Raw genomic sequence first — 71,522 nt, forward strand, 5'->3', positions numbered from 1 at the left:
ATCCAAATGGCGATAGAACAAGGACGTCTGATATTTAACCAGTACGCCATGAAGGTCGACACCCACCCCTTCCCCGCCGTTAACATGGTGGAGTGCACTTACCCTGAAGGTTGCCAGCCAGGATTCTCGTTCAACATCAACATGGTAGGACCTGGGCACCACTCTGGCAAGGACGGAGACGAGGGCAGCTGCTCTCGTAGCAAGGACACAGAGGAGGCCGCTCCACGCGATCGGCTCCGTCACGATGGCAAGCGCTACATCACAGAGGGAGAAGTAAAGAATGTACGATATCAGCGACCTCTCTCTGATCACCTCCTCAACAAGTATGTGAGTCAATATAGCCAACGCCGACGATCCAGCGACGATGATGATAGAGACCGTCTGGCTAGGGACGCCAGGAGACATCGTCGGCATGATCGCGATGAGGAGGAGTACGAGCGCCATGCCAAAGAAAAATCGAGGGAGCAAGACGACGAGGATAGGCACTGGGACTGCCCCTTCTTCAGACACTGCTGGGATTCAGGAATGAGCCGATTGCCTACAATCGGCAACAGCCCAGAATGTAGACAGAAGAGGAAGGATGCAGCTAACGTGTCCGTGTTCAAACGTCTAGGGCCTCTCCCACTTCGAAGCAAGCACGCTGAGTCCCCTCGGGTAGAAGATCTCGAGGATTTGGAAGACGATGAAGAAGAAGAAGAAGAAGACAGGTACCACCGGCCAAGGTGGTGCCCTGATGGACTCAGCCGTTCCCAAAAGCGTAGGGTTCAGCGACTGCGCGGCTTGGAGGAAGCCGAAAGGTTATACCTGCACACGCTAAGGAAGGCGCGGCCTGATCTGGCCGCGAAGATCCAGCGAACCCTGGATGAAGAGGGTCGACCACAAAAAATGGAGTGGCACCCCAAGCAAAGGAAAGCCGATGATGAAACATCGGCTGGCACAAACATGGTGTTCATCCTTCCCACGGAGTTCAGTGCTCCAGGATTAGACGAGGCACCTGTGGCACAACTTGACTGCGGCCCACGGCCGGTTATCTTTGAGAAGCCACGAGAAAGAAGCTACAGACATCTGAAGGCCCTGTACTTGCGAGGTTATATCGATGGGAGGCCTGTCAACAAGATGCTGGTGGACACCGGAGCGGCAGTCAACATTATGCCATACTCTATGCTACGTCGGTTGGGACGCTCTAGCTCGGATCTGATCAAGACCAACGTGACATTGAGCGATTTCAACGGCCAAGCGTCTGACGCACAAGGTGTTCTGAACGTGGATCTGACCGTAGGAAGGAAAACCATCCCTACGACGTTCTTCATTGTCGATAGCAAGAGCACCTATGCTGTTCTGCTAGGAAAAGATTGGATCCACGCCAACTGTTGCATTCCCTCCACGATGCACCAATGCGTAATACAGTGGGATGGAGATGAAGTAGAGGTCGTCCAGGCCGATGACTCAGCCGAGATTTCAACGGCCGGCATGAACGCTTGGGAAACAGCAGGCCAAGAGCCACTCTCAGGTATCAATTTGGACGACTGCGAGCGCATCGACATGACGAAGAACGGGGTTAGGCTGGTCCTATCCACCGGCCTGACCGTGTAGCAAGAACCAACCTACGGACAAACGTGGCGAAGCCGATCCTTGGGATCAGCCCCAAAGATATATGGAGGGACATTGCAAAACCTTCATTGAGCGCTTCGATCAATATGGAGGCCGATTCCAGCAATCGGCCAAAATTATCCTCACCACATGTTCTGCTTGTGTTCAACATCGATCTACTGGGCAGCGGTTTTACGTCGGCTGATGAGTTAGGAAAAATCAACATTGGTCCTACCGGAGCCGACGTGCAAATACAGTGCCTTGGCTAACTACAGAGCCGATATCTGCAGTTACCTGACAGATTCGGCTCGGGGGGCACCTAATCAGATGAACATGTGCAGATGAACATGTGTGCAGTGAAATGTTGGGGGCCGATAGAAAAATCGGCCAGTAAAAAAATCAGCATCACGATATATAGCCGATGCACGGACATCGACTTTAGAACTAAGAAACAAAGCCGATGCACAGCCATCGACTCTAGTACAATTACACAGGATCTACTTGCTGGGGGTTCAAGACACGGATTTTTCACCAAAGACCAGTTCAGTTGTGAGGCCTTCTGCTTCCTCGGAGGGGTGAACAATGAGAGCTGCCTCAGTTGCAAGGAGCCGGTTTTTGGTGCCCGAACCTTCTCTTCGAGGACTTCCAACCCTTGGCGCCAGTTCAGCGGTACTATCAGAAGCGTCAGTTTTGGCATGCAAGGCAGCCTCTTTCTCGTTAAGCTGTTGGTGTTTCGTCTACAACATCGGCTTTCAGCGGAAGAAAGGCGATCAATGGGGGGCAAGTTTGGCTGGCTCTGCATGGTGGCTGTCTCAGACACCGAGCTCAAAGCTCTTTGTTTGATCTGTGTATCCTCACCGTTAGTCTCGCCTTGACTGAGGCTCGGGGGGCAGCTGGCCTGGTAGATGCTCTGTTAAGCCGATTGGAGTGTCGTCGGCTGACCCTGCATCATAACCTTCTGAGGTGTTGCAGTAGAAGACTGCTAGAGCTGCTGAAGGGGAAGTCGTCATCATCTACAGGGTCAGAACCGTTTCTGTTGTTGCGAAACGATGGAGCAAGGCGCTATGTTCGGACAGTAAGGGGCAGTTAAGGATCACCTTCAGGCTAGAAACCATAGTGTGGGCATTGGATCGTGCTGCCCATGGATTCATTGCAGTTGCGAACCTGCGCGATTGACATCTGAGGTTCGTATGGCCGTGGGTTGGATCTGTTCAAGTGGCGCTTTGGGGAATTGAGTTTTGCCCTTGCGGACAGGCCACAGATTACCATTTGGAAAAACAATAGAGTTGGTTCTGCTCGTGTTTTTCATGGCAAGGACCGGTGCGCTGCCATCGGCTCGTAATTTGTCGACTTATTTTAGCAATCGGTAAATTTGGTGAAAGGACCGAATCAGCTGAGAAGTTCTTCTTCATAATAAGAGGGATTTTTTACAAAAGAAGAGCCGATTGCTCAAAAAGGGGAAACCAAAAGAAGAGCCGATTGCTCAGGGGCTACTAGTCCTACTCTACTAGTCCTCGCTGGCCTCGTCGTCGGCATCGCTGCCGTCGGCGCTGCTTCCAGGGAGTTCCTCGTCGCTGCTGCCCCAGCCCTCGGCCGGAGCTTCTTCTTCCTCGTCATCATCATCATCCTCGCTGTCCGCCCAGGTGCGGAAGCGCTTTGCCGGCGGATATCCGGCGGAGGAGGAGGATTCATCCTCCTCCTTTTCCTCTTCCTCCTCGTCATCATCATCGTCCTCGCTGTCCACCCAAGCGAGGAATCGCTTTGCCGGCGGATGCTTAGCGGAGGAGGAGGAATCATCCTCCTCCTTTTCCTCTTCTTCCTCTACTTCTTCTTCTTCCTCCTTCCCGTCGGAGGAGGTGGGTTTCGCCCAGGGATGGAGGTCGTCTTCGCTTTCGCTTATCAGCTCCCCTTCGATGAGGAACTTGAGGTCGTCTTCCCCATCGGTCAGAGGCGGGTCGCCATCTGACCCGACGAGTGCTTCGGGTGGGCCGTCTGGCACATGATCAAAGTTCCACTCCGGCTCGCTCGAGGAGGAAGACTGGAGGGAGAGACCGGAGGAGACGGAGGAAGAGGAAGACATTGCTACAGGGAAAGAGGGTTTTTCGGTGCCGATAGCTAGAACAGAGGAAGGGGATGAAGAGGGCTAATCAATCGGCACAGTTAAATAAGGAGGAGCCTAGTGGAGATTTAATGCCATTACAGTTTCCGAGGAAGTGATGCTAAAGCTATCAAATTTTGCAGAGAAGTTGAGAAGACAAGGCATCATGATGAAGGATACTGCGACGGTTCTGCTCTGCCACGACATGACCCGACGAAGAAAAAGCAGAGTGATTTTGGAATTATCAATTCCAAAACCAGGGGGGCATGTGTTATCACCAGAATTTGACCGAGTCAGAGGTGGGCCGCGATCAAGATGGACTTGAAGAATATACATGGAAGAAATACGTGAATCGGCCTGTTACGCAAAGTTTGGGCTAGTTTGCCCGTGTATCTGTAATATAGTAGGATACGTGTCGGTTAGTTAGAGTTTGTTTCGTGCACGGTGGGGATTATTCCCACGTTAGAAAGTCTACGGACTATAAATATGTATCTAGGGTTTATGAAATAAACAACAATCACGTTCATCACAAACCAATCTAGGCGCATCGCCAACTCCCTTGTCTCGAGGGTTTCATCCGGGTAAGCATCATGCTGCCTAGATCGCATCTTGCGATCTAGGCAGTACAAGTTTATTCGTCGTTCATGCGTTGCTCGTACTGAAGCCTTTTTGATGGCGAGCAACGTAGTTATCTTAGATGTGTTAGGGTTAGCATTGTTCTTCGTATCATATGCTATCGTCGTGCAACCCTTAGACATCTAGCCGCCCTTACGCCTATCTTAGGCGTAGGGGCGGCACCCCGCTTGATCATTATTTAGTAGATCCGATCCGTTATGGTTGCTCCTTGTTCTTCAAGGATTAGTTTAATATCTGCATAGTTAGGCCTTACAAAGGGTTGGAGGATCCAGCGGCGCGTAGGGTGTAGTTTGCTAATCCTAGACAGGATGTTCCGGGGATCAACCTCGCGTTGGTTTTTAGGCCCTGTCTAGGATCGACTTACGATCACCGTGCGCGGCCGCGAGGCCCAATCACGAGTAGGATGTTCTGATTATGCGGTGAAAACCCTAAATCGTCGTAGATCGTGTTAGCTTTATCTTGATCAAGCAGGACCACCATATATTCGTACACCTCGTGCGAATCATGGGTGGATCGGCTCTTTGAGCCGATTCACAGGACAACCTGAGAGCCGATCGAGGCTCGTATTTAATGTGTACGTGTATGCCATGCAGGAAACTAAGCGAGGCATCTCCATCACCTTCCTGACCAGGTATAGGTCAGGTGGCACGCCCTTGCACCAGCATCGGACGTGCGTGCCGGAGTCTTTGCGGGCCGTCGCTCGGAGGGACCAGGGCCAGCCGCAGCCCTAAGTTGCTCCCGACTCTCCTGTGTTGCCCGTCGTTGCTCGCCGGTGGGTTTCTGACCGCAACACTGCTCTCTTGATTTGTCGCTCCCTAGTCTTTTGCTAGCCTTCACTTGTACTGAGCGGGAACGCTGCTCGTGCTTCCAAACACATGAAAACCAAGTTATTCCAGAGTGTCCACCATAAATACCTATGCATGGCATTTCAAACCATTCCAAGTAAATTCTCATGCGCTACCTTTAAAACCTTCAAAATGCTTCTCAATTTGTGTTTATGTTTCATAGCTCATGAGGAAGTATGTGGTGTTTAGCTTTCAACCTTGTCATTTACTTTTGACGGACTCTCATATGGACTAGTGGCACATCCGCTTATCCAATAATTTTGCAAAAAGAGCTGGCAATGGGATTCCCAGTCCCGAATTAATTAACTTGAATAGACACTCCTCCATGGTTTGTGATTGTTGGACGGCACCCGAAGGATTCGGTTAGCCATGGCTTGTGTAAGCAAAGGTTGGGGGGGAGTGTCATCATCATAATAAAACTAAAATAAAAAGGCACTCCTTCATGGTATGAGATTGTTGGCAGGCACCCGAGGATTCGGTTAGCCATGGTTTGTGTAAGAAAGGTTGGAAGGAGTGCCACATAAACATGCAAATAATTCATGGGAGCCGCTCTTGAAAGTCCAGTTGGCGAGGTAGTTGGTGTACCCATTACCATTCGTTGACAACAACAAACACCTCTCAAAATAATTTTACTCCTGCTTTACAAATGAAAAGCTCTAGCGCATGTTAATCCCTGCTTCCCTCTGCGAAGGGTCAATCTTTTACTTTTATGTTGTGTCTCCATTATTTCTTTGAGCACTATCTTGAGAGCACGACTGTCATTCTTAGTATAATATGCTTGCCTCAAAATATGATTGATTGTGGTATAACTTTGATGCTTTTATCTTTGACAATCACTACTTCTAGTCTTTCTATGAACTCCAGAGGTGCCCGGGCATTTATGTTTTGCCAATCAAATACAGGCAAGCAAGATACCACTTTATCATACTCTCTTATGAACATTGCACTCTTGCTTATATACATGATTCATGATGCTTATTATTAATTGTTGGTACCTCTCCATGATTGACATAGCTGTTAGATGATCTTATTTGCACGTATCTCATTATGAACTGCTTAAGTATTAGCCATAGCATGAGAATATATACATCATATGAGCAAATGCGTTCATGAAAGTTCTTTTATCGCTCAGTTGTTAACTGAATTGTTTGAGGACAAGCAATAAGCTAAGCTTGGGGGGAGTTGATACGTCCAAAACGTATCTACTTTCCCGAACACTTTTGCTATTGTTTTGCCTCTAATTTGTGTATTTTGGATGCAACTAACACGGACTAACGCTGTTTTCAGCAGAACTGTTCTGGTGTCTTGATACGTCCAAAACGTATCTACTTTCCCGAACACTTTTGCTATTGTTTTGCCTCTAATTTGTGTATTCTGGATGCAACTAACACGGACTAACGCTGTTTTCAGCAGAACTGTTCTGGTGTCTCGTTTTTGTGCAGAAATCCAACTTTCGGGAAAATCCTCGGAATTTATGCAGAAGGCCCTATTTTCCCAGAAAACTGACGGAGCCAGAAGGACAACTCAGGTGGAGGCCCGAGGGCCCCACACCATAGGGCGGCGCGGCCCAGGGGGGGGCCGCGCGGCCATGTGGTGTGGCCCCGTCGGCTGGCCTCCGACGCCCTCCTTCGGACTATTTATCGGCCTCGACCTAAAAACGCACGGGGAGAAGTCGAAGTCGCGAGAAACCCTCCAGAACGCCGCCACATCGCGAAACTCCGTCTCGGGAGCCAGAAGTCTCCGTTCTGGCACTCCGCCGGGACGGGGAATTGGAGGAGATCATCGCCGCCATCACCGCCAACGCCTCTACATCAACCAGCCATGTTTCCCCCATCCATGTGTGAGTAATTCCCCCGCTGTAGGCCGAAGGGGATGGTAGGGATTGGATGAGATTGGTCATGTAATAGCATAAGATTGTTAGGGCATAGTGCCTAGTGTCCGTAATTGGTACTTTGATGATATTGTTGCAACTTGTTATGCTTAATGCTTGTCACTAGGGCCCGAGTGCCATGATCTCAGATCTGAACATGTTATTGTTTCATCATGATATTCATTGTTTATTGATCTTACCTGCAAGTTGTATACACATGTCGCTGTCCGGAACCGATGGCCCCGAAGTGACAAATCGGGACAACCGGAGGGAATGGTAGCTAAGTGAGGATCACATGTGTTCACCGAGTGTAAATTCTTTGATAAGTTACTCTATAAAAAGGACTACCTTCATATCCAAAGAGTTTCCCTTGAGGCCCGGCTGCCACCGGCTGGTAGGACAAAAGATGTTGTGCAAGTTTCTCATTGCGAGCACGCACGACTATATATGGAACACATGCCTATTGATTGCTTTGTACTTGGACACCGTTTTATTATTATCTGCAAATGCCCTGCTATGATTGTTACATGAGTTTCTCTCATCCATGCAACGCCCGTCATCCGTCCCCGTGCCTACAGTATTTTAATCCTGCTGTTTACTAAAATCACTACTGCTGTCTCTCGTTACTCGTCGTTGTTATTTCACTACTGCTCTTGCTATAAAACTGTTACTCTTGATAAACTCTTGCGAGCAAGTCTGTTTCCAGTGTGCAGCTGAATTGACAACTCCGCTGCTAAGGCTTCCAAGTGTTCTTTGTCTCCCCTTGTGTCGAATCAATAAATTGGGTTTTACTTCCCTCGAAGACTGTTGCGATCCCCTATACTTGTGGGTCATCAAGACTATTTTCTGGCGCCGTTGCCGGGGAGCATAGCTTTATTTGGAAGTTCACTTGGATTAATATTGTTCGCTGCAAATTCTCCATCATGGGTAAACCTCGCGATACTAAGGTCGCCATATTACCATCCACTACAAGAAAAGGTACAATTCTGAATACCTCCGCTACACTTGATTCACCATCTGTGATTGATAAACTTGTTTCACCGCCACATGCTTCACATGCGGGTACTTCTGCTGAATCTGAAAACTCTCATAATATTGATAATATTTCTGCTGTGCTTGATGATAGTGGTTCATTGGGATCTTTTCTAGATGCTACGATTGCTAGGTCTAGACAAATTGAAAATACTGAAACTCCTAATGCTACTACACCTGTTAATTCACCTGAACTTGATTATTTTAGTGATGATCATGATGAAGATTATGTGGAGCTTAATGATGATTTTATTGAAAAATGCAATGCTACTACTGATGCAAGAAAAATTAAAAAGTTGCTTGCAGAACATCTTGTTAAATATAAACTTGTCTCTGATCCTAAGTTTGCCACATCTCCTATAAACATTAAGGATAAAGATTATGATTTTTCTCTTGATTTATCTCATATAGCTATTGTTGAGAAAACACCCTTTTGTGGTACTGGAAAAGAAAGTGCTGTTGAACACATGATTGAGTTATCTACTCTAAGTAGCTTGTTTTCTGATGATGTCAAGATGCGTACTTACTTTGTTGCTAAAATCTTTCCATTTTCATTAAAGGATGACGCTAAAACTTGGTATAATAGTTTGCCACCTAATTCTATTAAAAGTCCAAAAGAACTGCTTGATGTTTTCTTCCGTAAATACTTTCCTGCTAGTGCTCAACATATTGCTTTGCAGAGAATTTATAATTTCAACCAGGAAGATGGAGAGAAATTGCCTGAGGCTTGGGCGAGATTTTGCTCTCTTATTAGAGCTCGGCCTGATCATGATTTGGAAAAGCATGATTTACTTGATATATTTTATAGCGGACTAACCATTGAGTCTAGGGCATACCTGGATAGTTGTGCTGGTTGTGTTTTCAGAAAAGAACTCAGGGCAGCTATTTGAAGAATTATTGGCTAAAATAGGCCAGAATCATGATGATTGGACTACGCCTGAACCAACTCCAACGCCAATATTGAAGAAAAGGGGTTTAATTAAATTGAATGATGAAGATATGAGGGAAGCCAAGAAGTCTCTCAAGGAGAAAGGTATTAAACCTGAAGATGTGAAGAATCTTCCTCCCATAGAAGATATATGTGAGATAATTCCCCCTTCATCCATGATTGAGGTAAACTCCCTTCAACGCTTTACTAGGGAAGATATTCCGTATTCGAAACCTCCTGCACAATGCTTAGATGAGTTTGATAATTATATTGTTAAGCAAGAAAATTTTAATATGAGAGTAGAGAATCATTTAATGGAAAATTCTCGAGCTATTAGTGAATTGCATGATATTGTAGAAAGAACCTCCAATGATGTTAAGATGCTTGTTAAACATTTTCATATGGTTCAAACTCAAATTGATCAACTCACTAAAGTGCAAAATGACTTGTTAGGGAATAATTCTAAAGAGAAACATGCTTATGAAGTAACAACTAGAGGTGGTGTCTCTACCCAGGATCCTCTATATCCTGAAGGGCATCCCAAAAGAATTGAACAAGATTCTCAACGCATTGAACCTAGTGCTCCTTCTAAGAAGAAAAAGAAGAAGAAACATAAAAATGTTGTAGAATCCTCTGAACCTGCTAATGATCCTAATAGTATTTCTATTTACGATCTTTGAAACTGAAAGTGTTAAAGAACAAGATAAAGAAAATGATAAGAATGATGCTCGATAAAGAAGAGGTTGAAGAAGAACACGAAAAGCATGCTAAAAATAAAAAGTACACTAAAGAAGATTTTATTGCTGAGAAACATGGTAATGAAAGAGAACCTTGGGTGCAAAAGCAAATGCCTTTTCCTGCTAAGAAACTAAAATCAAAGGAAGAAGAACATTATAATAAATTTTGCGATTGGATGAAACCTTTATTCTTGCAAATCCCTTTGACTGATGCTATTAAATTGCCTCCTTATTCAAAGTATATGAAAGATATTGTTACTAACAAATGGAAAATCCCCAATGAGGAAATTTCCACTATGCTTGCTAATTACTCTTTCAATGGCAAAGTTCCAAAGAAGTTGGGCGACCCAGGTATACCTACTATTCCTTGTTCTATTAAGAATAATTATGTTAAAACTGCTCTATGTGATTTGGGAGCCGGTGTTAGTGTTATGCCTTTTTCTCTTTATAAGAGACTTTACTTAGATAAGTTGATACCTACTGATATATCTTTACAAATGGCTGATAAATCTACTGCTATTCCTGTTGGCATATGTGAGGATGTTCCTGTTCAAGTTACTACTAACTGCTTAATATTAACTGATTTTGTTGTGTTGGAAATGCCTGAAGATGATAATATGTCTATTATTCTTGGGAGACCTTTTCTTAACACTGCAGGGGCTGTTATTGATTGCAATAAAGGAAAGGTTACTTTCAATGTTGATGATAGGGAGCATACCGTTTATTTTCCCAAGAGGATTGAGAAAGCGTGTGGAGTTAATACTATTTCTAATGTGAGAACTATCAAAGTGGGAACTATTGATTGTCCTATATATGAGCCTAAAGAAGAATATCAAACTCTCGTGATTGGATCTATATCAATACAATTCAAGGTAACATGATTGATTTGAGGTTTATGTCTTCTTATGCTATGTAAAATTTATTTGGTGGCAAGACTTGATCAACCTTGTTAACAAATACTTTTTATATGCATAGAGGAGGTAAACAACATCTATTTCTTACTCCATTTGCTCTAGTTGCTGTAGCACTTTTAATTTGCAAAGTTCCTTAGTTAATTGGAGATTTCAAAATTTTCCTGGCCAGTAATAATAAACTAAATACCCAGAAATGTGCATTTTTCAAAGTTTTCAAAAATTCACAAAAATTATACCGTTGGTCCTATTTTTTGACGAGGCACCTGGGAGCACCAGAGGATGACCTGTGGGGCACCAGAGGGTGCCACACCACAGGCCGGCGCGGCCAAGGAGGGGGGCGCGCCACCCTGTGGTGTGGGCCCCTCCTTGCCCCACTTTGCCATCTCTTTCTCCCAGCACCTTCTCTCTCCCGAAAAAACTCGTACCAGGTTCCTCTCACTCGTGTTTTTGCTCCAAAGCTCCAGATTTCTCGATCTCTTTGCTCAGCCCAGATTTCTTGCTGAAATTTGGCACATTTGCTCCTTGAGAAGAGATGAAGAAGTTCAACTTTGGAGAGTTGTTCAAGAAAGGAACAACCAGCACCGGGAGGCCTTCTAGGGCCGCCACCCGGCTTAGGCGATCGTACAACGAGGATATCATCGCGCCTAGCTTCGCGCCCGAAGAGGACAACGGGGCTCCTAATGCTTCGTCTTTTCCATGCTATGATTTTCTGAGGAATGCAGGGATATTGGAGGATTTCTTCACCCTTGTCAACAGGGCGGGCTTAACCACCTATGTGGGAGATGAAAGGGAGCAATACTACATGCTCACCAAAATCTTCGTCGAGAGCTTCAAGTTCCACAACAAGCAATATGAGCCGACAGTTGCATTCAAGATCTATGGTAATCCTGTTACTATGGGATTGGAAGATTTTTGTCGTGCATTGGATATTGCCCCTGTAGGTACAGCAAGTAGGATTGATGACAACCCCCGGGACTTGTTGGAGCTCTATCGAGGGATTACCGATGATGATTGTCGCACCATTCAGCGTGGCAAGATAAGGAACATTCAACTCCCCGCCATTAAGTATTTTGCATATTACATTGCTACTAGCATTCTTGGTAGGGAGAACACTAGCAATATTTCTAGTTATCATCTTGCTTTCTTGAATATTGCACTTACTGGTCGGACATCTTATCACCTTGGTTCTCTTATTGCTCGCTTTGTCTAATAAAGGGCCTATTTTTGGAGGAACTATTGCACTGCGTGTTTTAACTTATCTAAGGCTTCCTCTTGATCCTAATGATGTGCCATTGGCCCCTAGGAAACTTGATATTGCTGCTATGAAGAGTCATCATTTTGTTACCGCTGATTCTACTGTAGATAATATGGTCTATAGAATGTTGTTTTCTGACGGGGATGAGAAGGAAATCCCTCTTCCCCAACCAGGTTTGTTCAGTATTGACAGGCAATCATGGTCGTGCACTAAGGAGGAGGTGGATGAACATATGAAGATACAAGACTTCCACCAGCAGCATGACTCCGAGGACGCCGAGGCCTCCCACGACTACACCGTCACGTATCCGGGTGCTTCTTCTAGCACATACCCGGAATACGATCCATCTTCGTCATACTACGGAGATATTACCTCATGGGATCGATGGGATTGAACTCCACTTAGGCCAAAAGCCTAAGCTTGGGGGGAGGTATACCGGCATCACTCATTCTTTGCATATTATGATTGCTGGATACTTGTACATATTTGTTTTGTTCGTTTGAGTGGTTTTCTAATGAGAGGAAGATGATATTTGGGGAATTGCTGCCTGAAAACAGATTCTGGACTGTTACTAGAAAAATTCGTTCCCACAGCCAGAGCGTTATTTTGAGCTGCCAATTTTTGTGCAGGTTCCCCAGGTTGTTATCTAACTTTCATTAGTTGAACACTTTTCGAGCTGAGCAACGTAAGATTTTTGTAAAAATCGATTTCTGTACTGCTGTCAGGTTTTGGCAGATTTCTGTCATCCTGCTGTTATGTGTTTCTTTTAGTTTGCTATTTCGTATTTTTGCTTTGTTTCCTTCCCAAAACACAAAAAGACCAAAAATATTTCTGTTGTTTCTCTTCACCATTTGTTTGCTTTGGTTTCTTGCATTTGTTTCGCTTTATTTGCTATTGCTAGTTTGCTACAAGAAAACCTAAAAAGATTTTGCTTTGTTTGTTTGTTTCCTCTTGTTCTTGTTCTCAAATTAGAAAACACCAAAAATATTTGCTGTTCTTCTTTGGTTTTGTAAAGTTCTTTATGAGTTCAATGGTCTTCGGTGGCTGGAGCGTGGTTTTCATTTCATATTATCCAAGCTGCACAAGTGAAAAGGCAATAATGACGATCTACGACAATTGGATTGTGGTGAGAGGCTGGTATGAACTCTATTTGTTTTCATTTTTGTACATATACTCATCCATGTGAGCATGCTTAGTTGGTTCATGTGAGGTATATGTTATTTGAGAAAGTCTAGTAGTTTATGATCTCTCATGTTTAGCTCCAATTTATTAATATGAGTAGCATGTCATGGATGTTTGCTTGCATTGTTTTATTCATAAGTAAGTATGGCATTGTGGTATCCTCCTCTGAATAATTCATTTATATCGACTTGGCACATGCTCACGCATGCATATGGCTGAACAAAAAGTCAATTAAGCCTCAATGATCTATATTGCTTCAGAGTTCTTGTATCACTTTTATGCCTCCGTTAATTTATTTTGCCGCAAGCATGATTATGACAGTTACTGCTCTCTTGATTTGTCGCTCCCTAGTCTATTGCTAGCCTTCACTTGTACCGAGCGGGAACGCTGCTCGTGCTTCCAAACACATGAAAACCAAGTTATTCCAGAGTGTCCACCATAAATACCTATGCATGGCATTTCAAACCATTCCAAGTAAATTCTCATGCGCTACCTTTAAAACCTTCAAAATGTTTCTCAATTTGTGTTTATGTTTCATAGCTCATGAGGAAGTATGTGGTGTTTAGCTTTCAACCTTGTCATTTACTTCTGACGGACTCTCATATGGACTAGTGGCACATCCGCTTATCCAATAATTTTGCAAAAAGAGCTGGCAATGGGATTCCCAGTCCCGAATTAATTAACTTAAATAGACACTCGTTCATGGTTTGTGATTGTTGGACGGCACCCGAAGGATTCGGTTAGCCATGGCTTGTGTAAGCAAAGGTTGGGGGGAGTGTCATCATCATAATAAAACTAAAATAAAAAGGCACTCCTTCATGGTATGAGATTGTTGGCAGGCACCCGAGGATTCGGTTAGCCATGGTTTGTGTAAGAAAGGTTGGAAGGAGTGCCAAATAAATATGCAAATAATTCATGGGAGCCGCTCTTGAAAGTCCGGTTGGCGAGGTAGTTAGTGTACCCATTACCATTCGTTGACAACAACAAACACCTCTCAAAATAATTTTACTCCTGATTTCAAAAATGAAAAGCTCTAGCGCATGTTAATCCCTGCTTCCCTCTGCGAAGGGTCAATCTTTTACTTTTATGTTGGGTCTCCATTATTTCTTTGAGCACTATCTTGAGAGCACAACTGTCATTCTTAGTATAATATGCTTGCCTCAAAATATGATTAATTATGGTATAACTTTGATGCTTTTATCTTTGACAATCACTACTTCTAGTCTTTCTATGAACTCCAGAGGTGCCCGGGCATTTATGTTTTGCCAATCAAATACAGGCAAGCGAGATACCACTTTATCATACTCTCTTATGAACATTGCAATCCTGCTTATATACGTGATTCATGATGCTTATTATTAATTATTGGTACCTCTCCATGATTGACATAGCTGTTAGATGATCTTATTTGCATGTATCTCATTATGAACTGCTTAAGTATTAGCCATAGCATGAGAATATATACATCATATGAGCAAATGCGTTCGTGAAAGTTTTTTTATCGCTCAGTTGTTAACTGAATTGCTTGAGGACAAGCAATAAGCTAAGCTTGGGGGGAGTTGATACGTCCAAAACGTATCTACTTTCCCGAACACTTTTGCTATTGTTTTGCCTCTAATTTGTGTATTCTGGATGCAACTAACACGGACTAACGCTGTTTTCAGCAGAAGCTGTTACAGTGTCTCGTTTTTGTGCAGAAATCCAACTTTCGGGAAAATCCTCGGAATTTATGCAGAAGGCCCTATTTTCCCAGAAAACTGACGGAGCCAGAAGGACAACTCAGGTGGAGGCCCGAGGGCCCCACACCATAGGGCGGCGCGGCCCAGGGGGGCCCGCGTGGCCATGTGGTCTGGCCCCCTCGGCTGGCCTCCGACGCCCTCCTTCGGACTATTTATCGGCCTCGACCTAAAAACGCACGGGGAGAAGTCGAAGTCGCGAGAAACCCTCCAGAACGCCGCCACATCGCGAAACTCCGTCTCGGGAGCCAGAAGTCTCCGTTCTGGCACTCCGCCGGGACGGGGAATTGGAGGAGATCATCGCCGCCATCACCGCCAACGCCTCTACATCAACCAGCCATGTTTCCCCCATCCATGTGTGAGTAATTCCCCCGCTGTAGGCCGAAGGGGATGGTAGGGATTAGATAAGATTGGTCATGTAATAGCATAAGATTGTTAGGGCATAGTGCCTAGTGTTCGTAATTGGTACTTTGATGATATTGTTGCAACTTGTTATGCTTAATGCTTGTCACTAGGGCCCGAGTGCCATGATCTCAGATCTGAACATGTTATTGTTTCATCATGATATTCATTGTTTATTGATCTTACCTGCAAGTTGTATACACATGTCGCTGTCCGGAACCGATGACCCCGAAGTGACAGAAATCGGGACAACCGGAGGGAATGGTAGCGATGTGAGGATCACATGTGTTCACGGAGTGTTAATGCTTTGCTCCGGTACTCTATTAAAAGGAGTACCTTAATATCCAGTAGTTTCCCTTGAGGCCTGCCACCTACTGGTAGGACAAAAGATGTTGTGCAAGTTTCTCATTGCGAGCACGCACGACTATATATGGAACACATGCCTATTGATTGCTTTGTACTTGGACACCGTTTTATTATTATCTGCAAATGCCCTGCTATGATTGTTACATGAGTTTCTCTCATCCATGCAACGCCCGTCATCCGTCCCCGTGCCTACAGTATTTTAATCCTGCTGTTTACTAAAATCACTACTGCTGTCTCTGTTACTCTTCTTTGTTATTTCACTATCGCTATCGCTATAAAGCTGTTACCTCTTGATAAACTCTTGCGAGCAAGTCTGTTTCCAAGTGCAGCTGAATTGACAACTCCGCTGCTAAGGCTTCCAAGTGTTCTTTGTCTCCCCTTGTGTCGAATCAATAAATTGGGTTTTACTTCCCTCGAAGACTGTTGCGATCCCCTATACTTGTGGGTCATCATGTCTCGTTTTTGTGCAGAAATCCAACTTTCGGGAAAATCCTCGGAATTTATGCAGAAGGCCCTATTTTCCCAGAAAACTGACGGAGCCAGAAGGACAAGTCAGGTGGAGGCCCGAGGGCCCCACACCATAGGGCGGCGCGGCCCAGGGGGGGCCCGCGCGGCCATGTGGTGTGGCCCCCTCGGCCGGCCTCCGACGCCCTCCTTCGGACTATTTATCGGCCTCGACCTAAAAACGCACGGAGAGAAGTCGAAGTCGCCAGAAACTCTCCAGAACGCCACCACATCGCGAAACTCCGTCGCGGGAGCCAGAAGTCTCCGTTCTGGCACTCCGCCGGGACGGGGAATTGGAGGAGATCATCGCCGCCATCACCGCCTCTACATCAACCAGCCATGTTTCCCCCATCCATGTGTGAGTAATTCCCCCGCTGTAGGCCGAAGGGGATGGTAGGGATTGGATGAGATTGGTCATGTAATAGCATAAGATTGTTAGGGCATAGTGCCTAGTGTCCGTAATTGGTACTTTGATGATATTGTTGCAACTTGTTATGCTTAATGCTTGTCACTAGGGCCCGAGTGCCATGATCTCAGATCTGAACATGTTATTGTTTCATCAAGATATTCATTGTTTATGGTCTTACCTATAAGTTGTATACACATGTCGCTGTCCGGAACCAATGGCCCCGAAGTGACAAGAATTGGGACAACCGGAGGGGATGGTAGTGATGTGAGGATCACATGTGTTCATGAAGTGTTAATGCTTTGCTCCGGTACTTTATTAAAAGGAGTACCTTAATATCCAGTAGTTTCCCTTGAGGCTCTGCCATTTGGTAGGACAAAAGATGTTGTGCAAGTTTCTCATTGCGAGCACGCACGACTATATATGGAACACATGCCTATTGATTGCTTTGTACTTGGACACCGTTTTATTATTATCTGCAAATGCCCTGCTATGATTGTTACATGAGTTTCTCTCATCCATGCAACGCCCGTTCATCCGTCCCCGTGCCTACAGTATTTTAATCCTGCTGTTTACTAAAATCACTACTGTCTTTGTTATTCTCTTTGTTATTTCCTCTCATCGCTATCGCTATAAAGCTCACTTCGATAAACTCTTGCGAGCAAGTCTGTTTCCAGGTGCAGCTGAATTGACAACTCCGCTGTTAAGGTTTCCAAGTGTTCTTTGTCTCCCCTTATGTCGAATCAATAAATTGGGTTTTACTTCCCTCGAAGACTGTTGCGATCCCCTATACTTGTGGGTCATCATGGGCCTAGATGCGCGCCTCCAGCCAGAATACACCGCGCGGCGACACGTGGTGACCATCGATGGGACAGCCAGCCATATTTAATTACCGTATTTCACGTATTCTTAAGTATAGAGAAGGGCAAGGCTGCTGAGTTAAAGTACGGGCCATGTATTTTACTCCCTAAGAAGAGAACGTTTGACACATATAGGTTTCTGTTCTTTGCTCACACACCCCTCTAGAAGTGGAATATTGCAGAGCGAATCCATTCAGATCTCAGGCAAACCCGCGGCGAGTTCCGACTTCTGACCGTTCCCGTCAATTTCTTTTGCACTTCAAAAAAATAAGTAAGATTTCTCCTTAATTTTTGCAAGACGAAATTCTCCATTCTTTCTGTTTTAAGGAACACACAGTCGCGAACCCTAGTTCGAATGTTGGATACGAAATTTGGTTTCCCTCCCGCAGCCGCATCCCCAGCGCCAAACCCCAAGCGGAGGAGGAGGAGAGGCGGCGACGGCGAGGCGGAGGCGGACATGAGGGAGGAGGCGGTGGAGCGGCTGCGCGGCGTGGTGCGGGACAGCGTCGGGAAGCACCTCTACACGTCCGCCATCTTCCTCGCCGACAAGGTGGCCGCGGCCACGGGCGACCCCGCCGACGTCTACATGCTCGCGCAGGCGCTCTTCCTCGGCCGCCACTACCGCCGCGCGCTCCACGTCCTCAACAACGACCGCCTGCTCCGCGACCTCCGCTTCAGGTTCCTCGCCGCCAAGTGCCTCGTGAGCTCCACTCCCCCACCCCCTTCCCTTTTCCACTTCGGCATTTCGTCGAACGGGTTGCGCGCGTGCGTCCCGATTATTAAGATCCAATTTCCCTTCCCTAGCCATAGCGCGTGTGGCCTGACATTTCGTCAGGACTTTTGGCCGAATATCTCGTGGGCATTTGCAACCATCCGGTAGAATTCGTATGTTTTCCTTTCAGCAAAAGGGCTTGACTTGGATTGAGCATTTTGTCATATATAGTACTCCTGCTGCGGCTACAGCTGGTGGTTTTGTTTTTGGCATGTACCAAGTGCCCTGCTAGTGCTCAGAATGATCAGCGGGGTACGTTTGCATTGTTTTGAGTGTAAGTTGTCAAACATATTGGGTGTTTGGTTCAGCTCTGATTAGCTGGTATATGATTTGAGATTTTGGTTGTATGTAACAGATTGCATGCTTTCTGCTGTGGGTTGCTAGAAGTGAATTGAATTGAGTGCTGTTTTTGCCCAATTATCAAATTGTCACTGTGTCCTTTTTTGTGTGTGTTTGGACTCCTGACCTCATCCGCCTCCCTGCAACTTAGGACGGAAGTTGAATTCCTTATGGGGGGAAGGATCAAAAGACCTCCATGTAATTAGTCGTTTAATTTGATTCATTTCTCCTAACTCTGGAACTACGAAGCGCACTAGTATAACACTGTCTAATTTATGGTCCCCATACAACACTTCATTGGCAACTGTAGACAGATTAAGCCTTTTGATTTTATAATTTTCATCATTTTGGTTTATTCACTCAGCAACGAAATCCCCCCTTTATGTTTAATTATGCTGCGTTCCTCACAATTTTTCTTCGATAGGAGGAGTTGAAAGAATGGCATCAGTGTTTGATGATGCTTGGGGATGCCAAAGTCGATGAACATGGAAATCTTCTTGACCAGGATGATGGCAGTGACATCTATTTTGATAAGGATGCTGAAGATCACGAGATCAATGTGTGACTTCTTTTGTGTGTTTCTCTCGTAGTAGTTGCTATTATGGTTGGTTATGATTGTGCCTCGTACTTTTCCAGATCAAATCAGCTATATGTTTCCTACGTGGCAAGGCGTATGAAGCACTGGATAATCGGGATCTTGCTCGGCAATGGTGAAATCAGCAACTTCCATTTACTCTTTCTTCCATTACTATTTGTATATTTCGAAACCCTTGGTATAACCACTTTCAGTGTGTTCAGTGGTACTGACGATTACTTTTTTCAAGTCTTTTTCTCTGTGCACCTTCTAAGTTGAATTACAACTATTTTGGTTAAGAAGGATTAGTGACTTCCTTCTACTGTTATATCAGGTACAAGGCAGCAGTTAAAGTTGATCCGTTGTGTTATGAGGTGAGAATAATCACCTCACTCAATAAAGATAAGAAATTCTGATGCTTGTTAGCTTTGTTGGTATCATTGCAACAAAACACCATTAACCCATCATCAATCCTTACTATCATAATTATGCTTGAAGATATGTTGCCATTGTATTGATGTTGTGGTTGTGGGAAAATCTCTGAGCTGGTTAGATCCTCAGATCTGGTGTCCTGTATTATCATCATTTGGCATGATCCTAATAGTCTTTTTGATATACTTTTCAGGCTCTTGAATGCCTTGTTGATAATTACATGTTAACGTGCGAGGAAGGTAAGTTTCCAAGTTGAAATCAGTCTTTTTCTTCTTGTTATGGGGTCTATCTCGAGGTTTGCTTATATCGTGCATGCTAGTGTTATGTCTTGCACCTCTTTTCAAACAAGAAGTGCATTCGTTCTAATATTTGCTCATATCTTGAATGCCAGCTTTATGTCTTGCATTGCTTTCACATATGGACTGCGTTCATTTAGTATTTGTTTGCATCTTCTTTCCTTTTGGTAAAGCTGTGTGCTCAGCAGTCTGATGGTTGCAAGTGTGTATGAGCTGGAAAATGCTCGATACGTATAACTAGATAAGCTTGGCAAAATCGTTCTGTTCTTCTCTCTTTTAAGTGTCATCTGCGTCCTTTGAGGATATATCTATCATATGTCTAATGTCATCACTTGACCAATTTATAGAAGACAAAATTTACCTGCAATTTCCACTTAGTTCTCTGCTTATTGAAACAAGAGTATGATGCCACATTGTATTTCAGAATCTGAGTTATTGTCCTCTCTGAAGTTCGGGAAAGAAGATGGGTGGCTGTCAGCATTCTACACATGTTTGATTAAAAAGGTAACCAACTGAACAACCATACCATGCTATACATTGCATACGAATGCATGATCGATTTTGTAGGTCATTATTGATGCTTTTGTTGGTCTTGGTATTTTTTTTGTTGCCTTGTAGCATGAAAAAGAACATGTGGTGGAAGCAAAATTCAAGGAACTTGAACGTCAATCTTGCAGTATATCTTCTTCAAGTTCTGGTCAAATGATGAAAAACAACATTGACGTTTTGGCTTGCAAAGCTGAATACTACCATCAGAGTGGAGAATACCAAAAATGTTTTGAACTCACATCCGTGTAAGTTGGTAGCGTTCCTGTTCCATTGCTGTTTACATTCTTATGATAATTTGTTTTTCTTTCAGGTTACTTGAAAGGGACCCTTTTCATTTAAAATGCACATTAGTGCATTTGGCTGCTGCAATGGAGCTTGGGCATTCCAATGATCTTTATCTTTTGTCATGCAATTTAGTGAAAGACTATCCTCAAAAGTAAGTATCTACCTTAATAATTGACCGATCAATTATATTTGAGAATTTGTTGTACATGGTCCCATAAGACAGGACTCAACAGATCTTCATCTCGGCTCTTACTTTCATTTGTGTATTAAACAGTTTGAGACATAGAATGGCATTCTTATACAATCTATGCATCTTCCTGTACTATTTTAAACTAGGAAGAAATTATACTTGTTGTTTGCAGCCAACCATTTGTGAAGCATATATTTCTGATTTGTCTTCTGACCCTCTATAGGGCTATTTCCTGGTTTGCTGTGGGGTGCTATTATTACTGCATTAAGAAGTATGATCAAGCAAGAAGATACTTTTGGTAAGCATATTGTCCTGTACAACTGTCAACCACTGTCTATTTCTGAATATTTTTTTCTGTCATTTTCTCCTTGGAAAATCTGGCAGTAATTGTGTTTTATATGGTTAGAAGCACTTTCTTTGTTTTTTCTTGATTGTGTGCACATACTGCTCCCAATTAGTTGAGATGATGCAGGATATGTTTTCGGATATTCAAATTTGGCCACAAAGTTACCAAATGTACTTTACACTAATGCATTTCCTATCAGCAAAGCTACAGGGTTAGATGGAACATTCCCCCCTGCTTGGATTGGTACTGGTATCGCTTATGCTGCTCAAGAGGAGGGTGACCAGGCAATGGCTGCTTTTAGGACAGCAGCTCGACTATTTCCTGGGTCAGTAATCCATTTACTTTGTTTGTTTCTGACAGTTACTGCTTATCTGAAGATCCAATCCATGTTGTCTTCTCTTATCCTGCTGTACTCTGCAGAAGAATATTCTTCTACATATTCTTTTATTAAATTTTTAATACTGCATGCCAGCTTAATATTCCTAACTATCTCCTGGGCACTCAACTCCAAACTGTGCCAAACTTTTCTCATCCGTTCAACTATCTCCTGGGCATTTTTTTATTTAGTCCAAAATCCATCAATTGTTTCTTGTGGGATGCGTGACAAGCCTTATTTGTCTATCGATCATAATAGTAAATAGTACTATCCAGATATTGATTATGAAAATTGTGTATTAGTTCATACTCTCTATTTTCGGGTATAACTATCTCTTATTTTGCTTAATAATGTATTAAACACTATACTTGTTTTCTAGCTTCTATCTTACTTCTTTTATTTTCATTTCATTTCAGATGCCATCTCCCAACTTTATACATGGGCATGCAATATGTGCGAATGCATAATTTCAAACTTGCAGAACAGGTACTTGAGGTCTCTTAGTAGTTTAAATTGTTGGGTAGAATCTGTGTACTAGAGAAACTCAGTTAGAGCTAGTGTTTCTGCCCTATCATCTTTCCGTTTGCCTCGATACTTTCATATTTTATGGAAATAGTAGGGTTTAAGTGCCGATAATTGTTGGAAAAATATATTTAGGGAGCAGGAGATTTTAGATGTTGCAGATTATTGGCCACACTGACAGAAAAATGAGTAATCATCATGTACGATTCCTTTTGGCTTTTGCTATTTGTTCAAGGGGTGGTTTAGTTGTTGCTCATGGTGGGAACTTCAACTGTAGCAGTTGCTCATGGTGAGAACTACAACTGCAGCATTCGAGAATATCTCCAAAATTATCGTAAACTTTGACATACTTAATAAAAGACCAAATAGGCTACGGCTCATAATGGTTGCAATGATGCTCCTCTAAACTGCGCAGCAGTTAGCGAGGCTGGTACTGTAAAAAAGAATTGCAATGTATCTGTCATGCTGGCTACCAAACGTAATGTCCGCATGAATGCATTCATGACCAGCGTTTAAGAAAGTTTAGTTTGAATTAAGTTGATATTAGAATTGATGATTGTTTTTGCTCCTGCTTGAGCTTGGTTCATTTCAGAAACTTTGTTCATTTACACCCTTAGTTTCAGATTTAAGATCTTAAATGCTTGTAGTTGTTGACAAAAGGATGCTATTACATATGGCTGCACGGGACCATTTACTACAACTGCCAGTCACAGTTATATATATAAGCTTGTGTGTGACAAATAAATTTGTTGTCATTTCTTATTAATCCAATTTGGTTTCTGTGCTGCAGTTCTTCATGCAAGCGAAATCCATCTGTCCATCCGATCCACTTATATATAATGAGTTGGGTGTTGTAGCTTATAATATGAAAGAGTAAGAAAGCTTTTCTGCTCTAAAGGTTTTTGTTAACCTAGTATGATGTACCCACCAAATGCCGCACTTTAGTTCTAACGTGTTAGCTCCAAGAATGGCTTCCCAAATGGGAGGCTTGCTTGAGTTTACTACAAAAGTGTCATGTTAGGAATTTCTGGTGGACAAAAATGTATGTATTTATCACACGGGTCTGGGACATCGGGAATTACCAAACAGGAAGTTGTTAAGTCTTCAGAATGCCTCCCATGATGTACATATGCCCTTTAAGGAGGTTCTTGAAATTTTGAACAAAATTCTTGCTCCAGCATGTTTCAAATGGGCGCAATTTCCCTCTGCATTTGAGATTGTTAGATTTAAAAATTTCATACATATGATCTGTGTAAGAACTGTTGTTTTCATTGTTTGTTTTTCAAATCCTCATGCACTTTCCGCTCAAAGACTTATGAAATTTCATATTATTGGATTGGGTAGTTTGTTGGATAGAAGTATCATAGTAACATCAGATTTTTTTTGTGTGTGGTTTTTGCTCCTTGTGACTTGATGATCTTGTTCATTTAATTTTTAGGTATCAAAATGCAGTTCAGTGGTTTGAGTTAACACTGGAACATACATCATCGTCCGTGAATGAAATGTGGGAACCAACATTGGTGAATCTTGGACACGCACTGCGAAAACTGAAGTAATTGAAACAGTAGCTTTACATGTTATGTTTTAGTTCACAAATTTGCCTGCTCTTAACTTGTTTATACTAGCTGAGCTAGGGATTTGCTAAAACTGATCTCATTTAAATGCCTGGATTATGAATGTCGTTATATGCAAGTGAACAGAAAAATGCAAGTGAATATGAAATGAAGTGTTTTACTTGACACATCAGCAGTTGATCTGTTAAACCTCTTATAGTCTACAAAATAAATGATCCTTTTTATGTACGAGTGCATTTGACTATGGGATTGCTTGTTTGTAGAGCCAAAATGAAGCTATCAACCACATCAGAATTTATTTAATACTGTATATACATTATATTTTGTTCGCTTGTGCCTAACATATCGACATATTCTCACCTGTATTAGAATATTTTTTTGTTAAACTATAGCAACTTATCCAGTTCCTTGTTATGCATGGATTAGTATAACTAGGAGAATAATTCTACTTTCTTGTTAGCTCTGATCAAACTACCATTTTCCAACTAACATTTTATTGTTTCAACAGGAAATATCAAAAGGCAATACCATATTATGAAAAAGCACTCGCTTTTCCAACAAAAACTCTGAGTGCATTTTCTGGTCTTGCTTACACATACCAACTTATGGTATTTCCTTGATCCTTTTGATTTACTGTTTTGTACATTGTTACTTTCTGCTTCAATGATATCCTCCCAATCTATTACATAATAGCGATAGAACCTGGCAGATGCAGTATGTTATCGGTCATATTTCTTTGTCCATGAATAATCTTTATATATCCGATCGTATGTACCCATATGATTCTGTTACGACTGCCCATGTTATACCAACATCCGATGCAAGTAAAGGAACACTGCATTTTCGAAGATTGACATTACAGGGATATTATAGGACAAGGATTTTGTGCACATGGGAGTCAGTGCTCCCTTCACTTTTGGATTTTTGAAAATTTCAGATTCTCATATTTCTCTGCTTTCAAGAATTATGACATTAAATATGTAGATAGATGTGTATACGAGGATTGGAATCAAAAAAGTCTCGTCAAAAAATACGTTATATTTTTGGAGATGCAAAAAAGACAAATTTCTGACAGTACACTGACAAAATATACGTACTATTATACTACTATTTATAGTCAGAAATTTGTCTTTTTTGTATTTTCCAAAATACAAAGTATTTTTTAATGGGACTTTTTTGACTACACTCCTCGTGTCTAAATCTATCTACATATTTAATGCCATAATTTTTGAAAACATAAAAGAGCGAGGTTTTGAAAATTTTCAAAAATCCAAAAGTCCAAGAAGCACTTGTGCTCATGTGCACATGGTACTTTCCCGATATTATATTACATATTTAGAAAGGAAAATATCTATTCAATATATATAGTGTTGTAGGCAAAGAGGGCGTGGGGGCAGCAGGAATTGTTGGTTGGAGGCTGCACATGAGTGAGTTGGGTTGAGGCTGTGATACGGGTAGGGGTATTTCTAGCGTTTATATTTGGGTTGGGCTTGCGCTGTAATTGTAGGTGTTTTGGGCGAGGGATTATCCCTACATCCTGTTTTTTTAGTAGGGTCTTTTAAGTCAACTTAGAAGATGAGCCCAAGCCTTGATTCTTTTTCCAATAGAAATCGAGTAGTTGTACAATTTAGATGTTATACACATCTTGGTTGACTTAGACATAGCAATGCTATTTATTTTACTTCAAAAATATGCTGGATACTTTGGGATACACATGTATCCCAGTGTATCTCATATGCACACGACAGTTTCTTTTTGTGGAAGTAACAGGGTAACACATATTCTTTACCGAGTGCAAATAATTAGATGTAGCAGTCGATCAGGCAATGTTGGGATGCAGTAGAAAGTAATTGAGAATAGTGGGGTCCGACTTGGTTTTGAAAGACCTAGTGGGTACTGTTTTCAGACTCTATTTTGGTTCATGCTTATAATCAGACTGGACGGAGTTTAGAGCATCTCTAGCAGAGCTAGTAAAAGGGCCAAAACCGAAAAATAACCGCCAGTTTACGGGTTCGGGCTGAAAAATGGCGCAGACCAGTCACCGTAAACGAGCCAAAACCTTTTTTTTTTTCAGGCCGAGACCGAAAACCCAACTCGACCTGTATTTGTAGGGGCTGAAAGGGTGAACTGAACACCAAACTCTATTCGTGGCGCGCTGAAATTTCAGATGGGACCAACTGCTTCTGCCGGTACAGTCGCCGGAATATAGTCAAATTTCTTGCCGGCGTGGGCTGGCGAGGGCGGGGCGAGCTCGTGGTGGTGCAGGGTGGCCCGGGACGGGGCCAGTCGAGCTTGAGGCGGTGCGGCGTGGAGCGGCGCTTGGCGGGGCGGAGCCGGCGCGCGGCGAGGTGGGGCCGGCGCGGGCCGGCGCGCGGCGGGGGCCAGGACGCGGCAGGACGAGGCCGGCGCGCGGCGGGGCGGGGCTGGTGCGGCCGGGGGTTGGTGGGTGGCTGGGAGGAAGAAGGGAAAAAAGGAAAAAGAGGAAAAAAAAGAAAAATGCTGACACGTGGACCTTTCGCTGTTTTACGGTTTTGATTAGGGGCTCTATTCTTGTTCTGCGCCAGCAGTTTTCCAACCCGTAAACACGAATTCGGTGAACTGAACTCTTGTTTTTCAGTTCGCGTTTTTACGGGCTCTACTAGAGATGCTCTTAGACTTAAACACAAATAAGTGGACAGGAAACTGGAAAAAAGTATGGTTTTAGGAATGAGAGTGATATCCTTGTGTTATGGCGCTGCTAGAGGGATGGCGCGAGAGGGCCGGCCGGGGGCCTCGCCCACTGCCGGTGGCAAGAGGGAAAAGATTTCCTTCTTAATTCTTGCTTGATTAGATTGATACGTCTCCTCTCCTTATATAGAGAGGTTTACTTGACCCCTAAGCAAGCGACTCTTATCTCTAATTAACCCTAAGACTAATGGGCTATATCGCCAGCCCAAACCCATTACATACTCTAACACTACACCCCACTTGGGGATGCAGCTCGTCCTCGAGCTGCAACCTAAACAAACCATGACTCGACGCAACACAAACCTAACACCTAAAAACGAGCCTTTTACATCTCGGCTTGTTTTATTACTCTCAACCTGAAATGGACTGGGACACATATTGTTGACCCCTAAACATAAAGTGGACACCATCCGCCCGTCGGACGTGCACCTCTACAACCACCTGGATCCCATGGAAACCAGCGGGACAAAAGGAGCTCGCGCGGCGGCCGGCGGCGGAATGCAGTGGTGCTACGCGGTGCGCTCCTGTCGGTGACACCATGCCTTCTCCCCGCCGGATGACTGTCGGTGGCGCAAACTTTGAGGTCGCTGACCTCGTCGTCCGTTGCATCGGGGGTCTTGGGCGTGCAGTTTCGCCCACGGGCGGCGGACATGTTGCGCGGGCAGCGACCTCAAAGTTTGCGCCACCGACAGTCATCCGGCGGGGAGAAGGCATGGTGTCACCGACAGGAGCGCACCGCGTAGCACCACTGCATTCCGCCGCCGGCCGCCGCGCGAGCACCTTTTGTCCCGCTGGTTTCCATGGGATCCAGGTGGTTGTAGAGGTGCACGTCCGACGGGCGGATGGTGTCCACTTTGTGTTTAGGGGTCAACAATATGTGTCCCAGTCCATTTCAGGTTGAGAGTAATAAAACAAGCCGAGATGTAAAAGGCTCGTTTTTAGGTGTTAGGTTTGTGTTGCGTCGAGTCATAGTTTGTTTAGGTTGCAGCTCGAGGACGAGCTGCATCCCCAAGTGGGGTGTAGTGTTAGAGTATGTAATGGGTTTGGGCTGGCGATATAGCCCATTAGTCTTAGGGTTAATTAGAGATAAGAGTCGCTTGCTTAGGGGTCAAGTAAACCTCTCTATATAAGGAGAGGAGACGTATCAATCTAATCAAGCAAGAATTAAGAAGGAAATCCCTTCCCTCTTGCCACCGGCCGTGGGCAAGGCCCCCGGCCGGCCCTCTCGCGCCATCCCTCTAGCAGCGCTATAACACCTTCATTTATTTTTTCAAGTTTGACACTTTGACAGTTTGAGCTTAATTAATAACACCGTCATTTATTTTCTGAGTATGTATTTGATATAGTAATAATTCTTTTCCAATATACAGGATAATTTTGAAGACGCCATAACTTACTACCACAAGGTGAGTTTTTATGTTTAGCCTTCTTTTTTGAAAGAGTGTTCTTCATTAAGCACCTTCATTCTAGAAGTTGGGCCTTCTGCAAAATAGATGTTTGCTGAAATCTTCCATTTTTTTTTTTCACTTCTTATGTGCACACAATTCCTACTTTTATAGAAAGGGGCCATTGGACAAATAGACATAGTTAAAATGGGAACCATCACATCATTTTTCAGTTCGTCCCTTTCATCAACAAATAAAAAAGGTTAGGCAATGATTCATTTGTCATCTCTGCTTTTCTTACAGGCTCTATGGTTGAAACCAGACGATCAATTCTGCACAGAAATGCTAACGTCAGCTCTTGAGAGCAGTTGCCAGAGCACTGCTAGGAGAAAATAGTTTAGGCATAGTCGTTCCATGCAAATTGCGTATTTTATTTTTTTGACAAATCTGGCCTTTTGACAAAACTAATCCCCTCTTTTGACCCCCCGGCAAAACTATTTCGGAATGTGACCCATATGGTCGGCGCCACAGAGGATGACACCGAAGTTGTGCAGGTTGACGCCAACGAAATTTAGCACGGAACAGCTCTAGGAGCTTGGCGCCACATTGGCACCGGCCTTGTTTCAGCCAGTCTTGGTCCCCGACCTGCACAACTTTAGCACCATTCTAATGGCGCCGATCCTAGGGGTCAGATTTCGACATAGTTTTGCTGGGGGGCCAGACGAGGTATTAGTTTTGCCGGAGTATTATATTTGTCAAAAAATAAGCAAATTGCAACGGGTGCTGTTGTAACTTAAGGGCGGTTCCCCTGGCATCAAATACATCCATTTGTAGCCAATTGTTGTAAAGTTATTGATGTGTAAAGTATGTAATGGCTCAAGTTCATCTGTAACCACCCACAACCCAGATAGAGAGATACTGGAAGATTTCCTGGTGTACTATTGCGACATTTTGCTGGTTTTTACTACTAATGTAAATACCACCATGCCTTTTTGACGACGGGTGTAATTGTCCGTGGATATCATCATATGCATTTTGTGTTGTTCTGCTACTACTATAATTCATTTTCTCGTGCTTAGAAGTCGTGTGAAGCTTGAGGTTAGTAGTCTGCATATACTATTCGGAATTTCGGAGGTTGTTCAAAAGGTAATATGGTTAAAGGTTCTGCTGGCATTTTTTGGTTTCATCAACAAGCTGCATAACTGGTAAGATACGTCAACCCTGTGGTTTGATGTGGTTATTTTTGATTTGATTCTCGCCCTAATCGAGTAATTATTTATTACTGTAACCACTCTGACACCAAGTAGCACTACCGTTAATGTGTGCTCGGTAAATTTGATTCTGGTTTTGATTTTGAGCTCTATCATTTATGATGTGTTCCTTTAATAACTATGGAAACGTTTTACTACTATGGTTGTAGGAGCTTGTCGGTGGTTGTTGATCTGCCATGGCCATCGTGCAGGTACGGCGCGTAACGCGCGTCCATTTAGTATACTATTAGTAGAGTCTACAGTAGCAGCAATAACGAGATTAGAGCAGGCGATCGTGCCAAAAAGGCGCTAAAGAGACTTGCACTGGACTCTAACCCAGACGTGGCGTTGGATTTGGATGGTGGCAAAGCGACCGACGCATTTGCAAGTGTTGTGGGTTAGCTTAGCTAGCTGACCAATACCATCAATCAAAATCGAGTAGTACATCGCCACCTTCCGCCACCACCCAACCCTGACTGACAGGAAATGCGAAAAAACGCCATCCCAGGAGGAGGACCCGAGCCAAACCCATCAGATCTCCATCCCCCCGAGGTCTCTCTCCCTCTCTATTAAGAAGCACAAGCAAAGGCGCCACTCAGATCTCTCCGCCCCGTCTTCCACCCCTCGTGCCCCGAGCCCTCCCGCCCCGCGCCCGTCAACGCTGCCGCCGACGAGAGATGGCATCGCCGGCCGCGGGCCCGGCGGCCGCGGCGCTCCTACTCCTGCTCGCCTTCGCCGTGGCCGGCGTCCTCGCCGACGGCTCCGACCACCGCTACAAGTCCGGCGACCCCGTCCCGCTCTACGCCAACAAGGTCGGCCCCTTCCACAACCCCAGGTAAGAGCCAGATCCCATCCCTCCCCAGATCCTCCCTCGCCGTACCCCGTGGTGGGGGTGATCGGATCCGCCAGATTCGCAGGAGCTCCGGTCCGGTATCTGGGTCGAGCTGTTCTGGGGTTTACGCTAAGTAGTATTAGGTCAATCAATACCGCATAGGCTTTGGAGATCTAGCAGAGAACCTATGTCTGGATTGGGCAGAATCGCAACTACTGCTAGTAGTTCAGCGCAGCGCCACCTAATTTAGCAGGCTTCTTCTATTTCTGTTACTAGTACAAACTGTGGGGTTTGGGCGCGGAATCTGGATGCATTCAACCTTTTTGTCTGCTGCGGTAGGAATATCGGATCTGTTTGTAAAGCAGTTTGTTTCTCCTTCCTAAACGACATGCAATCTCACGCATCTCCCCTTTCCCGTGCAGCGAGACGTACCGGTACTTCGACCTCCCGTTCTGCTCCCCCGGTTAGCTCCTCACCATCCCATGCCTCGCGGTCATTACTGTTCCCTCCCAAGCTACACCACGCTTACACATCCCGCTTCGATTTGCAGAGGAGGTGAAGGAGAAGAAGGAGGCGCTGGGCGAGGTACTCAACGGGGACCGGCTGGTCGACGCGCCCTACAAGCTCGGCTTCCGCACCGACTACGACTCCAAGGCGGTCTGCTCCAAGCGGCTCACCAAGGAGGACGTGGCCCGGTTCCGCGCCTCGGTCGCCAAGGACTACTACTTCCAGATGTACTACGACGACCTCCCGCTCTGGGGCTTCATCGGCAAGGTCGACAAGGGCAACAAGCTGCCCCCCTCCGAGTGGAAGTACTACCTCTACAAGCACATCATCTTCGACATCCTCTACAACGCCGACCGCGTCATCGAGATCAACGTGCACACCGACCAGAGCGCCCTCGTCGACCTCACCGACGACACCGAGAGGGACGTCGAGTTCCTTTACACTGTGAAGTGGAAGGAGACTGCAACGCCGTTTGAGAAGAGGATGGAGAAGTACTCAAGCTCGTCCAACATGCCGCACCACCTCGAGGTTCATTGGTTCTCCATTATTAACTCCTGCGTCACCGTCCTGCTCCTCACTGGGTTCTTGGCCACCATCCTCATGCGAGTGCTCAAGAATGATTTTGTCAAGTAAGTTTCTGCCAACTTCGTTCTTTTTTTGTGTGTGAAGTAACTAGTTTTTTCCCACTAAAATCTACTAGGAGTATATGTTTTCTGTTTCAAGATATGTGCTAGAACAATGTTATTTATTTTACTTAGCAATACTACATGGACATACATTACATGATTGAATTTGCAACAAATGTTATCTGATCGCACCATAAGTAAAAACAAAGGAATCTACTGAATACTGCATGAATAGAAAAAAACCTGAAGAAATGCAATGTCATGCCCACACTGAATACTAGTACATGACAGAGTTTGCACCAAATGTAATTTGTTGCACCATTAGAAATAACAAAGGAATCTTTCAGAGATTCGATTCAGTGGACAATTGACAATGAAAAGTACCGCGGAGAAATCATGAGGAAAAAGTCCTATGATAAAAATTCCTTCCAATCAAACAAACCCATGAAAGAAAGTTTCCTGAGTACCATTTGAATCAAAGAGTCCCTCAATCTTCTCGCAGTTTATCATGAATAGATATATTATCTTGTCGTAAATGGATATACTCTCTTACATCCATTGTTCTATGCACTCTACCAGTTCCACAATGAGTCTTCCAGTGCTGGTAAAAGTTATTCTCCTAGATTTTGATTAGGAAAAAGATCTTATGGTTTGCCTTTCAAATTTTCTCTGGTAACTTAGCCTAAAGTTCCCCTCATCAGACATGCTCATATTTTTTCACCAGTTAACCATTTATTTAGTGATGCTTCTCATTTTCGGTCTGCTTTGTTGACATATATGCACAAGAATATTGCCTACATTTCTTCTCTATGTTTCTAAACATTATATATATATTCATTTGAAGATATGCCCATGATGAGGAAGCAGTTGATGACCAAGAAGAGTCTGGATGGAAGTACATTCATGGTGATGTCTTCCGCTTCCCCAAGAACAAGTCATTGTTTTCGGCTGCTCTTGGCACTGGAACTCAGTTGTTTGCTCTGTAAGTGTGGATGTTCTCTCTTTGTCATTCATACCATTGCCATATCTGGCATGAATAAAAACATGATGTTGCCACACTGGGAATCGCATAGCTAATGATCTTGTTTGGACATGGCAGGACAACCTTTATATTCCTGCTTGCACTTGTTGGAGTATTCTACCCTTACAATCGTGGTGCACTTTTCACTGCATTGGTCGTCATCTATGCACTTACTTCAGGAATTGCTGGGTACATTGCAACCGCGTTCTATTGCCAGCTAGAGGGAACAAACTGGGTATGTGTTGTCTTTATTTATAAGACAACCTTAGATTCTTCTGTTATGTTGAGATTGCTAAAGGAATGGATTATATTCGTTGTATAATGATACCATTTTATGTTTATATTCTCAGGTGAGGAATTTGCTATTAACAGGATGCCTGTTTTGTGGACCTCTCTTCCTGACATTCTGCTTTTTGAACACTGTTGCTATTGCTTATAGTGCAACGGCTGCATTGCCATTCGGCACCATCTGTGTCATTGTGCTCATCTGGACCTTGGTTACATTTCCTCTACTAGTTTTGGGTGGCATTGCGGGTAAAAACAGCAAGAGTGAATTCCAAGCTCCTTGCCGTACCACCAAATACCCTAGGGAGATTCCTCCACTTCCCTGGTACCGGACAACAGTTCCACAGATGGCTATGGCTGGATTTTTGCCTTTCAGTGCTATATATATTGAGCTCTACTACATCTTTGCAAGTGTTTGGGGCCACCGAATTTACACCATTTACAGCATCCTCTTTATAGTCTTTATCATCCTCCTCATCGTCACTGCCTTCATTACTGTTGCGCTGACATACTTCCAGCTTGCTGCTGAAGACCATGAGTGGTGGTGGAGGTACAGTCATTTTTCTTTTTCTTTGAATGATTGATTATTTTCAAGTATTATTTTGGTCGTTCACTACTAGTCTACTACACTAGCGCCACTTTTAATATTTGTGAGCACAGAAGCCCTGCTACTATTTATGTATGCAATTTATCTGGTTGTTGCCGTTGCTCTTTCTGTTACATTTGCAAACTGGTTGTATGTATATAGATAGTTTAGTTTGTATATAGTGTATTCTACCGTTGGTTTGGTCTTCACTTCAGTTATTTCTGTTAATTCAGAAACCATTGAAGTGGCTGCCATCTTTTTTCCAATCCCCATTTTTTATTTATTCCTGGGCTTCTCTTTCCCCTTTTCACCATAATTTGGCAATGGAATTACAGGTTAGCAATATATTACGGAAAATCTGTTATAGCTCTTGAGTTCCAGTCGTTATTTTTCTTATGTGAATAATGTCATGGATACTCCATATGCTGATATGCCATACAGTAATGTACTGAGCTCTAGGGATGGGAACGGAATGTGAATGTACATGATATTGGTCATCCCATGATTTTAGAATTGACTATTTGGATAGGAAGTCTTTATCATATTAAAACCCAATTGAATTTTGATCTGTATCTATTTTCCCTCTTAGGCGAGCACTGCCCTGGTTCATTGTAGAATGAGCACTCAAAAAATATGATCAGTACACTTCATTTAGTAAAAGTTGTTGGGCTAAACATTTTTTTGTAATGTTTATCATACAGGTCATTCCTAATTGGAGGATCCACTGGATTTTTCGTCTATGGCTACTGTCTGTACTACTACTATGCACGATCGGATATGTCTGGCTTCATGCAGACATCCTTCTTCTTTGGCTACATGGCCTGCATCTGCTACGCATTCTTCCTTATGCTCGGCATGATAGGTTTCCGTGCCGCCTTGTTCTTTGTTCGGCACATATACAAGTCCATCAAGTGTGAGTAAACTGCGATGGAGAATGAAGAGCAGCAGAGTTGTACTCCTTTTTGGTGCCCTCTAAGAAGTCCCAGTATAGAAAAGGTTAGCTCTCGCGTGCAACAGGAAGCAACTAGAGAGGTTGGCATGTTTCAGATTAGGCCATTATTCATAGGAACAGGTAATGAACCTATAAATTTGTTGTTCTGTTTGTGCGACTGGTATGATAAATCGTCTTTTCCTTCCTCCCATGTATTATCTCCTATGTGACATCCGGACAGTATTACTTTGTTGAACCATGACCCTACATGAATATCTATGGAAGCTCTTATTATGTTATGTCATATTTGCTATGGCAGAATAACAGACGTGTAGAGATGATTCCTCAAAAAGGGCATGTCCAGTCAATTTGTACTGTTGTATGTGTGTGTGTATCATTTGCGTCCTAGTTATGTATTTTCAGATTTTTAGTTTCTATAATCTATTTGTTGAGGTCATTGTTGTGGCTGGTTTGCAAAAGCATGTAGCTGGCTGAATACTCGTGAAGTTTATGTTCCTTTTTTGTTACAAAAATTGGAGAAAAGAATACCAATTTAGAATTCTAAGAAATATTTGTAAGTTATGGCAACGAAGTGTCGAAGTACATATTGAGAATGCATATATGGAACATGGGGGCATGTGAACCCACTTTTTGAAAAGTTCCGTTTGTGATCTCAAAACATGTTTTAAAAATCGAAACACATAATGATTTCCCAGATGATCTCAAATATGTGCTCTGGACATGAGTTTGGTGACGAAAAAATCTTTTATTTTGTCTCGGCAAAAAAGTGAAATTTTGTAGGGCTATATAGCAGTATATATGTGACGTATTTTTGTCTTTTTTAGATTCTGAAAATAAAAAAGTGGTTTCTTCACGAAAACTTTCTACGCACACATGAAACATGCGTATGTACCCGGATATTTTTATTTCAAAAGTTTTTAACATTTAGAAAATGCATTTCCAACTAGGATTCACATGCACCCAGGTTTAAACCGGACTTTTCCACATATCAACTACTAAGAATTGTGATGCAACGCATGCAGACGATGGCATGGACTTGGCCGGTATACCGCTCACCCGCTCCTACAAAACTGCGAGAAGGCATGATCAAGGCCTCCTTTTCTTGACTGGGTTGCTGTAACGTCTAAGGAATTCCTTTCCCGTTCAAGTGAACATCAGCTACTAGGCATGAAAATAGAGCGGAAACTATCTGACTTTTCCTATGAAAACTAGAAAGGAATTTTACGGAGCGGAAACTTTCCGACTTCTCCTATGGAAACTGGAAAGGAATTTTAGGGAACGGAAACGTAATCTTTCAGTTGAACATGAAAATGGAATAGTGTTTTTTTAGGTGGAACAACCACGGAAAGGGAATTTCCATTTTCAGCTAATGCGGAGTTTCTATTTTACGGTTGTTTTGCATAGGCAGTCAACAAGTTGGTTCTATCTGCATTGAAAGCGGGGCCATTCGTTGATAAGAGTATATCGAACCCATATGTCGTCTTGCCATGAGCAGACTGTATCCATTGGGAAAATATAGGTTCGATCAAGATTTGCTTTTCCGGAGTACCAAAAGCAAGCATGACGTCATTTTGACCATAAAGGCCCAGGGTATGGAATCCTAGAAAGAGACTAGCTCAACTTAAATGAGATATGATAACTTCTACTGGAGTTATTCTGTATGATTCAAGCCGTCTCGTGGTTCGGCAATAATGTGCTTTTCTCCCATGTCCGTACTGTATTTGGTCCATATTTGTTTCCCATAGTATCTGTTTTCATATTTGTTTTCGAATTTTATGTATTTGCTTTAACCTTCAAGAAAAATGTGGCACTAGTCACTGTCCGTTTCCGCTTCTGCTTTATTTCTACTCAATCCATATCAATGAATAAGACGTACTCGTTTTACGTGTTTTTTTTAACTAAGAACTACTTAAAAAAATTATAAATTATAAATATAAAATTAGCAACATTAGAAAGTGTTTTCAATACGAATCTAATGGTACCAATTACATATATAACATAATAAAGATTTTGTTGTTTAATTTTTTTGGTCAAAGTTCATGGAAATGGAGGTAGTATCAGCTAGCACACGGTACATGGGACGCCTTCCGCATGAAGCACGCCGCGTCCAGTATACCCTAGTTTAGTCTAACTGAACACTACCCGAATTTCCGCTTCTTTTAATCAGCTCAAGCTCACCCACCCATGCCACTGGCAGTGAGTGAGACGAGCTCACCTCACCTCACCTCTCATGCCGTCAACGCCTCGATCGTGCGTGTATATATGTCGTATATATCCTGCTGAGTTTAATCTGAACTGAAAGCGTCCAGGCACGCCTCCCGCTGCAACCCTCACAGTCCCAGCTCAAGCCCCAAGTGAAATCTCAGGCCATGGGCGCCGGCAAGACCGCCGCGGGCATGCCGCGCATCGGCATGGGCACGGCGGTGCAGGGGCCCAAGCCGGACCCCGTCCGCCGCGCCGTGCTGCGCGCCATCGAGCTCGGGTACCGCCACTTCGACACCGCCGCGCACTACGAGACCGAGGGCCCCATCGGCGCGGCCGCCGCCGAGGCCGTCCGCTCCGGCGCCGTCGCCTCCCGGGACGAGCTCTTCGTCACCTCCAAGCTCTGGTGCAGCGACGCGCACCGCGACCGGGTGCTCCCCGCCCTCAGGCAGACGCTGCGGTATGCGTACCCATGATCCCCAACCTCTAGTTTTCCTGGATTACATGAGAGTTAGGACAAGAAAAATCGTGATTTAGGGTTGGAGTAGCAGTAAGATGATCTTGGCCACCTCTTCGTAATACTTTTTTTTGTCTGCGATAAAGGCCTAAAAACATTGAATCAATTGGTAATATGAACAGTTTTACTGCTGAAACAAAACCTTGAAAACAGAGGATGAGAGACATAATACATGGAATCAACTCGTACTGTGTACCCCAGTCCAGTCCAGTTGAGCCAACCGCTTGAATACCACTAGGAAAGAGTGGAATGGATCTGGCAGACATGCCTAACGCATGACTGGTCCTACTAGCTTGTCTCAGGCTTCACGCAAGTTTCGATGCTTGTCATGTTCATATGCATCTTTCAGGCATATCAGTTGAGCCCTCATATCAACTGATGTCGGTCCAAGTTCCCACAAATATGGTTTTATTCTCATACCACAACTGATCTGACAACCTAGACAAGAAAACCAGTAGAGAATTCACTGGCATGTACAGCCAATATGCCAATTCCCACAAGACACTAGCTGCTGGAGTCAAGAAGCTAGTTATAGCTCCCGAGTCCCGACACACGCAGACCATATCAGTCTTGTACTCCTGTCCTGCATCGATCACCTCTGTCACTCCGATGACCCTGAAGCACTGAATCCAACAGAGCAAGTGCACTGTTGAGCTACCGAGTAACTAATCTACTACTGATTCATACTATAGTACAGTAAGAAAGATGAACTTTGACAAGAGTTTTACCATGATGCACTGGCATTTGCAGAAACCTTCAGATGGACTACGTGGACCTGTACCTCGTCCACTGGCCGGTGACCATGAAGGCGGGGCGGTTCAAGGCCCCCTTCACGGCCGAGGACTTCGAGCCGTTCGACATGCAGGCCGTGTGGGAGGCCATGGAGGAGTGCCACCGTCTGGGCCTCGCCAAGGCCATCGGCGTCGCCAATTTCTCCTGCAAGAAGCTCGAGACCCTGCTCTCCTTCGCCACCATCCCTCCCGCCGTCAACCAGGTCCATAACCGACCAGAATCTTTTGAAAAATAAAATCATAGGTGGCTGATTGATTGACCATTTTGTTTTGGTTGTCAATGGCAGGTGGAGGTGAACCCGGTGTGGCAGCAAAGGAAGCTGAGGGCGTTCTGCAGGGGGAAGGGCATCCAGCTGTGCGCCTACTCGCCGCTGGGCGCCAAGGGCACGCACTGGGGCAGCGACGCCGTGATGGACACCGGCGTGCTGCAGGAGATCGCCGCGGCGAGAGGCAAGACCGTGGCGCAGGTGTGCCTGCGGTGGGTGTACGAGCAGGGTGACTGCCTCATCACCAAGAGCTTCAACGAGGAGAGGATGCGGGAGAACCTCGACGTCGACGGGTGGGAGCTCACGGAGGAGGAGCACCGGAGGATCGCCGAGATCCCGCAGCGGAAGATCAACCTCGGCAAGCGCTACGTGTCCGAGCACGGGCCGTACAAGTCGCTCGAGGAGCTCTGGGACGGCGAGATATGACGCCGCGTGGCGTAGGTACGGGCTGGCGGTCAGAGCGTGTGCCTCTGCTCTGTGTTGTGAGTTGTGACTCTCTTTGGCCAGGGAGCGGGGATGGCTGATCAGGGGGACAGTTTGATGCTGATCTGCCTTGCAATAAAATGATGTTCTGCATTGCGTTGATAAAAAATATATCTGCAGTATAAGTTCCTATTTTATCCTTTCCGGAAAAAAATGTGTCTGTTTCATGGCATCAATTACCAAATGCAAGAGCACGTCAATTTTTTTTTACCAAATGCAAGAACAGAGTAAAAGATGGGGATCTTGGGATATCATCTAGGTATGCTAAGCGTACTTCGAACACTAGTTAGGACTTAGGGTATGTGTATGGTTTCTACCGCCTCCATCCTAGAATAAGTGTACTTCCAATATTCATGATCGTAACATCCCAATTTTTAGAATTGGAAATTACACAGCATAAAATCTGCAAAACTTTATGTGTAAATTACTCTCAAGAATTTTATACAAAATATACTACTATACAAAATTGCAATAGTTTTCGTATGCAAGAAGAATCAACTTAAAATCATTTACAAAAAATGAATTATATATATAAAAATACTCAAACCAATAGAGTAAATTTGAAAAATGCAAGTGATAGGGTAAAGGAGGCCGATCTTTCGATGAGATGAAGATAGATCGATTTGTTGGTGGAGTTCGTGCTTGATGATCCGACTACACATGCAAAGCTCGTGCGCCAGTGCAATCACTAGGATAATCTCCGGGAGTTACTGATCTTGCGGATGCACGATCAGCCTGACCAACGAGGGTCTTAATTCCTACCTGAAATCGAGAACAAGTAAGAACTAATGATTTAATTAGAATATTGCGGATAAAAGATGAAAATTTTATTGAATAAGGTGGGATTCCGAATAGTTGGTCTTATTCTGGGCGTTGGCCTCAAAAGAAGTACACGAGAGTTGCAGCAATGACTAACTTTTAGTCTAATAAAAATCCGAGTCTAAGCGTGACGGCTATGGGGGTATTTAAAGGAGGAAAAGGTGGTGTTTCGGCCAACCATACATATGGTGGTCGAACCAAACCCTAGAAGGCCTTTCTCCCTTCAATACGGACTCTAAAAAGTGGCTGACTTAATTCCTGCGAAAATGACATGGGCCTGGCCCAAAACTAAAGGTGACGCAACACCATATTATGCAATGAACGAAATTACGAAGTGTGAAACTCTCTATTTCATCCATGTCTTCATCTCTTTTTTATGGTGGCTTCAAAGTTCTGAAATCTCCACTTGTGGCGTCATCTTCAATCCTCAAATACTTCCTATCATCTCCTCCATGTGTGATCATACTCCAATGCTTGTCCTCCTCATCCATGCTTGGTCCATCATTCCTAAGAGTAACAAACATATCTGATTTAGGAAGCATCATATTCTCATGTATGTGAGGAATAGTTCCAAGAAACGATGATAGTTAAGTTGTTTGGCACGAGCTCGAGTGATTGGTCCTTGTATTTGTGTGGTTGTAGGTATAACGGTTGTATCAATAGATGGGATGTCATCATCAGTAAGTTACGCAGACTCGGATATTAATAGTTCCATTGTGTTCTTCACAACTTAGCGAATCCAGGGACATACTATTTTATATTTTTCGGAATTATAGAATGGCTTGTGCTTTCATTGATCCCCCAAATCTCAAAACAGTGTAAATCATCGATGAGGTATCTTCCTGAGTGAAACACAAGAACGGTTGAGATTTAACGATACCTATTCGGTATTACAAGTAGGATAGATGGGATTAAATGGTCCCACGGTGCCTCTTAGGAGGGGTACATTGTTTTAAGATTCGGGGATCTATGCAAATTAATAGGAAAAATAGCTCGACACGTTATGGCACCCTATTCGCCGGTACCAATTCGGTAGGGGAAGCGTTTTTGGCCACCAGATCAAGATCCGAACCCAGATCGGAGGTGCGGGGCTCACTGGCTATGACGTTGGCGATGGCTCAGGAGGTCAATGACACTGGTGTTCCTATGAGACTCAGCAAAGGCGGAGTAGACGACATTTATTCTACACAAATAGTACCATTGGATTCACTAGAGAATGTATTTTCATCATATAACTATTTAGTGCCGTAAATATTATTAAAATTTTGTGTAAGCTTTGGTCAAACTTATTTCCACAATTAACATTAAGCAAGCGAGGCAAAGAAAAGGTTGGCCACAAGCGTGTCAATATCTGACAAAAGGTTGAGTCTCTTGACACTAGTATAGACGTACCTAGAACTAAAATATATCTACATATATCTGTATTAGTGGCAAATGTGTAAGTCACAACTCACAACTATGACGAAAACAAAAAACACATCTACAAATCTGTGGCATGCCTAGCTTAATTGCTCCGAAAGCAAAATTTATGTCAAACCGTTCAGAGGAAAAAGGCGTATCAACATGAATAGCACATCCTGGAACAAAAGCGAAGAGAAAAAAGATGAGCAGCAAGGTAGCGCGGCTAATTAACACTAAACAAAACAAAGGATCATCGAAGTATGAATAAAGAGAGGAAGCGTTGCAGCTAACGAGCGGGTTCCATCATGGGCCGTATGCCTCGTGCGACGCTAGCACCCGTCTTCTTGGACTCAGCCGAGTGACATGACCAGGCAACTGAGCCGGCGCGGCAGGCTTGTTATGATGGGCGGCAGAGCAGCCCGCTGCCGGCTAGCCGCCGGGCCAACCGGCCGCGACCGACAGTGCCGGCAGAGTGCCTATAGAAAGCCAAGGTGAACACGCCTATAGAAAGTTCCGTTTTGAATTCTCAAAAAAAAAAGTTCCGTTTTGTTTAAAAAATGCTTGCATATAGGCCATGTTGTGATTTACCCGTGTAAAATTTCAATACGAAAAAACTTATATTTCAGAATTCAGCAGAAATTAAAATTGTGTAAATTCAGGTGTGGTAAGCGGAGCAAAATTCGAAGCTTTCTAAAATTTATCAAATTTGTAATTTTACGGGCAAATGAAAGATATTTTGCATTGAAAATATGCACACCCGTGCTATAGAGGTCTTTTGGTTTGTACGATTCGGACCTATAGGAATTTTTCATATGATCTACTCCCCCATTCTCAAATAAGTGAATGTGGTTTTTTTTAAAGATAGATTATCAAGTGGAAAGAAAATTATATTGGAAAGATGCAAACCAACATCTTTCCCCTCTTTAATTTTTTCACCTCCAATGATCTAACCGCATGTAAAAAGTAAATATAACATGTGCTGAATATTATTGAGTTTGATTTTCGTGCGATGAGAGAGAAATATTTTTTGCAACTTTAAAGTGCATTGAGAATATAGCAATACACTCTTTCATGGGAAAAAAATTGAGGTAAAATATCCACTTATTTAAGAACGGAGGGAGTACTTTGCATGTAAATTTGTAGGAATTTTATAGAAGATTCAACCTCATGAAAAATTTCCTTTATTTCTATGACAACTATGGCAAAGACATGTCTCTTGACAGCAATGGCTGTGTTTTTTCCGCGGGTCAACCAAACACCATGTAATATGAAGTGCTTCATTTTTAACTCCTGTATGATTAAACATGTCATGACATAACTTTTCATACGAACCAAACAAACCCCTATCGGTTAATGGTTAAAGGCTTGATAATTATTGTGTCGAATCAGTCTGAGGAAGTTGACTAGAAGCGCCAAGCTCTTACTTTTGCCCCGGACCAAAGTTTCTGAAAAAAGATCATGAAAGCTCAAAACCCAAGGGCAGGCCACAGTGAGGGGAGCATATTCTCTTCTCTTTAGTTACTGCGGTATAAAAGTGCCATCGCGTCGCGTGTGCTTTTGTTTTACTAGCCGGGACCAATTTCACAGGGAATTCAGCACCAGACGATGGATTGCACTCGCGCAGGTGCTGCTGACCGACCGACTCGTGCGGTAAAAAGCTGTACACGTGAATAACGCAACGCAGGCCACAGGGATAAAGGCATTTTTTGGTTCCTTTTGCAAAAGGAAAGGCCACCTCTCTGCTGCTGCTGCTGCGACGCCCACTTTTCTCAGCCACGCACTCGATGCTGCTGGCAGCCTGATACACGAGCCAGCAACATGGTACAGTTTTGGAGAGTTTTTTTTTCTTCGAAGTGATTGCTGCTATGGAGTTTCCATGATTCTTCACAGAATTAGGGATGGACAAAATTTTGCAAAAGGAGATAAATGGTGGCTACCTTTATCCAGCACGTCTTTCTTTATTGAATTAAATTTAGTTCATATGGTCACTAAACCCACAAACAGAAAAAAAACCCTATGGAGGGACAAAATACTACTCCTACATAGAACATAAGTCTCAAAATTCTTGAAAAAACCGTAGCCGGACTCGCAGCTGTTGCAACACTATAGCTCTCACTGATGAGCAACACCGAAAAATTCATCCATCAATTGCCACAATGGTAGATCGCCATGTAGGACGGACATTTGCAACTGAGGCAAACATATCGGCGGGGGTAGTGGCCGAGCTTAGTTGAAGCAAACATGTGCCATGGCCCGCCCGTCTACGCTATTATTCAGCCCTAAAACATAATTAGTCTTGTCTAATCCCACTTTTCCTATTGTTTTCTCTCTAAAAAATATTTTTGGCCCGCCCTGATTTCTTTGTCAAGCTCCCCTACTGGGCGGGACACCCTAAATCTAAATCAGGCAGACACTAGCATCTTTAGATCAGCCTAGGATCTTGCTCGCAAAGACTCGAAAGAGGAGGTCGTTGGAGACGACATCTGGGCATGGGCAGCCCGGCCCAAAAAATCCCGGGCCGGGCCGGGTCGGGCTTGCACTTCGGGCCGGGTTCGGGCCTGAAATTTGAGCCCGAACGTCGGCCCGGGCCGGGTTCGGGCCTTCATTTTTGTGCATTTTAGCCTAGTCGGGCCGGGTTTCTCAGGCCGGGCCGAGCTTTTTGCTCGTTCGGGCCGGGTTCGGGCTTAATTTACAGTCCCGACGGTCGGGCCGGGCCAGGCTCGGGCCTGACTTTTTACCCGTGGGCTTTTTAAAGCCCGGCCCGAAATCCGGCCCAGCCCGAACTTTGCCCAGGTATAGAGACGACGCTGTCGCCCATGGTGCCACGCCTAACAAGACAAACAAAAATAGCCGTCTGTGAAGAGCGGCAGAAATTCCCAAGCTCCTAAACAATGCTAAACTAAGCATCACGGAGACATGATTAGAGTTGGAGGACTTTTATTTCAAACAACATCGTCACCACCGTCTAACCAGCGTCGCTGTGAGAAATTTTACTATACTAGCTAGATAAGAAACAGAAATACCCTCCCCTGATGGATTTGTGGAGCGGACTTGCATGGTTAGAAATGACGGTGTCCCTCATCCAGCTCCTCTCGCAACCAGTGTGGCGCATGGGAGCCGACCATGCGGACTGCCATGCACCCTCTCGCCGGTCTCCCCGCTGCCTACGGGCAACAGGCCGGCGGGTCACGCTTCCAGGTCCTTGCCGCGAGGACTCGAGGATCAAGACGGCGGGAGGCTTCGCTCCCACCAGTTGGCGGTGACGGTTCGCCTAGATCTGGCCCGTCAGTGGTGATGTTGGGCGGCTTTGTCCTGCAAGCCTTGGACAAGAAAATTCCGGCGTCTTCTAGAGCCTGTGGTAAGTTGGCGGTGTTTGCTCCAGGTGGTTGTGGATCTCGCTTTGGCCAGTGCGGCGTGGGCGATTTTCACAAGGTCATTCCAAGGAAAGCTGCTTCAGCTCCAGGACCGGCGGGCAGGGCTCTCGAGTAGTCGGTGTGTCTGGATTCCTTGGCTGGGGATCATACCATTTGCGTTCACGTTGGAGATGCCATGAAAGTGCTTTGGGTTTCAGACCATTGCTTCATCCAATATTTTGCTTCCTTCCAAGGTCATGCCTGAGTATCAACATATTAATCAACGTTTCAAGATGTTCGAATCTAGATGGTGCAAGCGGCAAAACGGCATTAAGTTGCCAAGAAACAACAACAAAAAAGAATAACCATGACACATTTGTTTACAATAAAAGATGATTGAATTTATTTTTCTCGATATGTTGTCCGTACGATTATGCCTAGAGTTGCGAGATTCGAACCATACTAAACCGGAATCCACATGACCGCAAGATCATTGAGACTCACATGCCACCGCCGAGCCGCCGCCGTGTCCATTGCCAATTCATTACCTTGCTTTCTTCATATTTTCCTCCTGCCTTCTCATCATCTCTCTCATCGACTTCTTGTTCGTCATATATTATGCAATTCTAAATTGAAAACACAAGCATCACTATGTCATGTTTGCCGTGAAAAGTAAAGTTGGATAAACGATAAAACATTGCACTCAACTTGCTTGTATAGGGAAATGATAGATTTTTTCCAACCAAATTTAGGAAACTTGGAAACACTTGCACATTAGACATTTCTTTTGGTTCGAGACCTAGTTTCATCAACTTATAATTGACCTCATCTCTCCTTACCTCCTAACTTCCTATCATGCTAGATCTGCATGTAAAAATGTTTCAATATTACCAAAGAAATCATTACTTCCTACTATACCAACTAAACTAGTTTGCGTTGTCACTACCATTAGTAGACATCATGACAAACAAACCACTACTGGGAGGAGACACGATGGAATGCCATTGAGGCTCAATGGAATCTTTCACATAATACACTTGTTTGTCTTGACTTACAAATATAAATGGTTCCGAAGAGATATCCCTTGCATCACACAAATGCTTGAAGTTCTCCTTAGTTCTTCCAAATTTGTAGTCCCTTCTTACCCCGGTAGATTAAACTCAGGCACACTTAAATATAACCACATGTACTTTATTTGAATATAGAGCTCGGCTTAAAAAAGTTTGCGATTTTAGCATAATATTGAATATCTCCTAGTGCAGGATTATTGTCTTTCACTAGAGTAGCTAGAAGTCTTGCACATAGTGATACCCCATCACATGTTTCTCATATGGAAATGGCACCCACTCATAGAGTAACTTTTATATTTCTTCACCATCATTTATGGCTTACGATATAAGAGGAGTTTTCTTCATAAACTTCAACCCCTTTCTCAATTTCTGAATTCACATGATCTATAAACCAGGTGTGAAAGTTACTACGGTGGGATGATTCCACGTCTCTTCTCCTCATGTTCGCGATCTTGATTTCGTGGTGATGAAGATGAAAATAAAATAAGGAAAAACCCTTGAACTGTCTAGGATTTCAAATGATATTATAATATTTTGACAAGAGGATCTATTTGATTAAGTGAAAGTTTTGTTGGACCTATTTACAAAAAAATAAGTATATACGGGCCACGACGCAGAGGATCCTAACCCTAATCCACTCGATCTATCCTCTCACTCCCTCCACCGCTTCAAGAGGGAATTCGCCTCCGCACAAGAAGGTGACATTGTACCCCCTCTCCCTCCACCGTCGCCCGCCCCTCCTCTCATATCCTCCTGTAAGAACCCTTCTCTTGGATCACATAGCGTCATCTTTCTATTGGATTTCTGAGGTTGCCTAATTGGCGTCAGGTCCGGTCGAATTAGTCTTGTGGCTTCCGTAGTTTGTGTGGTGCTGCAATTAGTATCATGATTTTAATTACTGCGGTGTTTACGAATTTGTTAATTTGTGAAAGTTACTATGGTGGGATGATTCCACGTCTCTTCTCCTCATGTTCACGATCTTGATTTTGTGGTGATGAAGATTTAAAAGAAAATAAGGAAAACCCTTGATCTGTCTAGGATTTCAAATGATATTATAATATTTTCGCAAGATGATCTATTTGATTAAGTGAAGGTTTTGCATGCATATTTACAAACAGAATAAGTATATACGGGCCACGACACAGAGGATCCTAACCCTAATCCACTCGATCTATCCTCTCACTCCCTCCACCGCTTCAAGAGGGAATTCGCCGCCGCACAAGGTGACGCCGTACCCCCTCTCCCTCCACCGCCGCCCGCCCTTCCTCTCCTCTCCTCCAGTAAGATCCCTTCTCTTGGATCTCGTAGCGTCCTCCTTCTATTGGATCTCGTAGGTTGCAAAATTGGCGTCGGGTCCGGTTGAATTAGTCTCGTGGTTCCGTAGTTTGTGTGGCGCTACAATTAGTATCAGAATTTCTCTATATGGATTGTCAAGTTTTTAGGATTTTGTTTGGCTTTTATATTGTCCAAGATTTTAGGATGTTTCGACCAGGTTATACATTTCACAAGGAAAGTACATAATGCTCTTTATGGTCTATATATTTCACTTTCAAAATCAATGAAGCACACGAATCCCAAACTTGATTTGCTCGTAGTGTTGCTAAATAGTACGGGTTTAATTGAATCTCAACGCTATCCCAAAATTTCCTTGTAATTAATTGAAAAATGAATTGGTAGCTTTAGTGTGTTTGTTCCATGAAAATTTATGGAATGGAAATGGCAACATGTGTGTTATTCCTTCATGGAAATGTATGGAATGGAAATGGCTCCATGTGCCTTATTCCTGCATTTTTTCTTATTCCATGAGTTGCCACATCTCCCACTCATGTACCATTACTACTAGGTCACTAGGAGCTTGCATGTACTGACCATCTTGCTCATGAAACCTTAGTCACTAGGATTCTCCTACTTCTTGCTAAGTTAGTAGTTGTTAACTCTGAATTTTTGAGTGAAACCTAGATAAAATAGAAGTAACAAGGAGTTGTGCATTTATCACGCTAAAATATATGAAGTCAAAACTCTTTGAGACATGTGTGAGTTAAATCTCAGTATCTGAGTGAGACATGTGTGAGGTAACTATTCAGGTCCATGCATTTTAACTATTGATGTAGGTATGCATAGGGAATGTTAACTATTTTAATTATTGCAGTGTTTATGAATTTGTTAATGTTGTTGTCGTCTTCCCTGTCTAAACTCAAAACTAATTTGAAAATATTGAAATGTTTGTTTGATGCATGGACAATATGGATGTAATTAACATCAACAGTGGAGACGATGGCAATGACAACCTCACTGATGATGATGTTGTCATGAGTGAATATGCCTGTGAAATAGTCCCTGCTAACTATGATGAGGGCGTGATTAGGGAAGATGATAATGGCGATAATGATACCAGAAGTGGCAACGACGATAGTGACACCAACAGTGGTGATGACGATAGTGACATTAGCACTGGCGATGATGACGATTACGTGATCAATGGATACAACGAAGGTGGCAGCAACATTGTCAGGGGAGACGATGACTCTCACAAAAGTGATGAGGAAGAGGAAAGTAAGGTGCAACTTCCACGCCCAAAGTACACAGTTAGAGGTATGCTATTTATCTAGTTTACTCAAACTTCTTAACTATACTTGCATAGGAACGTTATGATAACACTTCTACATCCAGGCCCCAATGTTGGAGGATTGCGTTCATTTGATAAGGTATCCATATTTGCAAACCATGTAAAGATGCCTATTAATCAAGTGAACATCCTAAGACAGCAAGCTGAGGACTATCCGAGACCACCAATAAAACATTATTTGTTCAAAATGATGGAATCCTCGGTTATACGGGGTAAATGCAAGATGGTATGCTTTCTTTTACTTCTCTTGTCCACATAAAAACCATATATATGATAAATGCTCTTGAAGTGGTTGTTTGTTGGATAAGTTTTATATTCATGTTCTTGTATTCAAAACTGATATCTCTTGTTTGTTGGAGTACTTGATTTCTTCTTCTGTGTGCAAGCAATAGGATATTAGTGAGTAATATATGTACTATACTAATTAGGGCTAGTAGGTCTACTCTTGTCATACACTAACATGGTTTTGTCTTATTTGATACTATTACGGTTATTCTTACTTGATACTAATATGGTTTATACGTAACCTACATTGCAGGTTTTTGGAAAAATGTTCTCTGATGGCTACCTTAGTGAGTTCTAGAACATCCTATTGAGATTGTTGTGAATTGCAACAGGAGCGAGGAAAAGAAGTATGTTCGGCTGAGGACTGGGAGAATGGAAGTGTGATGATGATGAGTAGATGGAAAGAAGTCGTGGAGGAATTCAAGTTAAAGAAGAGAGAAATTTGCATCTTTAACTTCAAGGTTCAGAGCGGTGCATGGTTTCAAGATGGGAAGGCTAGGCTCTGGCTTGTTGATATCCTCCCACTTGACAAGTGAGAAGGAGCTTCCGGATCTATCATAATAAGCGTATGAACTTTTAATAATTCGGTTGCATGAACGTTGAAGTATTCGGTAGTATGGACCGTAATAATTGTATGAACTTTTAAGTATTCGGTTGTATGGACTGTTATGTATTTGGTTGTATGGACCATCCAGTATTCAGTTCTATGGACTATCAAGTATTCGATCATATTGATTGTTAAGTATTCAGATGTATAGACTGTTAGTTATTACAACTAGGACTCTTAAGACCAGTTCTATTGCACGACTAAGTAATTGGTGGATTATTATCACTAGTTATGCATTGTTATAAGGAAAAGTCTATCCCCCCAGCCGGTTGTAGCTACAGCGGCTCACGCGAGCATCTTTCCCCCACACCTAGATGTTTCTTCTCGCGGCCATGGTGGAGCTCGCCAGCCTGGACGGTGTTCATTGTTTCTCCTCCGCCTAGGGGCGCGCCTGGTGAGCACCACCGACTGCCTCCCATGTTCTTCGCCTAGCGTCAGTTGCCGGCAGTCTGCTCCTCCACGCGGGAGACATGTGAGGCCATGGTGGAGCTCGTCTGCCCGGACGGCTGCCGTGCTGCTCCTCCGCCTAGGGGCAACCTTGCTGAGCACCACCAGCCTCCGACCCCACTCCTCGCCGTGTCAGCCGCTGGCAATCTGCTCCTCCACGTGGGGGACGCTGCTGGATCTCCAGCTCCCCCCAGCCCCGAACCTGGCCAATGACGAGGCAGCTAATCTCCGCCACATGCATCCTTCTTTCGCTGCTCGCTGGCCGGATCCGTCTCCATGGATGACGAGCTCGTCACACTTCGCTGCCCCGAAGAAGATGACTTCCACGAGAAAGTTGTAGGGATTTTAATCAGATTTGGCTTCGACGATCTCCGGCGTGGAAAATTGGTAGGGGATCCAGGCGATTCACTCGATTTTATCTCTGGTTGACCTCACGGGCGGCAGATTGTTAGCCGGTGAGCTTGAATCGGCCATGGCAGTACCTTCATTTGTCGATTGTGAAGGTTATTTTGTTGGGTTTATTTTTTTTATGTTACATATGGGGCCACATTTTGATACATGTATGTGAACGTTTTCTTGTCTAAATATAAGCAAAGTGATACATGAATTTTCTATCTACGATGCAGAGAAATTACATCAATGTTACATACATATTCTTACAATGTTAGAGAAGCTAGGAAAAAATGTTGGATGCATTCGAGAGAAATGATACAAAACTATGTTGCATTTTTAAAATGTTACATACACAGAGAAAAATGTTACATTCCAATTTTTTCGTACCACTGGTAAAAAAATTATACCATTATTTCTTGACTAAATGAAAACTGTTGCAGACAAATGTTACATAATATGAAAAAATTGATACATACGAACCATTTTTGTACCATAATTAGACGCGCGAAAATGTTGGAGACAAATGTGACATACTCTGAAAAAATTGATACATAGGAACCATTTTTGTACCATAATCGGATGGGCGAAAATGTTGAAGACAAATGTTACATACTCTGAAAAAAATTGATACATATAAACCGCTTTGTACCATAATCGTACGCGTGAGAATCTTGCACTTATGTCGATCGAACGGCTCATGAGGTGGCTGATGATTCCCTAGTTTGCAGCCGGCTGTAGCCTAGCGCAAGCCGAAGTTGGATTGGATTTAGCCGAAATAATTCACACAAATCCCTAAAACTATAGTGGTGTCGGCGGTGTGGCAGCTCGGGATGGTATGGTAGTATCAATCAATTTATACTTTTCTACTTAGAGGCGTGAACAGATGCCGTAGTGCCATGCATACATACAATCACATTCCTTCTTTCATCGCCAGACGACATACATCACGGGAGATGCCCTGGAAGTGCTTTGGGTTTCGTACCTGAGTATCAACATATTCAGTCAATGTCCCAAGATGTTCCAATCTAGATGGTGCCAGCGGCAAAGCGTCATTTAGTTGCCAAGAAACAAAAAAAAAAAATTAATAACCATGACACATTTGTTACAATAAACGATGATTGTATTTATTTTTCTCGATGTTTTGTCCGTACGATTATGTCTGGAGTTGTGAGATTTGAACCAGACTAAACCGCAATCCACATGACCACAAGATCGTTGAGGCTTGCGTGCCACCGCCGATCCGCCACCGTGTCCATTGCCAATAGCTGCGATGCCCATGGCCACCATGGAGAAAGAGCGCTACCGGCATGTGTAGCACATGGCATGCGCGAGCAGTTGTGAGGCCTGGTCACGCACTGCCTACGCCTTCTCTAGCTCGCCCCGGGCACATTGACTCGCGCGGGGTCTCTTCCCGCGGGCGCTCCATTCGCGCGCCTGAGCCATTCACTTTTATTAAATTAAGGTTACACGAGTACGGGGTTTCTTCCTCATCTTGTTATCCATTACCTTGCTTTCTTCATATTTTCCTCCTGCATTCTCATCATCTCTCTCATCCACTTCTTGTTTGTCATATATTATGCAATTCTAAATTAAAAACACAAGCATTGCTATGTCATGTTTGCCGCGAAAAGTAAAGTTGGCTAAACGATAAAACATTGCATTCAACTTGCTTGTACAGGGAAATCATAGATTTTTTTCCAGCCAAATTTAGGAAACTTGGAAACACTTGCCCATTAGAAATTTCTTTGGGTTCGAGGCCTAGTTTCATCAACTTATAATTGACCTCATCTCTCCTTATCTCCTAACTTCCTATCATGATTAGATCTGGAAGTAAAAAATGCTTCAATATTACCAAAGAAATCATTAGTTTCTACTATACCAACTAAGCTAGTTTTCATTGTCACTATCATTAGTAGACATCATAACAAAGAAACCACTACTGGGAACAGACACGATGGCATGCCATTGAGGCTCAATGGGATCTTGCACAATACAAATATAAATAATGGTTCCGAAGCGATATTCCTTGCATCACGCAAATGCTTGAAATTCTCCTTAGTTCTTCAAAATTTGTAGTACCTTCTTACTCTGGTAGATATAACCCAGCCACACTTAAATATAACCACATGTACTTTATTTGAATATATAGCTCGGCTAAAAAAAATCTGCGATTTTAGCATAATATTGAGTATCTCATAATGCTGGATTATTGTGTTCCACTAGAGTAGCTAGAAGTCTTAGACATAGTGATACCCCATCACATGTTTCTCGTATGGAAATGGCACCCATTCATATAGTAAGTGTTATATTTCTTCACCATCATTTATGGCTTCCGATATAAGAGGAATTGTCTTCATAAACTTCAACCCCTTTCTCAATTTATGAATTCACATGATCTGTAAACCAGGTGTGAAAGTTAATATGGTGGGATGATTCCACGTCTCTTCTCCTCATGTTCACGATCTTGATTTCATGGTGATGAAGATGAAAAGAAAATAAGGAAAAACCCTTGAAATGTCTAGGATTTCAAATGATATTATAATATTTTGGCAAGATGATATATTTGATTAAGTGAAAGTTTTGCATGGGTATTTACAAAAAAAATAAGTATGTACGGGCCATGATGCAGAGGATCCTAACCCTAATCCACTCGATCTATCCTCTCACTCCCTCCCGCGCTTCAAGAGGGAATTCGCCGCCGCACAAGAAGGTGACGCCGTACCCCCTCTCCCTCCACCGCCGCCCGCCCCTCCTCTCCTCTCCTCTAGTAAGATCCCTTCTCTTGGATCCTATAGCGTCCTCCTTCTATTGGATCTCATAGGTTGCAAAATTGGCGTCGGGTCCAGTCGAATTAGTCTCGTGGCTTCCGTAGTTTGTGTGGTGCTGCCATTTGTATCAGAATTTCTCTATATGGATTGTCAAGTTTTTAGGATTTTGTTTGCCTTTTATATTATCCAAGCTTTTAGGATGTTTTGATCTGGTTATAAATTTCACAAGGCAAGTACATAATTCTCTTTATGGTCTATATATTTCACTTTCAAAATCAATGAAGCACACGAATCCCAAACTTGATTTGCTCGTAGTGTTGCTAATAGTATGGGTTTAATTGAATCTCAACGCTATCCCAAATTTATCTAGTTTACTTAAACTTCTTAACTATACTTGCATATGAACGTTATGGTAACACTTCTACATGCAGGCCCCAATTTTGGGGTATTGCGTTCATTTGATAAGGTGTCCATATTTTCAAATCATGTAAAGATGCCTACTGATCAAGTGAACATCCTAAGACAGCAAGCTGAGGACTACCCGAGGCCACCAATAAAACATCATGTGTTCAGAATGACGGAATCCTCGGTTATACGGGGTAAATGCAAGATTGGTATGTTTTTTTACTTCCTCTTGTCCACATAAAAACCATATATATTATAAATGTTCTTGAAGTGGTTGTTTGTTGGATAAGTTTTCTATACATGTTCTTGTATTCAAAACTGATATCTCTTGTTTGTTGGAGTACTTGATTTCTTCTTCTGTGTGCAAGCTATAGGATGTTAGTGAGTAATATATGTACTGTACTAATTAGGGCTAGTAGGTCCACTCTTGTCTTACACTAACACGGTTTCGTCTTATTTGATACTAATATGGTTATTCTTATTTGATACTAATATGGTTTATACATAACCTACATTGCAGGTTTTTGGAAAAATGTTCTCTGATGGCTACCTCAGTGAGTTCTAGAACATCCTATTGAGCTTGTTGTGAATTGCAACATGAGCGAGGAAGAGAAGTACGTTCGGCTGAGGACTGGGAGAATGGAAGTGCGATGATGACTAGTGGATGGAAAGAAGTCGTGGAGGAATTCAAGTTAAAGAAGGGAGAAATTTGCATCTTTAGCTTCAAGGTTCAGAGCGGTGCATGGTTTCAAGATGGAAAGGCTAGGCTCAGGCTTGTTGATATCCTCCCACTTCACAACTGAAAAGGAGCTTCTGGATCTATCATAATAAGCGTATGATCTTCTAATAATTCGGTTGCATGAACGTTGGAGTATTCGGTTGTATGGATCGTAATAATTGCATGAACTTTTAAGTATTTGGTTGTATGGACTGTTATGTATTTGGTTGTATGGACTCTCAAGTATTCAATCATATTGAACTTTTAAGTATTCAGTTCTATGGACTCTCAAGTATTCAATCATATTGATTGTTAAGTATTCAGATGTATGGACTGATAGTTATTATAACTAGAACTCTTAAGACCACTTCTATTGCACGGCTAAGTAATCGGTGGGTGATTATCACTAGTTATGCATTGTTATAAGACAAAGTCTATCCCCCAGCCGGTTGTAGCTACAACAGCTCACGCGAGCATCTTTGCCCCACGCCTAGATGTTTCTTCTCGTGGCCATGGTGGAGCTCGCCAGCCTGGACATCGGTCGTTGTTGCTCCTCCGCCTAGGGGCACGCCTGGTGAGCACCACCGACAGCCTCCCATGCTCTTCGCCTGCCGGCAGTCTACTCCTCCATGCGGGAGACACGTGAGGCCATGGTGGAGCTCGTCCGCCCGGACGGTTGCCGTGCTGCTCCTCCGCCTAGGGGCGCCCTTGCTGAGCACCACCAGCCTCCGCCCCCGCTCCTCGTCGTGTCAGCCGCTGCCAATCTTCTCCTCCACGTGGGGGACGCTGCTGGATCTCCAGCTCCCTCCCAAACCTGACCGGCGACGAGGCAGCTAATCTCCGCCACATGGAGCCTTGCGTCGCCGCTCGCTGGCCGGATCCGTCTCCATGGATGACGAGCTCGTCACACTTCGCTGCCCCGAATAAGATGACTTCCACGAGAAAGTTGGTAGGGATTTCAATCAGATTTGGCTTCGACGATCTCCGGCGTGGAAAATTGGTAGGGGATCCAGGCGATTCACTCGATTTTATCTCTGGTTGACCTCACGGGCACCAGATTGTTAGCCGGTGAGATTGAATCGGCCATGGCTCATTTTTCGATTGTGAAGGTCATTTTGGTGGGTTTATTTTTTTATGTTACATATGGGGCCGCATTTTGATACATGAATGTGCACGTTTTGTTGTCTAAATATAAGCAAAGTGATACATGAATTTTCTATCTACGATACAGAGAAATTGCATCAATGTTACATACATATTCTTACAATGTTAGAGAAGCTAGGAAAAAATGTTGGATGCATTCGAGAGAAATGATACAGAACTATGTCGCATTTTTCAAAATGTTACATACATAGAGAAAAATGTTACATTTCAATTTTTTCGTACCACTGGTAAAAAAATTGTACCATTATCTCGTGACTAAATGAAAAATGTTGCAAACAAATGTTGTATAATATGAAAAAATGATACATACGAACCATTTTTGTACCATAATTGGACGCGCAAAAATGTTGGAATCAAATGTTACATACTCTTAAAAAAATCGATACATACGAACCGTTTTTGTAAAATAATCGGATGGGCAAAAATGTTGAATACAAATGTTACATACTCTGAATAAAATTGATACATATGAACCACTTTGTACCATAATTGTACGCGTGAGAATCTTTCACTTACGTCGATCGAACGGCTCATGAGGTGGCTGATGATTCCCTAGTTTGCAGCCGGCTATAGCCTAGCGCTGGCTGAAGTTGGATTGGATTTAGCCGAAATAATTCCAACAAATCCCTAAAAGTAGCCGTGTGGCAGCTCGAGATGGTATGGTAGTATCAATCAATTTATACTTTTCTACTTAGAGGCGTGAACAGATGTCGTAGTGCCATGCATACATACAAACGTATTCCTTCTTTCATCGCTAAACGACATACATCGCGGGAGATGCCCTGGAAGTGCTTTGGGTTTCGTACCTGAGTATCAACATATTCAGTCAATGTCCCAAGATGTTCCAATCTAGATGGTGCAAGCGGCAAAGCGTCATTAAGTGTCCTAGAAACAAAAAAAAAGAATAACCATGACGCATTCGTTATAATAAACGATGATTGTATTTATTTTTCTCGATGTTTTGTCCGTACGATTATGTCTGGAGTTGTGAGATTCGAACCAGACTAAACCGTAATCCACATGACCGCAAGATCGTTGAGACTTGCGTGCCACCGCCGAGCTGCCACCGTGTCCATTGCCAACAGCAGCGATGCCCATGGCCACCATGGAGAAAGAGCGCTACCAGCACCTGTAGCACATGGCATGCGTGAGCAGTTGTGAGGCGTGGTCACGAATGCCTACGCCTTTTCTAGCTCGCCCCAGGCACGTTGGCTCGTGTGGGGTCTCTTCCAGCGGGTGCTCCCTTCGCGCGCGTGAGCCATTCACTTTTATAAAATTAAGGTTACACGAGTACGGGGTTTCTTCCTCATCTTGTTATCCATTACCTTGCTTTCTTCATATTTTCCTCCTGCATTCTCATCATCTCTCTCGTCAACTTCTTGTTTGTCATATATTATGCAATTCTAAATTAAAAACACAAGCATTGCTATGTCATGTTTGCCGCGAAAAGTAAAGTTGGATAAACGATAAAACATTGCATTCAACTTGCTTGTACAGGGAAATCATAGATTTTTTCCAGCCAAATTTAGGAAACTTGGAAACACTTGCCCATTAGAAATTTCTTTGGGTTCGAGGCCTAGTTTCGTCAACTTATAATTGACCTCATCTCTCCTTATCTCATAACTTACTATCATGCTTAGATCTGGAAGTAAAAATGTTTCAATATTACCAAAGAAATCATTACTTTCTACTATACCAACTAAGCTAGTTTTCATTATTGTCACTATCATTAGTAGACATCATAACAAAGAAACCACTACTGGGAACAGACACGATGGCATGCCATTGAGGCTCAATGGGATCTTGCACATAATACACTTGTTTGTCTTGACTTACAAATATAAATGGTTCCGAAGCAATATCCCTTGAATCCCGCAAATGCTTGATGTTCTCCTTAGTTCTTCCAAATTTGTAGTCCCTTCTTACTCCGGTATATTGAACCCAGCCACACTTAAATATAACCACATGTACTTTATTTGAATATATAGCTCAGCTAAAAACAAATCTAGGATTTTAGCATAATATTGAGTATCTCATAATGCTGGATTATTGTGTTCCACTAGAGTAGCTAGAAGTCTTAGACATAGTGATACCCCATCACATGTTTCTCGTATGGAAATGGCACCCATTCATATAGTAAGTGTTATATTTCTTCACAATCATTTATGGCTTCCGATATTAAGAGGAATTGTCTTCATAAACTTCAACCCCTTTCTCAATTTCTGAATTCACATGATCTGTAAACAAGATGTGAAAGTTAATATGGTGGGATGATTCCACGTCTCTTCTCCTCATGTTCATGATCTTGTTTTCATGGTGATGAATATGAAAAGAAAATAAGGAAAAACCCTTGATATGTCTAGGATTTCAAATGATATTATAATATTTTTGCAAGAGGATCTATTTGATTAAGTGAAAGTTTGTATGCGTATTTACAAACAAAATAAGTATATACTGGCCACGATGCAGAGGATCCTAACCCTAATCCACTCGATCTATCCTCTCACTCCCTCCAGCGCTTCAAGAGGGAATTCGCCGCCGCACAAGAAGGTGACGCCGTACCCCCTCTCCCTCCACCGCCACCCGCCCCTCCTCTACTCTCCTCTAGTAAGATCCCTTTTCTTGGATCCCGTAGCGTCCTCCTTCTATCGGATCTCGTAGGTTGCAAAATTGACGTCGGGTCTAGTCGAAATAGTCTCGTGGCTTCCGTATTTTGTGTGGTGCTGCCATTTGTATCAGAATTTCTCTATATGGATTGCCATTTTAGGATTTTGTTTGCCTTTTATATTGTACAGGCTTTTAGGATGTTTCGATCTGGTTATACATTTCACAAGGCAAATACATAATGCTCTTTATGGTCTATATATTTCACTTTCAAAATCAATGAAGCAAACGAATCCCAATCTTGATTTGCTCGTAGTGTTGCTAAATAGTACGGGTTTAATTGAATCTCAACACTATCCCAAATTTTCCTTGTAGTAAATTGAAAAAAATGAATTGCTAGCTATTGGGTGTTTGTTCCATTGAAATTTATGGAATGGAAATGGCTTCATGTGTATTATTCCTTCATGGAAATGTATGGAATGGAAATGGCTCCATCTGCCTTATTCCTGCATTTTTTCTTATTCCATGAGTTACCACATCTCCCACTCGTGTACCATTACTAGTAGATCACTAGGAGCTTGCATGTATTGACCATCTTGCTCATGAAACTTTAGTCACTAGGATGCTCCTACTTCTTGCTAAGTTAGTAGTTGTTAACTCTGAATTTTTGAGTGAAACCTAGGTAAAATAGAAGTAACAAGAAGTTGTGCTTTTATCACGCTAAAATATATGAAGTCAAAACTCTTTGAGACATGTGTGATTTAAATCTCAGTATCTGAGTGAGACATGTGTGAGGTAACTATTCAGGTCCATGCAATTTAACTATTGATGTGGGTATGCATAGGGAATGTTAACTATTTTAATTATTGCAGTGTTTACGAATTTGTTAATGTTGTTGTCGTCTTTCCTGTCTAAACTCAAAACTAATTTTAAAATCTTGGAATGTTTGTTTGATGTAGGGACATTATGGATGTAATTAACATCAGCAGTGGAGATGATGGCAGTGAAAACTTCACTGATGATGATGTTGTCATGAGTGAATATGCCTGTGAAATTGTCCCTGCTGAGTATGATGAGGGCGTGATTAGTGAAGATGATAATGGCGACAATGACAATAGCAGTGGCGATGACGATAGTGACACCAACAGTGGTGATGACGATAGTGACATTAGCACTGGTGACGATGACGATTATGTGATCAATGGATACAATGAAGGCGGCAACAACATTGTCAGGGGAGACGATGACTCTCACAGAAGTGACGAGGAAGAGGAAACTAAGTTGCAACTTCCACGCCCAAAGTACATGGTTAGAGGTATGCTATTTATCTAGTTTACTTAAACTTCTTAACTATACTTGCATAGGACCGTTATGATAACACTTCTACATCCAGGCCCCAATGTTGGAGGATTGCGTTCATTTGATAAGGTATCCATATTTGCAAACCATGTAAAGATGCCTACTAATAAAGTGAACATCCTAAGACAGCAAGCTCAGGACTATCCAAGACCACCAATAAAACATTATTTGTTCAGAATGACGGAATCCTCTGTTATACGGGGTAAATGCAAGATGGTATGCTTTCTTTTACTTCCTCTTGTCCACATAAATGCTCTTGAAGTGGTTGTTTGTTGGATAAGTTTTCTATTCATGTTCTTCTATTCAAAACTGATATCTCTTGTTTGTTGCAGTACTTGATTTCTTCTTCTGTGTGCAAGCAATAGGATGTTAGTGAGTAATATATGTACTGTACTAATTAGGGCAAGTAGGACTACGCTTGTCTTATACTAACATGGTTTCGTCTTATTTGATACTAATGCAATTATTCTTGTTTGATACTAACATGGTTTATACATAACCTACATTGCAGGATTTTGGAAAAATGTTCTCTGATGGCTACCTCAGTGAGTTCTAGAACATCCTATTGAGGTTGTTGTCAATTGCAATAGGAGCGAGGAAGAGAAGTATGTTCGGCTGAGGACTAGGAGAATGGAAGTGCGATGATGACGAGTGGATGGAAAGAATTCAAGTTAAAGAAGGGAGAAATTTGCATCTTTAGCTTCAAAGTTCAGAGCGGTGCATGGTTTCAAGATGGGAAGTCTAGGCTCAGGCTTGTTGATATCCTCCCACTTCACAAGTGAAAAGGAGCTTCTGGATCTATCATAATAAGCGTATAAACTTTTAATAATTCGGTTGCATGAACGTTGGAGTATTCGGTTGTATGGATTCGTAATAATTGTATGAACTTTTAAGTATTTGGTTGTATGGATTGTTATGTATTTGGTTGTATGGACCATTAAGTATTCGGTTCTATGGACTATGAAGTATTCAATCATATTGATTGTTAAGTATTCAGATGTATGGACTGTTAGTTATTATAACTAGAACTCTTAAGACCACTTCTATTGCACGGCTAAGTAATCGGTGGGTTATTATCACTAGTTATGCATTGTTATAAGGAAAAGTCTATCCCCCTGCCGGTTGTAGCTACAACGGCTCACGCGTGCATCTTTCCCCCCACGCCTAGCCGTTTCTTCTCGCGGCCATGGTGGAGCTCTCCAGCATGGACAGCGGTCGCTGCTGCTCCTCCTCCTAGGGGCGCGCCTGGTGAGCACCACCGACCGCCTCCCATACTCTTCGCCTAGCGTCAGTTGTCTGCAATCTGCTCCTCCGCGCGGGGGACACATGAGTCCATGGTGGAGCTCGTCCGCCCGGACAGCTGCCGCACTGCTCCTCCGCCTAGGGGCGCCCTTGCTGAGCATCACCGGCCGTCGCCCCCACTCCTCGCCATGTCAGCCGTTGCCAATCTTCTCCTACATGTGGGGGACGCTGTTGGATCTCCAGTTCCCTCCCAAACCTGGCCGGCGATGAGGCAGCTAATCTCCGCCACATGCAGCCTTGCGTCACTGCTCGCCGGCCGGATCCGTCTCCATGGACGACGAGCTCGTCACACTTCGATGCCCCGAAGAAGATGACTTCCACGAGAAAGTTGGTAGGGATTTTAATCAGATTTGGTTTCGACGATCTCCGGCGTGGAAAATTGGTAGGGGATCCAGGCGATTCACTCCATTTTATCTCTGGTTGACCTCACAGACGGCAGATTGTTAGCCGGTGAGCTTGAATCGGCCATGGCAGTACCTTCATTTGTCGACTGTGAAGGTCATTTTGTTGGGTTTATTTTTTTATATTACACATGGGGCCACATTTTGATACATGTATGTGCATGTTTTGTTGTATAAATATATGCAAAGTGCTGCATGAATTTTCTATGTACGATACACAGAAATTACATCAATGTTACATACATATTCGTACAATGTAAGAGAAGCTAGGAAAAAATGTTGGATGCGTTCGAGAGAAATGATACAAAAGTATGTTGCATTTTTCAAAATGTTACATACATAGAGAAAAATGTTACATTCCAATTTTTTGTACCAATCGTAAAAAAGTTGTACCTTTATTTCGTGACTAAATGAAAAATATTGCATACAAATGTTACATAATATGAAAAAAATTGATACACACGAACCATTTTTGTACCATAATTGGACGCGCGAAAATGTTGGAGACAAATGTTACATACCTGAAAAAATTGAAACATACGAACCGTTTTTTACCATAATCGGATAGGCGAAAATGTTGAAGACAAATCTTACATACTCTGAAAAAATTGATACATATGAACCGCTTTGTATCATAATTGAACGCGCGAGAAGAAAATGTTGAAGACAAATCTTACATACTCTGAAAAAATTGATACATATGAACCGCTTTGTACCATAATTGAACGCGCGAGAATCTTTCACTTATGTGGATCGAACGGCTGATGATTCCCTAGTTTGCAGCTGGCTGTAGCCCAGCGCTGGCCGAAATTAGATTGGATTTAGCCGAAATAATTCCCACAAATCCCTAGAAGTATACTGGTGCCGGCGGTGTGGCAGCTCGGGACGGTCTGGTAGTATCAATCAATTTATACTTTTCTACTTAGAGGCGTGAACAGATGCCGTAGTGCCATGCATACATACAAACGCACTCCTTCTTCCATCGCCAAACGACATACATCACGGGAGATGCCCTGAAAGTGCTTTGGGTTTCATACCTGAGTATCAACATATTCAGTCAACGTCCCAAGATGTTCCAATCTAGATGGTGCAACCGGCAAGGCGTCATTAAGTTGCCAAGAAACAAAAACAAAAGAATAACCATGACACATTTGTTTACAATAAAAGATGATTGTATTTATTTTTCTCAATGTTTTGTCCGTACGATTATGTCTGGAGTTGTGAGATTCGAACCAGACTAAACCACAATCCACATGACCGCACGATCGTTGAGACTTGCGTGCCACCGCCGAGCTGCCGCCGTGTCCATTGCCAGCAGCCGCAATGCCCATAGCCACCATGGATAAAGAGCGCTACCGGCATGTGTAGCACATGGCATGCGCGAGCAGTTGTGAGGCGCCGCCGAGCCGCCGCCGTGTCCATTGCCAGCAGCCGCAATTCCCATAGCCACCATGGATAAAGAGCGCTACCGGCACGTGTAGCACATGGCATGCGCGAGCAGTTGTGAGGCGTGGTCATGCAGTGCCTACCTTCTCTAGCTCGCCCCGGGCACGGTGGCTCGCGCTAGGTCTCTTCCAGCGGGCGCTCCCTTCGCGCGCCCGAGCCATTCACTTTTATAACGGGGTTTCTTCCTCATCTTGTGATTCATTACCTTGCTTTCTTCATATTTTCTTCATGCATTCTCATCATCTCTCTCATCCACTTCTTGTTCGTAATATATTATGCAATTCTAAATTGTAAACACAAGCATTGCTATGTCATGTTTGCCGCGAAAAGTAAAGTTGGATAAACGATAAAACATTGCATTCAACTTGCTTGTAGAGGGAAATCATAGATTTTTTCCACCCAAATTTAGGAAACTTGGAAACACTTGCCGATTAGACATTTCTTTTGGCTCGAGGCCTGGTTTCATCAACTTATAATTGACTATCTCTTCTTATCTCCTAACTTCCTAGCATGCTGACATCTGGAAGTAAAAATGTTTCAATATTGCCAAATAAATCATTACTTTCTACTATACCAACTAAGCTAGTTTTCGTTGTCACTATCATTAGTAGACATCATAACAAAAAACACTACTGGGAAGAGACACGATGGCATGCCACTGAGGCTCAATGGGCTCTTGCGCACAATACACTTGTTTGTCTTGACTTACAAATATAGATGGTTCCGAAGAGATATCCCTTGCATCACACAAATGCTTGAAGTTATCCTTAGTTCTTCCAAATTTGTAGTCCCTTCTTACTCCGGTAGATTAAACCCAGTCACACTTAAATATAACCACATGTACTTTATTTGAATATATAGCTCGGCTAAAAACAAATCTGCAATTTTAGCATAATATTGAATATCTCATATTGCTGGATTATTGTGTTTCACTAGAGTAGCTAGAAGTCTTGCACATAGTGATACCCCATCACATGTTTCTCGTATGGAAATGGCACCCATTCATAGAGTAAGTGTTATATTTCTTCACCATCATTTATGGCTTCCGATATAAGAGGAATTGTCTTCATAAACTTCAACCCCTTCTCAATGATCTGTAAACCAGGTGTGAAAGTTACTATGGTGGGATGATTCCACGTCACTTCTCCCCATGTTCGCGGTCTTGATTTCATGGTGATGAAGATGAAAAGAAAATAAGGAAAAACCCTTGATATGTCTAGGATTTCAAATGATATTATAATATTTTAGCTAGAGGATCAATTTGATTCAGTGAAAGTTTTGCAGGACATATTTACAAACAAAATAAGTATATACGTGTCATGACGCAGAGGATCCTAAGCCTAATCCACTCGATCTATCCTCTCACTCCCTCCACCACTTCAAGAGGGAATTCGCCGCCGCACAAGAAGGTGCCACCGTACTCCCTCTCCCTCCACCGCCACCCGCCCCTCCTCTCCTCTCCTGTCCTCTAGTAAGCTCCCTTCTCTTGGATCCCGTAGTGTCCTCCTTCTATTGGATCTCGTAGGTTGCCTAATGTGCGTTGGGTCCGGTCGAATTAGTCTCGTGGCTTCCGTAGTTTGTGTGGTGCTGCAATTAGTATCAGGATTGCTCTAAATGGATTGTCAAGTTTGTAGGATTTTGTTTGCCTTTTCTATTGTCCAAGCTTTTAGGATGTTTCTATCTGGTTATACATTTCACAAGGCAAGTACATAATGCTCTTTATGATCTCTATATGTGACTTTGGTAGATATATATCTTGGACACATCCAATTCAATATCAAAGAAGCAAACGAATCCCACACTTGATTTGCTCGTAGTGTTGCTAAATAATACAGCTTTATTTGAATCTCAACGCTATCCCAAATTTTCCTTGTAATAAATTGAAAAAAATGAAATGCTAGTTGTGTGTTTGTTCCATGGAAATTAATGGAATGGAAATGGTTATATGTGTGTTATTCCTTCATGGAAATGTATGGAATGGAAGTGGCTCCACGTGCATTATTCCTGCACCTTTTTCTTATTCCATGACTTGTCACATCTCCCACTCATGTACCATTACTACTAGGTCAGTAGAAGCTTGCAAGTATTGGCCATCTTGCTCATGAAACCTAAGTTACTAGGATGCTCCTACTTCTTGCTAAGTTAGTAGTTGTTAACTCTGAATTTTTGAGTGAAACCTAGATAAAATAGAAGTAACAAGGAGTTGTGCTTTTATCACGCTAAAATATATGAAGTTAAAACTCTTTGATACATGTGGGAGTTAAATCTCAGTATTTGAGTGAGACATGTGTGAGGTAACTATCCATGTTCATGCATTTTTACTATTTATGTAGGTATGCATAGGGAATGTTAACTATTTTAATTATTGCAATGTTCATGAATTTGTTAATGTTGTTGTCGTCTTGCCTGTCTAAACACAAAACTAATTTGAAAATCTTGGAATATTTGTTTGATGTAGGGACACTATGGATGTAATTAACATCAGCAGTGGAGACGATGGCAGTGACAACTTCATTGATGATGGTGTTGTCATGAGTGAATATGCCTGTGAAACTGTCCTTGCTGACTATGATGAGGGCGTGATTAGTGAAGATGATAATGGCAACAGTGACACCAGCAGTGGCGATGACGATAGTGACACCAGCAGTGGCGATGACGATAGTGACACCAACAGTGGCGGTGATGATAATAACATTAGCACTAGCGACAATCATGATTACATGATCAATGGATACGACGAAGGAGGCGACGACATTGTCAGGGGAGACGATGACTCTCACAGAAGTGACGAGGAGGAGGAAACTAAGGTGCAACTTCCATGCCCAAAGTACACGGTTAGATGTATGCTATTTATCTAGTTTACTTAAACTTCTTAATTATATTTGCATAGAAGTATGTTCGGCTGAGGACGGGGGAGAACGGAAGTGCGATGATGACGAGTGGATGGAAAAAAGTTTTGGAGGAATTCAAGTTAAGGAAGGGAGAAATTTTCCTCTTTAGCTTCAAGGTTCAGAGTGGTGCATGGTTTGAAGATGGGAAGGCTAGGCTCAGGCTTGTTGATATCCTCCCACTTGACAAGGGAAAAGGCGCATATGGATCTATCATAATAAGCATATGAACTTTTAACTATTCGGTTGCATGAACTTTGGAGTATTCGGTTGTATGGACTGTTAAGTATTTGGTTGTATGGACCATTAAGTATTCGGTTGTATGAACTATCAGGTATTCAATCATATGGATTGTTAAGTATTCAGATGTATGGGATGTTAGTTATTATAAATAGAACTCTTAAGCTCACATCTATTGCACGGGTAAGTAATCGGTGGGTTATTATCACTGGTTATGCATTGTTATAAGGAAAAGTCTATCCCCTAGCGGCTCACGTGAGCATCTTTCCCCCACGCCTAGCTACTTATTCTCGTGGCCATGGTGGAGCTCGCCAGCCTAGACGGTCGTCGCTGCTGCTCCTCCGCCTAGGGGCGCGATTGGTGAGCACCACCGACCGCCTCCCCTGCTCCTCGCCTAGCGTCAGCTGCCGACAATCTGCTCCTTTGCGCGGGGGATGCGTGAGGCCATGGTGGAGCTCGTCCGCCCGGACGGCCGCCGCGCTACTCCTTCGCCTAGGGGCGCCCTTGCTGAGCACCATCGGCCACCGCCCCCGCTCCTCGCCGCATCAGCCGCCAATATGCTCCTCCACGTGGGGGACGCTGATGGATCTCCAGCTCCCTCCCGAACCTGGCTGACGACGAGGCAGCTAATCTCCGCCACATGCAGCCTAGCGTCGCTGCTCGCCGGGCGGATCCCTCTCGATGGACGACGAGCTCGTCACACTTTGCTGCCCTGAAGAAGATGACTTCCCCAAGAAAGTTGGTAGGGATTTTAATCGGATTTGGCTTCGACGATCTCCGGCGTGGAAAATTGGTAGGGGATCCAGGCGAGTTAATCGATTTTATCTCTGGTTGACCTCACGGGCGGCGGATTGTTAGCCGGTGATCTTGAATCGTCCATGGCAATACCTTCATTTGTCGATTGTGAAGGTCATTTTGTTGGGTTTATTTTTGATGTTACATATGGTGCCACATTTTGATACATGTATTTACACATTTTGTTGTATAAATATGAGCAAAGTGATACATGAATTTTCTATGTACGGTACAGTGAAATTACATCAATGTTACGTACATATTCTTACAATGTTAGAGAAGCTAGGAAAAAAATGTTGGATGCATTCGAGAGAAATGATACAAAACTATGTTGCATTTTTCAAAATGTTACATATACATAGAAAAATATTACAATATGATTTGTTTGTACAACTGGTAAAAAAAATTACCATTATTTTCTGACTAAATGAAAAATGTTGGAGACAAATGTCACATAATCTGAAAAAAATTGATACCATAATCGGACGCGCGAAAATATTGGAGACAAATGTTACATACTCTAAAAAAATTAATACATACGAACCGTTTTTGTATCATAATCAGACGCGTGAAAATGTTGAAGACACATGTTACATACTCTAAAAACATTGATACATATGAACCGTTTTTTAAGCCTAGCGCTTGCCCAAATTGGATTGGATTTAGCCCAAATTCCACGAACCCTAAAAAGTATATTGTTGCCGACGTGGCAGATCGGAATGGTATGGTAGTATCGTATCGGGAATGGTGTTTTGGAACATGGGTGCATATGCTCCCTATATTTTAAAATGCATCTTACTTACATTTTAAATTTAAAAAAATTGAAATAAAAAATTTATACGTACATCTTCACGTGCTACGCGCTCACAAAGTCGTTTCATAAAAAATCGACTTATCATGTGACGTATGTAAAAAAGATAAAATTCAGTGCTAAAAATAATGCTTTTCACAAGATAAAATTTCTCCTTTTTTACATAGACCGCAAAAAACATTGATTTTTCGTGAAACTTGGTCAATGTACATACATTATGGAGATGTACATGTAGAAATTTTTATCCAAATTTTTTGACATTTCGAAATATGTTTTTTGGGTAGAGGGAGCATACGCACCCGGGAGCCGAATTAAATTTCCGAGTATCAATCAATTTCTACTTTTCTACTTTGAGCGTGAACAAGCATCACCAAACAACATACATGTATACAAAAGCATTCCTTCTTTCATGGCCAAACAACATTACATTACGGTCCGGCCTTTGGTTACATACACACGCACGCGCATGCGTGCACTCACGTACGTACGACGCGCGAGCGCAAATGTTGCACATGCATGTACTAGCTAGATGGCCCATTACAGTCCTAACCCTGCTCCTCTCCTCAGGGACTCGCAGGCCACCGCCGAGGCGCCGCCGTGGCCGTGGCCGTGCCCGTCGCCGCCGGCCGCGACGACGCCCACCATGGGCACCACGGCGAAGGAGCGCTGGCGGCAGGCGTGGCACGTGACCTGCGCGAGCAGCCGCGCGGCGTGGTCGCGCAGCGCGCACGCCCTCTCCAGCTCGCCCCTGGCGCGCTGGCGCGCGCGGCGGGCCTCCTCCAGCGCGCGCTCCGCCGCCGCGGCCTCGTCGCGCGCCCGCGCCCGCTCGGCGTCCGCGCAGGCCTTCTCCTGCATGGCCCGCCGCACCTCCTCCCTCCCGTCGTCGTCCGGGGCGGCGCCGATGGAGAGCTCGAGCTTCGTCGTCGTCGCGTGGGGCTCGTGGGAGACCGAGAATAAGGAAATGTCGGTCGGCGGCGCCTTGGTGGCTGCCGGGAGGAGCTGGAGCTCCGGCGGAGGAGTCGGTGTCGCGCCGCCCGAGACAGGATGCCTCATGACGGACGGGCGGAGCGCCGGGAGCACCGGCGGCACACCCGGCGCCTCGCCGCGGATCCGGCCGGAGTTGCACGCGTCCTGGTGCTCGATGAAGCTCTCCACCCTGCAACACGCGCAGAATCACACACCGCCATTAGCGCAAATTACAAGCAAGCTTGGCATACACCAGCAGCTGAACAGTCGACCCATAATCTGCATGCATGGAGGCCTACGCTTCTACCAACCTGTCCCGTCCCTGTAACGAGCAGGACTATACGTTACGTACTTGTATACATGTTTGCAAGTCTGGAAGAGTACGTACGTACGTACGTCCCATAATTCGGGACGTTAGGTGTAATCCATGATTGCCCCTCGATCTCTCGCGAGCCCATACGGCAATTCAGCACTTGGCGCGGACCGAAAGCGACCACACGGCATGTACCGATCGATCAGACAACGAGATCGACCCATCGTTCGATCGATGGACGGATGCTATCTAATCGGTCCAGCAAGATACTGGTGGCGGTCTGGCGAAAACGTGTACCGACCGACCTGCAGGATCATCGATCAACTAATTGCCCACGAGACCCGAAGCATCACTTCAGTACTTCGATCTGGCCGGGACCAAACGCGGTGAGTGTTTGTGCACAGTGCTCTACAGCGAGAAATACTATTGAACCAATCGATCGAGCCCCATGTTGCCACGACTCATATGCATGTCACCGACTTGCATTGCTTGAACACGACTCATTCATCTGAGTTGCACGAACCGGTTTGTTCACTACAAAGCTTAAAAGCTTATACTGTTGAAAAACAAGAAAAAATGTATATGTGTCCATTATACTTCAAAAATAAAACAACTGGTCAATCTTAATTTCATAGCGGGGAGCTGTCCCCGAATAGGTACGACACAAAGAGGGGAAAATGATGGCGTCGGCTAGGGTTTTGTTCCCTCCGCCGGCAATCCTACCATGCATCCTATCGCCGGCAGGAGGGTTCCCACCTTTTGTTTTAGTTTTTTCTATATCTTCTTCGGGGTGACGAGGAGGCAGCGACATCCTAAAATCAGAATAACGTCCTCGCTGTCTTATCCTCGCTCCGGCAGCGCACCTTGCGCCGGTGGAGAGTATGTGGATTGTGTGTCCTACTGGGATTTGATCTGGTGTTCATGTCTTTTCAAGACTAGCTCTCCCGATCAACGTTTCGTATCATTGGCTATGGTTGATGCTCTAGCGCGTTTGTTCTTTGCACGACGAACATGTCTACCTATTATGATGAGCACTACTACATCAAACTTTTCCTAATGGAGGGGCGAAGACGGTGGTGCCTTGGACTATGTAGTCGTTGAAAGGTGGTCTAGTGACAACTATTTAGATACAACGGATTGATTATACTTTTATTACTCCCTATGTCTCAACATTATCTAGATACAAATGTATCTCTAACTAAAACGCATCTACATATATCTATATCTTGATAAAAACGAGACAACTATTGAGAAAATACTTATAAAATACTTTGTAATGCTATCGATGATTATTAATATATCGGTGGGACATTTCACAAAAGAAAAATGGCAGTGGGGACGTGCACGGGTGCGTGCCCGGCCAGCCGTTACACGATCTATGTGAGTGCCCGGTCAGTGACAAGGGAGTGTGGCTGCCAAGTGCCAATTATTAAAGTGCCAGGTACCCCAGTGCAGCTTGTTTGTTTTTTTGTCGATGCAGCACATGGCCTCCTGTCCTGGCCGTGTTGCAACTAGCGATCGAGAGTGGTGCGCGCGCGCTCTCTTGTACTTTGGTGGATCGCAAGCGGGGTCCGAGGAACGGAGCAGCTTGTCTCTACCTGCCTAACTGCTAGCTAAAGCCCCTAGCTAGTGCTGGTCGATCACTAATTCACTACCCCCGTACAAACAGTAGTTCCCCTGTTCCACGACACATGACATTTTTTTGGCTTTCACACGGTATGCAGTGAGCAAACTTATTGGGGGAATGCCACTTACGTCAGCACCTTTTTTTCATCTTCAAGCAAATTTAATAGATTGGATTTTTTTTTCCTATTTGGAACTGGGAAAAATGTTAGTCACAATCCATACGCAACATACAAGACATCACAAACCACAACGCGATCAAATGTTTCGGAAGTCGACTAAGATGTAGTTAATTCTCAGTCGATTGTAATTCACAAAACCTAACTTATTACTAGTTGAAAATACTACTCCCTCCGTTCCTTTCTATAGTGCCTATAGATTTTTGGCATCTGTTTCAGAATATAAGGTTTTAGCTTAGCTTTTTTTCAATTACCCCCTCCCCGTTCAGCTCCAAAATCGTTCAGCCCCTAAAATTGTTATGGTAAGTTAGGAAGATATGGATTTCCCAAATTTTACGTTGATCTCAAATCGTTCAGCTAGGGGTCTTGTCTAAAAAATACTCTTGCGCTAATTTCCGTGCCAAAAAACAATAGGCACTATAGAATGGAACAGAGGGAGTAGGACACAAATCGTGTGCGGCAATCTAGGGCACGACTCAGTGGCAAGGTTAGGGATGGAAGTTGCCACCCCGCCATTGATTGAAAAATTGAACGGTACGTACTAGGAGACAATAAATTGCATGCACACCCATTAAGATTTCCAAAATACTATGTTCATCGAAATATAGGATATCACATGACAATACTCCGAGGTAACAATACTTTTCATTTTTTTTAGTTGGCTGATCTAATCATATTGTATTTACTCCCTCCGTTTTCCAAACTAAAACTAAAACCACGACACATATTATGGAATCGGAGGTACTCCCTCTTCATGGAATCGGAGGTACATATAGTACTTTTTTTATTGCTGTGATGGCCGGTTAACTTTCTTCTCTTCCATACATGGTTAACCTTGAGTGTTAGCTAGTAGTGCTACCTAACAATATTCTATTTTGTATGCATAATGGCACATGCATGCACGCAGCTTTTGCGACAGGCTTAATTGGTGTGTTAAGAGAGTGGCAACATAATTAGAACGGTAGGCCGACTTCTTTGAGTTGAGCTTACGGGAGCTAAGGTAGCACTAGCAGAGTGTTGGGAGAATAATGGTGATGAGACAGATTTTGGTCGATGCGCGGTCGCTTTCCCGGTGGAATTTTCGGTCCTACCGCAATCCGCCACCGAAATGATCATCTCCTTGCTTTTCATTTCTCCCTAAGCTTCTTCTTTTTTCATTATATGGGCCGATGATACTATGGATCCCACTCGACCTGGATATATGCATGTCATCAGCCTCGACCAGGTCCCCATCCACGTCCGTACACAAATATGCTATAGCTAGCTTGCATGCTAAACTATGGATCGATCGATCGAACTCTAGTTAATTCATGTCGGCTGCCTACACATAATATATACCTCTCTTCAATCTTTTCTTTCCCAGAGCTAATTAAGCTACCCAGCAATGCACCGTCACATCTTAATTTTGTCTTTTGTCTCCATGGATGCTAATTAAGCTACCCAACTAATAAGAAAACAATACGTTGGTGTTTAGTTATATCATCTTATTACGGCAACTTAGTAGTACGTTCTAGTGCGACCGTACCTAGGTGATTCAAATTTAAACTAAAACCCCGACAAGAATTATGAGAGCAGAGGAACATTATCCTATCGTAACTGAAGAAGTTAGCGTTGCATGGAGTTGTTTGTACCGTGAGAAGACGCGGCCGCAGTCGCAGGAGTGGCCGCGGGTGCCGCAGGTCTTGAGGTGCGCCTTGTAGTCGGACTGCACGGCGTAGCCCTTGGCGCAGCGGGCGCACACCCACTGCCGCCGCCCGCCGTGCTTCCGCCGGAAGTGCTTCTTGATCCCCACCAGGTCGCCCAGCGCGTGGGCAGGGTCGTGGTGCAGGCAGCTCGGCTCCGGGCACACGAACACGCGCTTCCGAGGCGCCGCCGTCGACGCCGCTCCCGCTCCTCCCGTGCCGCCGCCGTTGCTCCCGTCCTCTCCTCCTCCAGAGGGCGGCGCCGGCGCGCGCTTCACCAGCCGCCACGGCACCTTGTGCCGCCGCCGGTGCATCTGCAGGTTCTGCTCCCGCTGGAACCCCTGCCCGCAGATCTCGCACACGTACCGGTCCGACTCCAGCAACGTCTGAGGCGTCAGCGCCACCACCTCCGCATCAGGGTCTACATATATGAAGTGTCAGCCAATCAATCTACGGTGCATTCATCATTTACGTACACATTAACCATCATCCATATATGATCGATCAACATATGTGCAAGTTGATGATCGACATGCGTACCTGGCGTGCCCGGCGGGCGCCTCTTGCGCTTGGCGGGGGAGGGCTGGTCGGCGGCGACGCAGGATGAGCTGGTCACGACGGGCAGAGGCGGCACCGGCGGCAGCAGCAGCTGCTGCTGAGAGGACGGGGACGACGACGAGGTTGTTGAAGACGAGGCCAACATTTGGTGGTGGCTCTTGACTAGTGCCATAAGCGTCGGGGAAGCTTTCTTCTTTTTAAGGGCTAACCTCACTAGCTACGTACGTGCCCTTGCCCGCAACTAGCTACCTAG

At 43.7% G+C, this 71,522-nt stretch overlaps 4 protein-coding genes across 5 annotated transcripts in view; 3 read left to right on the plus strand and 1 right to left on the minus strand.

The window, feature by feature from the left end:
- The first annotated feature begins 17,615 nt into the window (after nucleotides 1-17,615).
- Nucleotides 17,616-28,724, plus strand: LOC127296252 (anaphase-promoting complex subunit 6). 2 transcript variants are annotated; one of them, XM_051326289.1, is made up of 17 exons: nucleotides 17,616-17,632; nucleotides 17,751-18,061; nucleotides 18,897-19,031; nucleotides 19,109-19,182; nucleotides 19,381-19,420; nucleotides 19,672-19,717; nucleotides 20,199-20,278; nucleotides 20,393-20,568; nucleotides 20,634-20,759; nucleotides 21,022-21,096; nucleotides 21,344-21,469; nucleotides 21,937-22,006; nucleotides 22,833-22,915; nucleotides 23,481-23,594; nucleotides 24,125-24,224; nucleotides 27,714-27,749; nucleotides 28,032-28,724. In XM_051326289.1, the coding sequence occupies exons 2-17, from the start codon at nucleotides 17,819-17,821 to the stop codon at nucleotides 28,122-28,124; spliced, it is 1,617 nt and encodes a 538-aa protein (XP_051182249.1). In that variant the 5' UTR covers nucleotides 17,616-17,632; nucleotides 17,751-17,818; the 3' UTR covers nucleotides 28,125-28,724. The 2 variants fall into 2 exon arrangements, with proteins under 2 accessions (XP_051182249.1, XP_051182248.1); XM_051326288.2 differs by lacking the exon at nucleotides 17,616-17,632 and having other exon boundaries at nucleotides 17,660-18,061.
- A 797-nt stretch (nucleotides 28,725-29,521) lies between these two features.
- LOC127296251 (transmembrane 9 superfamily member 3) lies at nucleotides 29,522-34,065 on the plus strand. The gene is made up of 7 exons (XM_051326287.2): nucleotides 29,522-29,813; nucleotides 30,233-30,273; nucleotides 30,361-30,946; nucleotides 31,788-31,925; nucleotides 32,043-32,199; nucleotides 32,315-32,799; nucleotides 33,537-34,065. The coding sequence occupies exons 1-7, from the start codon at nucleotides 29,656-29,658 to the stop codon at nucleotides 33,754-33,756; spliced, it is 1,785 nt and encodes a 594-aa protein (XP_051182247.1). The 5' UTR covers nucleotides 29,522-29,655; the 3' UTR covers nucleotides 33,757-34,065.
- Nucleotides 34,066-35,977: 1,912 nt separating this feature from the next.
- Nucleotides 35,978-38,183, plus strand: LOC127296250 (deoxymugineic acid synthase 1-A). Its single transcript, XM_051326286.2, has 3 exons — nucleotides 35,978-36,449; nucleotides 37,257-37,500; nucleotides 37,585-38,183. Exons 1-3 carry the CDS (start codon nucleotides 36,157-36,159, stop codon nucleotides 37,987-37,989), a joined length of 942 nt encoding a protein of 313 aa, XP_051182246.1. The 5' UTR covers nucleotides 35,978-36,156; the 3' UTR covers nucleotides 37,990-38,183.
- A 28,151-nt stretch (nucleotides 38,184-66,334) lies between these two features.
- Nucleotides 66,335-71,522, minus strand: part of LOC127296249 (protein indeterminate-domain 14) — a 5,478-nt gene continuing 290 nt past the window's right edge. The window contains exons 1-3 of the mRNA XM_051326285.2: nucleotides 71,252-71,522; nucleotides 70,661-71,132; nucleotides 66,335-67,104 (exon numbers count right to left, since the gene is read on the minus strand). The exon at nucleotides 71,252-71,522 is cut by the window's right edge and continues 290 nt beyond it. Of these exons, the coding sequence (XP_051182245.1) occupies nucleotides 66,486-67,104; nucleotides 70,661-71,132; nucleotides 71,252-71,441 (1,281 nt within the window). The 5' untranslated portion in view covers nucleotides 71,442-71,522 and the 3' untranslated portion in view covers nucleotides 66,335-66,485. The remainder of the gene's footprint in view (nucleotides 67,105-70,660; nucleotides 71,133-71,251) is intronic.

The sequence above is a fragment of the Lolium perenne genome, chromosome 4 (genome assembly GCF_019359855.2).
Source record: "Lolium perenne isolate Kyuss_39 chromosome 4, Kyuss_2.0, whole genome shotgun sequence".
In the NCBI taxonomy this organism is placed as follows: domain Eukaryota; kingdom Viridiplantae; phylum Streptophyta; class Magnoliopsida; order Poales; family Poaceae; genus Lolium; species Lolium perenne.

Excerpts from the sequence above, each read along its gene's own strand:
- LOC127296252 (XM_051326288.2), top strand. The coding sequence starts at position 17,717 with ATGTTGGATACGAAATTTGGTTTCCCTCCCGCAGCCGCATCCCCAGCG. Across the intron at positions 20,279-20,392 it reads ACACATGTTTGATTAAAAAG|CATGAAAAAGAACATGTGGT; the intron begins GTAACCAACTGA and ends GTTGCCTTGTAG. Across the intron at positions 22,007-22,832 it reads ATTTCAAACTTGCAGAACAG|TTCTTCATGCAAGCGAAATC; the intron begins GTACTTGAGGTC and ends TCTGTGCTGCAG.
- LOC127296251 (XM_051326287.2), top strand. The coding sequence starts at position 29,656 with ATGGCATCGCCGGCCGCGGGCCCGGCGGCCGCGGCGCTCCTACTCCTG. Across the intron at positions 29,814-30,232 it reads GGCCCCTTCCACAACCCCAG|CGAGACGTACCGGTACTTCG; the intron begins GTAAGAGCCAGA and ends TTTCCCGTGCAG. Across the intron at positions 32,800-33,536 it reads GACCATGAGTGGTGGTGGAG|GTCATTCCTAATTGGAGGAT; the intron begins GTACAGTCATTT and ends TTTATCATACAG.
- LOC127296250 (XM_051326286.2), top strand. The coding sequence starts at position 36,157 with ATGGGCGCCGGCAAGACCGCCGCGGGCATGCCGCGCATCGGCATGGGC. Across the intron at positions 36,450-37,256 it reads GCCCTCAGGCAGACGCTGCG|AAACCTTCAGATGGACTACG; the intron begins GTATGCGTACCC and ends TGGCATTTGCAG. Across the intron at positions 37,501-37,584 it reads TCCCTCCCGCCGTCAACCAG|GTGGAGGTGAACCCGGTGTG; the intron begins GTCCATAACCGA and ends TGTCAATGGCAG.